This window comes from Pipistrellus kuhlii, unplaced genomic scaffold (genome assembly GCF_014108245.1).
Source record: "Pipistrellus kuhlii isolate mPipKuh1 unplaced genomic scaffold, mPipKuh1.p scaffold_m20_p_6, whole genome shotgun sequence".
Taxonomy (NCBI): Eukaryota; Metazoa; Chordata; class Mammalia; order Chiroptera; family Vespertilionidae; genus Pipistrellus; species Pipistrellus kuhlii.
Window position 1 is genome coordinate 80,128,696 of NW_023425562.1, and position 71,769 is coordinate 80,200,464.

Here is a 71,769-nt window from a genome sequence, read left to right on the forward strand (position 1 = left end):
GTAGAGAAGAGAGTGTGTAGATCCCCATGAGAATGACGGTGCTGATGCGTCTTGTTTAACCCGTTAACTGCCACACGTCCAAAACAGAAGCCATTCCCACATGCCACGATATTTTGAATTTAATTGCATCTTTAGAAGTTTATTGTACAAAGGGTTAAAGCACACCTTTAGTCGTTACTGATCACATTAACATCCTAAATTGAGTGTGAGCCTTCAGCCTTGTTCCCTCCCCGATGCAGAGGGGCAGGGTAGGAAGGATGGACATTTAAAATTTTTATTTATTTTTATTTTTATTTTTAAATACATTTTATTGATTTTTTTTACAGAGAGGAAGGAAGAGGGATAGAGAGTTAGAATCACCGATGAGACAGAAATATCAATTAGCTTCCTCCTGCACACCCCCTACTGGGGATGTGCCCGCAACCAAGGTACATGCCCTTGACCGGAATCGAACCTGGGACCTTTCAGTCCCCAGGCCGACGCTCTATCCACTGAGCCAAACCGGTTTTGGCTTATTTATTTTTAAAAAGTATTTTTATTGATTTCAGAGAGGAAGGGAGAAGGAGATAGAAACATCAATGATGAGAGAGAATCATTGATCAGCTGCCTCCTGCAAGCCCCAACCCAGGCATGTGGGGATCAAGCCACAACCCAGGCATGTGCCCTGACCAGGAATCAAACCATGACCTTCTCATTCATATGTTATTGCATTCACATGTTACTGAACCACACCAATGAAATAAAATTTTTATTTATCGATTGATTTTTTTAAATTTTTTTTTTACAAAGAGAGAGACGGGGAGAGAGAAACATCGATTTGTTTCACTTATTTATGCATTCATTGGTGGTATTGAATCCACAACTTTGGTGTGCTGGGATGACGTTCTAACCAACTGAGCTACTGGCCAGGGCTGGTAGGCTGGCTATTTCTGTCCTGTTTCACAGGCAGGAAAACAGGGGCCCCGACTCTCAACCATCTGTCTGTGTGTGGGATGTCTCCTTGAGAAAGGTCTTGGCTGAGACCCTACTCCTCTAAGTTACCTGCCTGGACTCGCCTCGGTGAGCTGTTCCTCCTAATGTCACACTGCCCGCACGTCCCCCACCCTCGCACTTGCCCCGGCATGTCACAGTTGCTCATCGCATTGCCTCTCTCTCCTGTTAGATCGGTGCTGTCCCAAGCAGGGGCCACTAGGCCAGAGGCAGTTTTCTCCCTCCCTCAGGGGACATTTGGCAATGTCTGGAGACATTTGTGGTTGTCACAGTGGAGGATGGGGATACTGGGTACGTGCCAGGTGAGCAGGAGTCTGACTGTGTCTGCCTGGGTTTGCTAATAATTGCACATGCAACACTGAGTGGAGGCTTGACACAACTGGGTGCTGCAGGCAGGGTCCACACACCCAGGAGCTGGCCTGGTAGGACCCTAAGCACCCGCTGGTGAGCCCACAGTTCTCCCCCAAGTCCAGTATATAAGGCAGCGGCCAGGGAGAGTTCCTTCCTTCTGGGAGATGCCCATTGTCCCCTGACTCCCTGACCAGGCCCCCAGGTCTGGGTCTTCCTGCCGGGCCTCCTCCCACTCTCCCTTGGCCGAGAGTGATCACATAGTCACGTACTCCCTTGTTTGGCACTTCTCCACTTGCAGCCTGCCCTTCTGGCCCTCAGCAGCAGTGAGGTGCAGGCAGATTTAAAATCTGGTTGTCTGCGCCAGGACTCTACCGGACATACTAGTAAAGGCAGACAAAGGCAAGCAGTTGCAGGCTTTCTGTGACTTTAATTATCCTGAGCGCATGGCTTGCTTGACCCCGGAGGAAAGCAGGACGAGCTCCAGAACACATATTTGGAAACCTCCATCCTGTCCTGACAATGGGTTTCTGAGAATAGGACGAATTCTTCATCATTACACAACAGAGATGATTGAGCAAGTGTCCGCCACGGCCAGCGCCAGCTGGATTCGACCACAGTTTGTCCCTGAGATTCAAAACAGCCCTCGAAAGGTTTATGGACTGGCTGGGCATGGTTTTGAGGGCAGGATCTGTTCTAGGTGGCACTGAGAGAGGATGTCAGAGGGACATATTTTAATTATGAACCTGGCCTCTAATTCCCGAGGTAGCTATGCAATTGTCAATACCGAGCAGCCTGGCTGAGAAACTGGAATTTATAGACACCAATGACTAGCTTGTTTTAGTGTAAAGGTTCTTGGAATTATCCACACACCCCCCCCACCCCCCTTTAAAAAAAATATGGTTGTATCCTAGCTGGTTTGGCTCAGTGGATAGAACATCGGCCTGCAGACTGAAGGTTTGATTCTGGTCAAGGGCACATGCCTGTGTTGCAGGCTTGATCCACAGTAGGGAGCGTGCAGGAAGCAGCCAGTTAATGATTCTCTCTTGTCATTGATTTCTATCTCTCTCTCCCTTCCTCTCTGAAATCAATAAAAAAAAGAATTAAAAAAATATGGCTGTGACAGTAACAGGTTTATTGTACTCAAATTGCAAACTGTAGGAAAACACACACACACACACACACACACACACACACAAAAAAAAAAAAAAAAAAAAAAACCAAACCCAGAATCCCATCAGGCAGTGATTATCACTGCCCACATTCCCTCCTAAGCTTCTTTTGTCCTACTTAAAATTTAGTGTGTGTGGTATTTTACAGTATTGCTATCAAACAGTCCTTGCCATTTTAAATCTTTTGTAAATTTATATCTAGAATATTTTGTTGTCTCATTCAGTATTCGACATCACGGTAATGGATTGCATAGCCCTTCACTAGGAAAGCAGACCAGCTTCTTGAAACAATTCTCCATTGTTGAATATTTAGGCCGATTCCAACTTTCTGCTATTGTAAAAAACTCTACAGTGGATGTCCTTGTACATGAGTCTTTGCACACATCTCTGTTTATTTCCTTAGGGTGAATTCCTAGAAGTACAATGACTGGTGTGATGGGTCACACATAGACATTTGGTAAGTACTGTTGTCGTCGTTGTCTGCAAAGTCTATGACAACACTTCCGACGGAATGTGCTGTCTTCTCTCCTGTGCCCTCCCCACCTCTCCAGTCCTGGCACCGACCAATTGAAACAAGAAAAACAAGCAAACAAGTAAGTCATTCTCACTCCTGGAGAAAAGCACTCTGGCGTTTGGTGCATGTTTTTTCCGGATTGCTTTCCGTGCACGTGTGTCCATGTACGTGTGTGTTTTTGTAGAACTAGAATGCTGTGTACATACATATTGCCTTGTGCCCTGATCTTTAAATTGACTGCATGCTGGCATCTTCTGTGAAGCATCGTTCTCCTCTGAGGCTCCACCCTGTTCTGTCGAATGTCTGTGCTGGAGTAGACCTCCTTAAGGCCGAACTCCTTAGCACCGAGCATAGAGGCTGCTTCCAACTTCTCCCCTATAAACAGCCTGGGAACACATCTCCTTCCTTATACATAGTTCCTCAAGAGTTCCTTCCAAGTGAAGGTGCTGGAACAAAACCACACGTTTCTAAGGAGTTTAATATGTGTGACAAGATTCGGAAAAGCAGAGTCCTTTATGCCCCCCAGTAGTCTGTGGGTTGCGGTCTCTCCCCCTCTTGCTGATGCGTGTTTCCATTCTTTTTAATATTGCTGCTCTGAGAGGAATGAGAAGTGACCTCACTGTAGCTTTCACTCAGTTGGTTTGATTGCTGATGATTTAAGCATTTGTCCCCAGTGGGCTGCCCATTGGTGTCTCCACCACTGTGATTTGTCTTTCACTTTTCTGCATGGCTCTGGGTGAGCTGCGTGAGTTTTAAGAGTCTTAATACGTTGTCATCAATGTTGGAAATTTCTTTCCTAGTTGTTTTGTGTCTTTTAATTGAATCCGCTGTGGGTGTCGATGTACAGGAATTTTTCATGTTCATGTTCAACCATGTCTTTTCCTTTGTGGTATCTGACCTCACAAGCTTAGAAAGGCCTTCGGTGGGCATGATCTGAGGGCTCATTGCTGCCATGGACAGCTGGACAGATGTCCAGTGAACTCAGTGGCACTGCATGTGTAGGGTGGACAAAGTGTGCTTTCAGCTTTGGAGGGGCTGTGACAGCCACTGAGCAGTGCACTCTAGGTGGCCAAGAGCCCTCTGACTTCTCCTGATTTTTATTCTTTTTGCACAGCAGAAAGAGCCCTGGGCAGGGACTCAGGACTGCAACTTCCGCCCCACTGTGCACTCACACTGGAGCCTCAGTTTCCTTATTTATAAAGTGAAGGAATGAAGAGGATCCTTCCCTCTCACCGCTACCTGCTCATGACCTATGGCTTTACATAGGGCCGTAAAAATCATTCCCTATTGAATCCTCTGTAGGCACATAAGACCAGACACTCCAAAGAAAAACAAAAAGACTCATCCATATAAACATTAAAAATTCCAGGACGTCAAAAAACACCACAAGTACAATTAAAAGACAAAGAATAAACTAGGAAAAATACTTTAAGCAATTAACTCATTAAACCTCCCCATCCAGTCAAGGGACAGATAATTCCTGCACATCCTCCCTCAGAGGCTGGGGTGGGAAAGGAGCCCCGAGGCTACTGAGCAAGGCCCAGGGAGGTGCTCAGTCCAGGCTTTTAATCCTCTGAATGAGAGAGTGAGTGAGTGAATGAGTGAGTGAGTGAATGAGTGAATGAGCGAATGAATTAATGGAGGCTAAGCCTGCATCCTAGGTGGTGGGGCCTTCCTTTAAACTAGGAGGCAGGCAGTACCTGACCCCGGAAAAGAAGTGGTTCCGTTGTTTACTGTGGCTTGTTCATTGCAGAGCCTCCCCCTTCCTCTGAGCTCATCCGTCAAATGGGTTGAGAAATGTTGACTCTCCTGCCTCCTGCCTGCTCCCTCTGAAGAGGGTCAGTGGGATGAATCAGAGCCCAGGTATTTTGGCTGAGACATTGTTTTGACAATAGGAAGATTAAACAGACAGTTTATTTATTTTATTCTCATCTTTGCACCCGCATCTCCAGAAGAGCTTTGTTCCTAGGTGCAGACAAGAAAGGAACTTTGTGCAAAGTCAGAAACTGTCATGAGAAGGAAACGAGGGTTTCTTTGTGGTGGAAGAAAATGCAGGCATCTTTGAGCTTTTATTTTCTCACAGGATTTCATGTCACTTTACAGTTTCTTCCCTGCTCTGAGTGGCCTGGAATGTCTATTGAACTCAAGTCGCAGCATGAAAGATTGTGTTAGACATCAAGAGGGACTTTCTGGTTAATGAGCTTGTGTAGGCAGAGGAAGGGAGCAAAAGAGGACAGTCTTACAAACTCCTTCCCTGTGAGTGAGAGGTTATTTGCTGGAGACACGAGCGCCTTCAGAAGAAACCCTCGTGCAGTGTTCTCAGAGGTCTGAAAAGCTGCGAGGGAAGCAAAGCACAGCCTAGCAGAAGGATCCTGAGAGAAAATGTTATACTTCCCTCACATTTCACAGGTGGAGACACTGAGGCAGGATACACAATAACTATTTACCCAGGACTTCCCGTGCGCCAGGTCTGTTCTGAGCACTGGGCGGTCAGCAGTGAGACAGATGGCTAGCAAACAAGGTCATGAACATAGCATGAAATGTCAGGGGGCACTGGTCTGGGTCCGGACAGGAAATGCTGGGGGAGGAGAGAGTGGGAGGTGCTTTGAGGTAGGGTCATGAAAGATGCAGTGACTCACCAGGGTCACATGAGATACACACAGAGTCTGGTTTCCTGACCCTTAGTCAAGGGTTCCTCCAGGGTGTTTTGGATGCAAGTAACAGAAAACCCAACTCAAAAAGGCTCATGCCAAAAGAAGAGTTATTGGCTGAAAATTCTGATGTTAGATCCTATTTCAGGATTGTTTTTATGCAGCTTCTCAAGCCCTGCCCCCTCTCCATGTGCCTGCCTCTCCCATGGGGTTTAAATTCTCAGGCTCCCAGCAAGATGACCACCCATCTCTCCAGGCCCCCGCCCTCTGAGAGTCCAGCTCAGCAGGATAGAGCTGCTCCTTCCCCAGAAACTTGAATGAAAGCCCTAGGCCTGACTCCCTGGCCAAATTTGGGGTGTGACCCCATTTCTGAACTAATCACAGTGGCTTGGGGAATGTCCAGCACCTATGGCCAGGTGGGGGAGGCCCACCCTGAAGTGCTGGACTGGGAGAAGGGAGGGGACACTCCCAGGTGAATTCTGAGCCTTGTTGGCAGAAGAAGGAATATGGATTCAGGCTGGCCCAGACCCAGCTGTGACAATAACATCTCCCACTTCTCTGTTCTCTGTCCCCATCAGCTCCTCCCCCAGACTTTACTGAGCACCTTCTGTGAGTTCCATCTCTGTTTCCCACAGAGCAAAGACTTCAAGATTGAAGAGGGTTGCTTCTAATCCTCAAGGATCTTATAATCTTCTCAAGGAAACGAATCCTTCTCCCTTAATTTCATTTTGTCCTTTTGTGGTTTGCTAATGACATGGATTTTCTGTCCACAAAAGGAAGGATGTCCGTGGGCTGGAGGAGTCCAGGCGGGCGCCCAGTGCCTGTCAAAGGGTGGGCTGTATCAGGAAGGTTGACAGAGTAAATTGTATAGTTCTTGTACCCTGGGTGGTTTCCAAGATTATAAGGTAGGATAAGGCAAGAGTATAATTTAGTAGTCAGGTATTTATTCCAAATTTGTCTTAGAAACAAATATATTCTTAACCTATCAGACCTGGGTAATACTGCTGGGGATGAAGCTAAAATGAAAAAATAAAAAGAAAGGGCTCTCTGCTTCTGTTCCTCAGACAACCGCTCTTCCTGTGCAGCGCCAGCCACAATCCTGAGACACGATGGTGAAGGTCCGTGTGAATGGAATGGGCCGCATCGGGCACCTGGCAAAGAGGATATTGTTGCCATCAACCGCTCCTTCATTGACTTCAACTACATGGTCTGCATGTTCCAGTACGATTCTACTCCTGGCAAGCTCAAAGGCACAGTCAAGGCAGAGAACGGGAAGCTTGTCATCAATGGAAAGTCCATCCCGCCAACATCAAAGGGGTTGATGCTGGTGCTGAGTATGTGGTAGAGTCCATCTGTGTCTTCACTGCCATGGAAAAGGCCGGGCTCACTTGAAGGATGGAGCCAAGAGGGTCCTCATCTCTGGCCCTTCTGCGGATGCCCCCACGTTTGTGATGGGTGTGAACCATGACAAGTATTACCACTCCCTCACGATTGTCAGTACTGCCTCATGTACCACCAACTGCTTAGCCCTCCTGGATAACGTCATCCATGACAATTTTGGCATCATGGAGGGACTCATGACCACAGTTCATGCCATCACTGCCACCCAGAAGACCGTGGATGGCCCCTCTGGGAAGCTGTGGCATGATGGCCAAGAGGCTACCCAGAACATCATCCCTGCTTCTGCTGGCACTGCCAAGGCTGTGGGCAAGGCCTTCCCTGAGCTGAACTGGAAGCTCACTGGCATTGCCTTCTGTGTCCCTACTCCTGATGTGTTGGTTGTGGATCTGACCTGCTGCCTGGAAAACATTGCCAAATACGATGCCATCAAGAAGGTAGTGAAGCAGGCATCAGAGGGCCCCCTCAAGGGCATCCTGGTCTATACTGAGGACCAGGCTGCCTCCTGAGACTTTATAGTGACACCCATTTCTCCACCTTTGATGCTGGGGCTGGCATTGCTCAATGACCACTTTGTCAAGCTCGTTTCCTGGTCCAACAATGAATTTGGCTACTGCAACAGGGTGGCCCCATGGCCACATGGCCTCCAAGGAGTAAGAACCCCCTGGACCACCAGTCCCAGCGAGAGGAAGAGTGGCCCTCAGCTTCTGGGGAAGTCTTTGCGCCAAATCGATCCCCCAACACACTGAGAATCTCCTGACTTCCAGTTTTCACCCCACACCCCTGAGGAAGGGGAAGAACTTTGGGAACCCTGTCTTGTCATGTACTATCAAAGTTCACTGTACCCAGCCAAAAATAATAAAAAATAAATAAATAAAAAGAAGGGGGAGGAGACAATTTAAAGAAAGATCATAAATACATAATCCCAACCCTCCCCCACCCTGTCCACACTACCACAAGTAGTTTGCAGAAATAGCAAAAATATAGGCATGAGAATGAGTAAGATTTGGGAAATGCTGATCTGGAGATAGGATTCTGGGATTAGATAGACTAGATTCCAACATCAGACCCACCATGCATCTGCAATGAAACTGGGCAAGTTGACTCACCTTTCTAGGCCTTAGTTTTCTTACCTATAAAATGGGTTGATGGGCTGAGACTGAGACCAACTTTGTAGGGGATTTTGAGGAATCCTAGAGATCGATAATGTATGGAAACACTAGGGTGCCCTCTAATGTAAGTGATAGTTATTCTGTAGCTACTAATAATCTGTATTAATATCCAGGGGAATAGAAGAAAAGATGGGAGAGAGAAACCAAGATGGTGGCGTACATAAACATCTGGTCTGCTGCTCGCACAACAATTTTAATAATTAAAACTAATATAAAGGACATCTATCATCCAAAACCATGGGAAGGCTGGGTGAAAGAGAGGAGGATGCAAGCGCTGAAAAGCTGAGGAGCCTAGGTAGGGAGGCACAAGAATCCGGCTGGAGGCGAATCAGGCTGGTGGCGGCGACTGGGCACCCGGCGCAGCTTTTCTTTTCAACCCGAAAGGAAACAAGCTCCCTATCACTTTGAAATCCAGTTTCTGGGGTCACGTGGGGGCCCAGACGCCTATGGGGAGAAGCTGGTCTGTTGGCCATCTGGTCCGAAGTGAGGGCGACTCTTGCAGAGGTGTGCGCAGTAATCATTGTTTACTGCGCTGGATCTCAGGGAAGTGGAGACTTGGAAATATGGAAGGGCAGACATCGCTGTTAGCCCATGCCCAATCTAGTGACGTCCTGAGACCCTGCCCCACCCTGAAGTCCCGCCCACACATTCTACAGACCCTCCCAGGCACCACACAGCTGCTTTTACATATGAATGGCTTGTATCTAGGCAGCTTAACCAGATATAAACTGCAACTCCAGAAAGAAAAAAACAAAACAAAACAAAACAAAACGCCAATTCCCAAGCAAATAGGAAAAAATTGTAGTTCTCGCTGTAGCTCTTGCAGGGCGACTTCAGACAGTAGCTGAATTAAATCCCATTGGAGATCCAGAAGCCAGTGTTCCTAGTGGTCAATTTCAACCACTCACACCCATAAGTGATGCATTCCGGATACAGACTCAGTAAGCACCAAAGCCCCATTGAAACTAACCGAGTTTCCAGAGCAGCAACCACCCCAGGTGATTGGGGAAGCTGATAGGTCACCAAATACACAAAGCCACTCCATCAACACAGGGAGGAGACACAGAAACATGTCACGAATGGGAGACATGGAGGAAAGCATACTACTGGACGACACAGAGTTCAGAATCACATTTATAAGATTACTCAAGAATCTTCTAAAAACTTGCCGAGACAGGTTTGGCTCAGTGGATAGAGCGTCGGCTTGGGGACTGAAGGGTCCCGGGTTCAATTCCGGTCAAGGGCATGTACCTTGGTTTCGGGCATATCCCCAGTAGGGGATGTGCAAGAGGCAGCTGATCGATGACTCTCTCTCATTGATGTTTCTAACTCTCTATCTCTCTCCCTTCCTCTCTGTAAAAAATCAATAAAATATATTTTTTTAAAAAAAGAATCTTCTAAAAACCTTTGAGAAACTTGATGAGACCTCCAAGAAGCTTGTTGAGACCTTCAAAAACCTTAAAGAGAATACCAAAAAAAAAAAAAAAAAAAAAAAAAAAAAAAAAAAAAAAAAAAAATGGAAAAGGACCAGTCAGAAATTAAACATACATTGTCTGAAATAAAAAATATACAGAAACTCAACTATAGCTCAACGTACCCCAAGAATCAAACCAAAGATCTGGAATATAAGGAAGAAAAAAATCACCCAACCAGAGAGGCAGAAAGAAAGAAGAATCCAAAAGTGTGAGGATAGTGTAAGAAGCCTCCGGGACTGCTTAAAACGTACCAACATCCGGATTTTTGGGGTGCCAGAGGAGAGCGAGCAGGGTATTGAAGGACTATTGAAAGAAATAATGATAGAAAACTTTCCCTACCTGGTAAAAGAAATAAACTTACAAGTTCAGAAAGCATACAGAACCCCAAACAAGAGGAATCCAATGAGGGACACAACAAGAAACATCATAATTAAAATGCCAAGGGCAAAAGACAAAGAGAGAATCTTACAAGTAGCAAGAGAAAAACAGCTAGTTACCTACAAGGGAGTACCCATACGACTGTCAGCTGATTTCTTAACAGAAACTATGCAGGCCAGAAGGGAATGGCAAGAAATATTCAAAATGATGAACAACAAGAACCTACAACCAAGCTTACTCTACCCAGCAAAGCTATCATTCAGAATTGAAGGGCAGATAAAGAGCTTCATAGATAAGAAAAAGTTAAAGGAGTTCATCAACACCAAACCAGGACTACATGAAATTCTGAAGGGTATTCTTTAAGGAGAGGAAGAAGAAGAAGAAAAGTAAAGGTAAAAATTATGAACAACAAAAAGATATAAAATACATACCTACCAACAAGTGAATCTAAAAATCAAGTGAATAAAAAATCTAGCCGGGACCGGTTTAGCTCAATGGATAGAGCGTCGGCTTGGGGACTGAAGGGACCCGGGTTCGATTCCAGTCAAGGGCATGTACCTTGGTTGCGGGCATATCCCCAGTAGGGGGTGTGCAAGAGGCAACTGATCGATGACTCTCTCTCATCGATGTTTCTAACTCTCTATCTCTATCCCTTCCTCTCTGTACAAAATCAATAAAATATAAAAAAAAAAAAATCTGAAGAACAAAATGGACTGGAGAACATAATAGAAACAGGGACATAGAAAGGGATTGGACTAACAATTCTCAGAGGGAAGGGAGTCTGAGGGGTGAGGCAAGAGATTGGACAAAAATCTTACACCTATGGATGAAGACGGGGGGGGGGGGGGTAAGGGCATGGGGTGGAGTTGGGAATCAGGTGGAGAGGAGCTATGGGGAAGAGGAGGGAAAGAGGAACACCTGTAATAATCTGAACAATAAAGATTTATTATAAAAAAAGAAGAAGAAGAAGAAGAAGAAGAAGAAGAAGAAGAAGAAGAAGACGACGACGGCGACGACGGAGGAGGAGGAGGAGGAGGAGGAGGAGGAGGAGGAGGAGGAGGAGGAAGGAGGAAAGAGAAGGAAAGGAAGGAAGGAAGGAATGACAGGAAGGAAGGAAGGAAGGAAAAGGAAGGAAGAAGGAAGGAAGGAAGGAAGGCAGGAGGAAGGAAGGAAGGAGAGGAAAGGACGGAAGGAAAGGAAGGAGAGCAGGAAAGGAAGTAAGGACAGTCCTCCGAATCTCATCCAAGCCATCACTTCCATGACTTCAGTGAGGACTCCCTGCCGTCCTCCTGCACTGAAGTACATCCCGCCGAGCATCCGCACAACTCCCTGCACTCCCATCCAATCAGCCTCCGACGTCACTACCCCTCTAGCCAATATATTCTGTTCCCAGTGAAAGCAAAGGCCCAGAGTGGGGCTGACATGGACGGTGGGGGCACAGCAGGGATGATATTGGGACCTGGAGTGGAGGATGTGCAATTTGAAAAGAAACTGCAAAGGTGAACAAGGCTCCTTTGGAGGCTGGGACTCCCTGCTTCCCACCAAATCTCTCTTTGCTCTCCACTGACCCCACTCCCACAACTGCTGTCCCCCCTCTGCCTCATTGAGAGCCAGAGTGTCTATGCAGACAGATGCCAGAGAACTGGGGTTGTGCTCCACGGAGTTCGTCTGTGTTGTTTATCTTTTAAACATCATTAACCACAAATTAGCTGATTCTTTTGTGGCTATAAATTAATAGATTCCATTAGTAAACAGTCAATTACAGGATGATTACTTTTCCCCTCGAACCTCAAGCGTTTGTATAGCTATTTGAGAGTGTTTGTTTCTGTCCTCTTCCCACTCCGTGTCCTTTCTGGATTCTTGGTTCACTGGTCCGGATCTTCCAAATGGACTGGGAGGCTGAGGGGGTGGGGGCGTGGGCTCCCTCTGTAATGAGGTTGTAAGCAGCCTGTTGTTTGTTTTGCAGAAACAAACGGATGGACCAGAGGTTTGTTTTAAGAGAATTTCTATTTCAAACAACAAAACCCAATAGCCAGTGTCCGTCTCCTTTTAGCCTTGTATATGCCATCAACATCCTATTAGAGTTTTCTTCCCTATCTTTCCTGCTTCTGGGACCTCATCCTGGTAAACGCCCGAAAATTGTTTTTTTTTTCAAGCTCTCTTTCCCTCCCACTATTCATTCATCCCAGCACCCATCTATCCATCCATCCTATCTGGACTCTACCTAGATACATGCTTCTATCCTTGGCTGGAGTAGTGTCCCACTGTATCCACCGGCCAAGTTTTAAAGCATCCAGGTAGTAAGATGGGATTAGTCCTTGGAATCCACAGCCATAAACCTACTCCTGGGATAGCAAACGTGGTACCTTAGGGGCCGGGCAGGTAACTTAAATAACTAAAAGCAAAAGAACGTCCCAGGCCTTCAATGAGCTGTGGGGTTCTAGCCATTCCTCTGGCTTTCTAATTAAAATTGAAAACGAAATGCAGCATCTTCCAACTAGTGGTTCTTAACCAGGGGCAAGTGTGTTCGATATTAGACAGTGTCTGAGGGATCACTTCTGTCCCCGCCACCACTGGCACCCAGGCCAAATGGCCCTGTTGTTCTCTCCTCCACAACTACGATAACATTCTCCTTGGTCCTCTAGTGTCTCCCTTGAAGCCTCTCAATCAATTCGCATAACCTGCTGGAGAGAGAGTTTATAGAAAGCAAATCTAGCCTCCTTTTGCTTCTTCATCTAAAATCCTTTTGGATGATTACAGTTGTTCCTGGCAATGTCTCAGCCACTCGCCATAAGGTCCGTCTGCTCCTCCAGGCTCATGCTCATCCACTCTCCTCCTTCCCTAAGCTTCAGCCATATCCTGACCTCTGGATTCTGCCAGTGGACGATCCCACCCCAGAACTTTTGCACTTGCTGTTTCTTCATCCTGGACACCCTTCTTGCCACTCTTGGCTTGGTTAACACTCACCTTTGAGACCTGTTTCAATTATTAATGCTTTTGACTACAAGTTATAATGGTCTCAACAAAACAGGCATATTTTAATCATGTAGCAAGAAGTCTGGAGGCAGCTGGTTTCTAGGTATTGATTCTGTGACTCAGGGCTGGTATCTCTGGGATGATCTTGGCCTTTCCTTGGTGTCACAGAATGGCTGCCTCAGCTCTAGACATCTAATCCACATTTAAGGCAGGAAGAAGTAGGGCAGTGGAGCCAACAGACTTCAGCTTGCATCTCATTAGTCACAATTGTCCCACAGTAGCCCCAGCTGCAATGGAGGCTGAGAATGTAAGTATTTCACTCTTGCAGCTTTGATAGAGGGAGTAACTAAGGAGAAAGAGGTTGGGAATGCTGTCTGTAAAGTGTTGGCTTAAATGTCATTTCTTCCTATAAGCCTCTCCTGATTCCCTAGACCAGGTCAGATACTCCCATTATATGCTTTCCTAACACCCTGTACCTCTCCTTCTTACTCTTACCACAATTGGTTTATTGATTTACTTGTATAATTGATTGGCAGGCATCTGATTCTTTCAAGCTTAGTGAGTTCTCTCCTGTTTCTCCAGCTCCTAAGCGGGCGACTGATACACAGTAGGACATCAATAACTATTCAGTGACTCACTGTTGTCAAATTATTCTTTCTACATGGCAGAGGGGCCTGACTGTGGCCCGGACCATTCCTGTCCTTGGGAGGAGGATAGGCTCCTTTAGTCACCTGCTTTCCCAGCAGTGGCCAGCCCTGTTTGGCAGTCTCCTACCAGCCTGTTCCTGGAACAGGTCCATTGATATCAATTGCACCTCTGTCGGCTGCATGTTGATAAGGAGAGGAAGCTTGTACGCAGATCAGTTCTGAGATATGGCACTGGGAACCAGCCACCTGGCGGGGCGCCCCTAGGCTCTCAGAGGATGGGGGTTCCTGTCACAGAGGGCTGGGCCCTGCCCCTTCATCCCTTTTCTTCTACCCAGCTGGGACTTCCAGGTCCCCTTATTTTGCCCATGTATCGATCCAGTTATTTTACCTTGGGCCTTACAATTTTTTCACATAAGACTAAAAGTGACATCATGAGTTCACTCTGGGCATCTTTGTGGAGTGTCTGTTAATGAGCATGACTGCAGACACAAAGTGGACAGGAAATGGTTTGAGAGACAGACACAGGCATCAGCCAGAGTCATCAATAAATATAAAACTACTAGAGGACCAGTGCATGAAATTCATGCATTTGGGGGTGTCTCTCAAAACAGCCTGTGCCCTCTCGCAGTCTAAGAGCCCTCGGGGATGTCCAACTGCTCTGGACATCCAGAGGCTCCCGTCACCACTGCTGCACTTGCCAGCGGTGAGCCTGGGTTCTAGCTGAGCAGCACGCCCCCTGTGGGAGCGCACTGACCACTAGTAGGCAGCTCCTGCATTGAGCGTCTGCCCCCAAGTGGTCAGTGTACATCATAGTGATCAGTCGTACCCCTGTTTGGTCTATTTGCATATAAGCCTTTTATTATGTAGGATATCATAATAGAGGGACATCACCTAGGGAGGTTAGAAGAGGCTTCCTGGAAACTGTGCTGACTCAGAGAGGAAGAAAAACAGGAGTAGTCAAGTGCAGGATCCTGAGATGGGAGACGTTCCGGGTTATCTGGGTGGGCCCAGTGTAGGCTCAGGTCCTTAGAGAGACATCAGGGGACATGAGGTCAGGAAGCAGAAAGTGAGAGTCAGAGAGAGTTGAAGATGCTATACTGATGACTTTAAACATGGAAGCTAAGGCCATGAGCCAAAAATTTTAGAAGCTTCTAGAAGCTTGAAAAGGCCATGAAATGGATTCTCATTTAGAGTCTCCTGAAGGAACACAGCCCTGGAGACACTCTGATTTTAGCTCAGTGAGATGTTTAGGATTTCTGACCTCCAGGACAATAATACATGTGTATGGTTTTAAACCATTCTGTTTGTGGTCATTTGTTATAGCAGCAATAGGAATTTAATATTATACAACACACAGTGGACTGCTGACCAGGTTAGGCACCACTTGTGTCTCAGTACCAAGTTCATGCTTCCAGTCGTTTCTGAGGTTGCCCCTGACCATTCACTCTCCAAGACTAAAAGCCCTTTGCCAATCCTTCTGTTGCTGCAAGTCACTTTCTGCTCTGATTGTTTACTAAGGTCTTCCCCGGGTCACCCGGGCTTGCTTCTCATCTCCCTAGCCTCATTCAGTTAGTAGCCAATTATTAATGCCTCTCCTCTTATTTAAAAAGGGACTTAGGGACCAGACACCCATCTGTTCACCCATCCATCCATCCATCCATCCATCCATCTAACATTTCCTGAGCACGTATGCTAAGGACCAGGCTCTGTCCTAGGTGCTGGGAACTGAAGTCCCCACTGGGGCTGCCTGGGGGGACAGGACTGTGGTGTCATGCTGGATTCCTGGTGAGGCTCCATTTTGGTGCTCAGAGTGGACATTGGTTGTTTTGGAGCCATAGTGTCTGTTTCCCATTTCCAGCATCATTTTGAGAAGGTACATCCAGGTATCTGCCTTCTACCGTAGGCACTAGGTGACTTTCTAACTCACAGCCTTCCTCTGCCAACTCTGCGCAGACCTTTGTTCATTCTCCTGGCCCATTTCCTCGAGGCCCTAGCCTGGTCACTCCCTCACCACCTGCGGGCCCTTCTGCTTGCAGAAGCTGAGGGGGGAGCCTCCTTGCTGGGTACAGGGGTCAAGGACAGCAAAGTGGCTCCAGGCTTTGGTGGAAGGCACACCTGCAGGCAGGACCCTAACTCCCCACCCATTCGCTGACTCACCTGACCATTGCCATCCGACCTCTCTTGTCTTGTTCTCTGTCTATAACATGGATACTGCAGTAATGAAGGGTGAACGGGAGAGTTTATCTGTGGTAATTAGGACACCCTCTGGAACCCAGTAGGACTCAAGGTTGTTTAAGTATCGGGTGCTGTGGCATTTTAAGAGAGATCCCCTTGTCCTGGTTTGGGTCAACAAAGGCTGGGGGTGCGGGTGCGGATCCCTTTCCCTGCTGAGCCTCCTGCGCCCAGCACAGGGGTGTCTGTCACTCAGGCACTCCAGAAAACACAGCAGACAGAACTGGATCCAGGAGACGCACTGGGGGGTACCTGTGAGGCACAACGGGAAGTGAAAGGGACAGGGGCGGGCTTCAGACCAGATGACCAAATGCACTGTCCCCTGGAAAGGGGGTAAAGGGAGGGCAGCGGGAGGGGAGGGAGAGTTGGGACCATGGGCAGCTCTGTGAAACTCTCGCCAGCCGTGGACGTCTCTGAGCAGAGACTGCCCGTTAGGAGAGGCTGTGCCAGGCAGAAGTGGCCTGGCTCTGCCTCTGACAGGGCAGCTCGGGCACAGTGCAGCCGCAGCACATCTGAGAGGCTGGCGTCTGCAGGCAGCCGGGCATCTCCACTCCTCTCTCCAAAGGAGGTCTGTGTCCTACACCAACGTGCTTCCCCAGAATTTGACAAATATTTATGAATAACGAATGATTAAAGACACAAGGAATGATTAAACGCATGAGTCATGCAAACTGAGGCTGCACATTAGGTCTGGGTCGAGCCATTGCTGCTGATTGAAATTCTTAGTGAATGCCCAGTGCTGTGGGTTAGCCTGCTCACCGTCTATTGGAGACCTACTATGCCCGCCCACCCGCCCTCCCCAGGCTGGGCCCAGGGCTCCCAAGATGAGCAAAAATCCCTGCCATCCAGAACTTTCTCTGATGGACCAAAGGGCTGGTCACATCTGACCAGCGACCACAGGAAAGGCTGCTCTTGTTCAAACTTAAAAACTACTTCTGAGCCGATGGCTCAGTCAGCCAGGCACATTGGGGTGCTGGCCATGGGCAAAATATTGAGCTTACACACCCCCAGGGGCCCCTCCCACCAGGGGCAGGCCTGCAGTTTCCCAGGCTGATGAGTTTAGTCAGCATAAAAAAAATCCAATCAGAAAGAAAAAGAAAAAGACAAATTCTTTCAGCCACATCCAATATAGGAAAACAAATGTTTGCTCTCCTCATGGAGTTTCTGGTCAGCTGTGGAATTTTAATAACGCCACATGCCTTGGGCCGACCCTTTGTGGAGGAAGACGGAAGTTGGACATTTGACCACCAGGATTCAACGCAGAGAAAGCCGACTGGTGGCTGGTGTCCCGATGTGGCTTCCCGCTCCGAGGTCTCACTCAGGCTTTGAATCCGTTCCGTGGCCACTTCGAAGCTTTCTCCTCGGAGGGGGGATGGGACATCGCGGGGCCCTGGAGAGTTTAGGAGCGCAGGGACCTCCATGATGCTGGGGTTTTGTTTCTCCTGGGCTGTCTTCCTGGTACTTAAAAAAAAAAAAAAAAGAAAAAAAAAGAAAAGAAAAACCAAAAAAGCCTGGTCATTTTATCTCTTTGGATACAAACATCTTTCATTCCTCCAGAAAGAAATGAAAACACACATTGCCCTGTAATGATGTTTACTGAGAGAGAAAAAATCCCCGAGTAAAATCAACAGACACAATCTGGATAAAATAGATCATTCAGCGACTTCCTGGCGAACTCTACACCTTAATCCCCGCCACCAGCCTCGCGCTGCGGGCTCCTGGGCAGGTATTTGTTTTACTTTCTTGAAAGTGTGTGAGTGGGAGAGGCCTGTCCACAGCCGTGCCGGGTGAATGGCAGGGAGACATTCCCCGAATAGCTCCTCAGCGCGTCCGTCAGTAGAAGTTTTTCTCCTCTGCTCATGGCAACGAACCAAATATCTAACTGTGATTTTTAGACCTCAAGGCACATGAAGAGATTTGTTTGACAAAGGAGGGAGTGAATTAGAAAGCTCTGCTCCAGTGATGGGGAAGAATTTTCCGCAACATGAGGCTAACTCACCTGCACCACACTTTGCCTATAAATGCCATGTCCCCATCAAGCTTCCCATTGGCCAGGGCTGCTCCCCACCAGAGGGTTTGGGGACTGTGGTCCCCCCTTGGCAACAGGCTCTGTGTCCTGACAGCAACTGGCTCTCTGTGGAGGGTCCCCTTGGCAGCTTTTGAGTGGAGTGCTGACAGCTCCAATTTGGCAGGGGGCTGGGGAGTCAGAAGTGATTCCTCCTCCTGCTCAGAGTGGCGGGGAAGGGACTGTCAGGGCCTTGAGCCACTCTGGCTTTGGGCAACAGAGGGAATGCTAAGGGGAGCAGACACCAGGGGCTGGGCTGCTGCGCAGAGCGGAGGGAGGAGGGGGACTGGTCTGATGAGCGCAGGTCAAGGGGATTGAGGCCAGACCCTAGAGGGCAGTGCACCAAGCATCCTCCTGGGAGCCCGACGCCTGCCTCCCTGTCAGTGGTCCCAGGAGAGCCATGACCCCGGGTGCGGCCTTTAACCTGCAGCTGGGAACCAGAGGTGCTTTCTGGATGGACATTTTTTACTTAGAAAAGTGAACATGAGTGAAAACACATCAGCACTCCAAACGCACAATTCCAGGTGCCAATTACATTTTTCTAATAGAAACAACAATCCCTGATTGTGAATATTTTACTGTAAGCCAGGCATGTTGCCACGTGGTACGTGGGTTTGCTGGCTTGTATGTATGTATGTACACTGCCCCCCCCCCCCCACATTCACCCTTCGTATTTAAGACTCGAGAGAGCCCCGTTTCACAGGGTAGCACTCACACTCTCCCTGCTGCTGACTTCTGTCCCCGGTGATAATCAGCTGCCCTCTCCCTACCTGGGTAAGAGTGGGCACCTGCTGATTAATAGCTCTGTCAGCACGTGGCCCACGTGTTTTTTCAGTCCTTTTTCTTGGACCCGTTCTGGGATTTTGCTTATTTAAACCTGGCTCATCACAGTCATAATGGTTTGTCTGCACTGGAGCGGAGCTCACACTTCTGCTTCCAGAAAAGCCTGCTTTTCCACATTTAGGAAATAATGCTGGAGGTAAAAGGCAGGTGGTTTGATCAATCACGGTTTAGAAAACATCATTTCGCTTCTGCGGGGTCAGTTCTAAGGCAGCCACCTTCTTGCTGACGGAGAGACCACAGGCAGGTGGCTGCAGCAGGCAGGGGAGAGCCTGCTCCAGGTCCTCATCGAACTTAATTCCCGGTGGTCAGACTCTGAACAGACAGAGGCTGTTCTTGTCTCTTCCTTTGGGTTGATATTGGTCCATTCACATCCAAGACCTGTCTTAGTTCTGGAAAATGGGACTAGGCAGCACAGGTACTCTCTCTCTCTCTCTCTCTCTCTCTCTCTCTCTCTCTCTCTGTCTCTCTCTCTTACACACACACACACACACACACACACACACACACGTGCTCACAGGAGTTCTTACATACATTCACTCTATACTCACACTCACAATGCCTCAGGCACACATGCACACACACATACTGCTACTTTCTCTCAGGGTCCCTCACACATACATACCATCATGGACACACACACACACACACACACACACACCTTCAAAGTGGTGACCACATGTGGGTGTTTGGAATTCATGGTCAAAACTGGGGAAGAGAGGAAGACCTCCTTCATGGGATGGCATGAGGGACAGGATGAATTTTAGTGACAATCAGTCTGGGCCTCCTGGATCCAATTGAATTCACCAAGAAGCCGCCACCAGGTCCCAGGCTCCATGTGGGGGTCTGGTGGAGGGGGCGGGAACGAAGTAGGAGAGAAGCAACTGTGAGGCGGGAGGAGCATGGGCTGATGGAAAGGTCAAGTCTCACCTCTCCGAACTCTCCAGGGAGGGAGTGTCCTCTCCCGGCCTCAGTTTCCCCATTTGTTTCCACTCCTCTCTGTACCAGAGAAACCCCTGCCTTCAAATCCAAGGGAGGCTTTGTCTCCTTTGCTCTGGGAAAGTGGAGCAGGGATGGTGGAGCAGCCGGTCACGCAGATGTGCAGGGCCTTTGCACCTGCTGAGCCATGTGCAAACAGGAAAACCAGGGTGTCTCCCAAATATGCCACTCCTGCTCCCCAGAGCCTGTGGATGTGAGGTCACAAACATCCACGCACCTTTCCCCAAATCACTGCCTAACCCCGCGGAGCCCCGCTGACTCGCCGGCAGAGGAGACCATCGGAGCCAGGCTCCCTGCCCAGTGGGCAGCAGCGGAGCCTTCTCAGAGGCTGGAGGGGAGCGGTCCTGGGGAAGGTTCGGGCCTGGGTGGTTTTGTCCAAGTCAGGGAGAGCCCAAGGCAGGGAGGCGGCGGCTGGGGCGGCACGGGCTGGGGTGAAGGGTGAGGACAGTTATTCCTGGCTGGGCTCTTGGTGTTCTTACCAGGGGAGTGCTTACCTTTCCTAATTCTCACCCGCCGGCTGCCGAGATTTCCACAGGCCGTGGGGTGGGGCCTGGGGTTCCTCCCGTGGCCCTTGAGCACCGGCAATGCTGTCCCTAGTGCTGCACACAGAAGCTGCCAAGCTAAAGGAGTTGCCTCAGAGGAGACACAGGGTCCCTGCTGCACAAAGAGGCCTGACCGGGCCCCAGCCTGCCTTCCGGGTTCCCTACCCTTCATGCCACTACCCCCCCCCCCCCCCCCCCCCCCGCCCCTCTCCTCAGAACCGTCATCGTCACTCCTGACAATGCCCATCTCCCAGGCACAGGCAGTGTATGCGGGAGGTGGGCGGCCTGGTAAGAGCAGTTGGTCTCCCTGTTATTCTGCAGGATTTGCTCCGATGCTTATCTGCCCCTTTCACAGAGCTCCCCTCCCTGGGAGAGCATGTTTGGTGACAAAGTTTTCCTTCCCCAGGTAGTGGCTGGGGTGTTGGGCCACTACTCTGTGCGCTGGATAGGGGCGAGGGCGGGGCAGGCAAGGCCCTCTCCTCCGGTCTCCTGCCCCCGCAGTGAGGGAAGAAGTCAGAGGTGGCTGTTGGGCAGTCCATCTGGTTAAGGAGCAGGGACGAGTCTCCACTTGCCACCCAGCTCTGCCTTTTGAAGTGTGATCACCTTTCAGATCTGGCTCCACCTACCACGCCCCTCCCTCCCCCACATATAGCCATACCCTCCCCCCACCCAGGTTCCAGATAGGCCGTGTGCTGAAGGCACAGAATTCACACATTGGAGAAGAAGGCATTGTCTCACCATTTATGTTCATCTGGACTTGTCCTTGAGTCAAGTCCGATGTCATCCCCATTGGAAAAAGATCCACTTGTTCATTTAATAAATAATGACTTATTGCCGACATAGTGTGGGCCACTGGGCCAAGCTTGGGCTTAATGAGAATGAGGTGAGTAAATCAGACCCCAGTTTGCGGAGGACAGAGAGGAGGCAGGACCAACGGAAGGTTAGGGGCAGGCTGCATCTCACCACCTGCCAGGAATTAGGTGCTTTCCCCTGGGCCTCACTCAATCTGCATCCTTGTTTCCAGACAGAGGCCAGGCGCGGAGCGGTGGAGAGACTTGCCTGAAGTCAAGCAGCTGGATTTGAACCCAGGCTGTCCATCTCCAGAGGCCACACTTTAACCAGACCCTGTACACGCCGGCGACCAGGCCATACTCACTGCCAGCAGGGCTGGGAGGGAGCAGCAGGCGATGCTCTGGTGGCTCTCGAGAGGGACACCCAGCCGCATTCTGTCCATCCTCCCGCCTTCCCCACACCTGGTGCTCGGCTTCAGGACGCGGGCGGCCGGAGCATGGGAGGGAGTAGGCAGCGTGTTGGGATAGCAGGATGAGGACGGGGACCGGAGTAATAATTTTTGAAAAGCCTTTCAGCAAAGGAAACTCATTTTTAAGAGGAATAAAAGCAATTAGGCCTGGCGGCGGCGGTTCACAAAGGAAGCGCAGTTGTCAGAAGGAGGGCTGGGACGTCTCAAAGCCGTGCGGGAACTAAACAGAGCGCTGGACTTTGTTTTGTCTTTCTGGAGAACATTCTCATTTCGGAATGAAAAGGCTCCGAGGGTGGCAGAGGACCTGGGAGTGTGGAATTGCATCACTGGGAATGGTTTGCGGCTTTTGTTCTTGAGGCTGGGCCTCTGAGGGACGGGCTTAGCAGGGAGCCCAGCCACGCCGCAGAGGGGCCTAGAGGAGGGGCAGGGCAGGCTGGGCTCCTGCCCCCAGAAGGGGTTGTTGGAAGTGCCCTCCAACTTTCCCAGCTCCTCCAGTGCAAACTGCGAAGCCTCAGGCGGCCTAGTCAGCTGTTACCCCAGGGGAAGGAAGATCTAATGTCCTGTCAATGCATCAAATGAATATGAAAAACAAAACAAAACAAAACAAAACAGAACAAAACAACATTGTCTAGGCCCTAACCTCAGGAGCAACAGACTAGGAGGAAGTGGGTCAGGGACTGGAGGGTTGAGGCGCCCCGCAGCGCACTCGTAGGCCGGGAGTGCTGCGGAATGACCACACGGCCTGCTGAAGGGCCCTGCCCGGCTTCCTGAAAGGGAAGCTGACCTCACCCTTCCCTGTTCAGAACCTGTGGCTCACCATTGCCCCGGACAGTGAGTCAGGCTCCGTAACTGTACGCTCTGTGTGACCTGGCCTGTTTATCTCTTCTCTGACCTCATCTCTTCCTTCTTCCCCTGCACCTCTGCTCTAGCAGCACTGAGTCACCTCTGGTCCTCCAAGAAACCAGGCCTCTCTCGTCTCTCGGCTTCGCAGATGCTGTTCCATCTGCCTGCCATAGTCTTTTTGTTCCCTCTCTGCCCACCAACACTGTGCATTCCTGTGGTTTCAGCAAAGACATCCCAGCAAAGGGCCTCTCCTCTGGGCCACCTGCCCCCCCCCCCCCCCAATCTCCTGGGCTTTTCTCATTACAGATGTATCACAATATAGTATTAATGCCTTTATCTGTTCCCCCTCAGGGGGTTTCTTAACACCACTATTGATATGTGGGGTTGGATAATTCTCTGTTGTGGGGCTGTCCTATGCATTATAGGATATTTAGTGCCGTCCCTTTCCTCTATCCATCAGATGCCAGAAGCCACCCTCATTTCCAATGGTGACAATGAGAACTACATCACCTGATGATCAATATGGCTGCTGGAGTTCCAGCCATCACATCCACATTCCAGGTAGCATAAAGCTACCTTCCCCTCCAGTGTGTCCTCTGTTCCCCACAGTCCTGCCCCAGGACCATTGAACTGCTATTCTAGTGCCTGGAAAACTGCCCCCCCCGCCCCGCCCCCAACATCTGCATGCTTGCTCTTTCAGGTCTCTGTTCTGACATCTCCCCAGAGAAGCCCTGGCTGACCATCTCCACCTCCCCCCACTGTCCTTTTCACTCATCCTGTCTTCCCCTCCCCCAGACACCACCGCCAATGTGGGGTGGGGAGACTTTTCCTGGTGTTTTCACTGTGAGATCCTCAATTCAGAAATTGAGCTTGATGTAGAGCAGGCTCCCACCTCTATCTGCGAAAATAAAAATAAAAGGAGGGGGCGGGGGTGGGGATCCGTGTTTTTTAAGGGCCAGTCTTTGCTGGTACCATTAAGCTATCTTAAAAGAGAGCTTGGCATGCGGGAAGGCCTGCATCCTGGCAATGGCAAACACCCACGCCAGACTAGACTCTATTCCTTGTCCGGCTTTATTGTCTGCATCTATAATAGCTTTACTTGCTTTCAGATCCGGGGAGTATCTTGGGGTAAGAAGCTTCCCTCACTTGCTATGATGCTTACTGGAATTATTCTGTTTGATCCTGTTGTGATTGATTAACTGATGGTCGATGTGGCTGCCAGAATGTTCCGCACTGGGGTTTGTCAGGCACAGCACTAGTGATGGTTTGAGTTGGGTAAGTCTCCTTATGTACCTCCGGGTGTGAGCAGCATCCTTAGCCTGCTAGATGCTACTATCACCCTCTTGATTGTGACACCCACGACGCCTGCAGACATTGCCAGATGTCCCTTGGGATACAACATTATCCCCACCTGAGGAGCACTGCTCTGCATAATTCACAACCCACTGTCAGAGAGCTGCGATATGAGTACGGGTGGAACTAGCCGAGGGCACCCAACCTGCCCCGATTTTCAGTGAATTATTCACCCATCTGATGGCAGCCACGAGGGGGCTTGTCTTTGGAATTTACAGAGGAAGGCAATTTGGAGCCCAGAGCAAAGAAACAACCCGGGTTCCAGTGGAAGCTATAAAATTGAGTTTTCCAAAGTGTCCCAGTGCCGTTAAATAGTTCACGAGGAAGAAAAACATTACTGTCCACCCCTTTAATGCAATAAAACAAATCTGTGAAGTCACATGCGGGCTTTTAAGAGCTTATGAAAATAACAAATTAATTCCGATTTTAAATGAACCCACGTCCCAGCTCCTATCTAGGAACCTTTGCAGAGTCACCTTTAGAATTTAGAATTATTACCCATTTTAAGGGTGAGAACACTGAGTCTCAGAGCGGCTTGACATGATATGGGTTTGGGACTTTCTCAGTCATGCATGCCATGAACTTAATGAACGCTTGCTTTACGGAAGGGATATCTATGTTGACTCAGGGGTGGAGCTCAAAGAAAGGTAAGAACAGGTGAGAAAGGAAAGAACTGGATGTTATGCCTCTGCCTCCATCTTCCTTCCCAGCTGCCTCTACAGATGCCCCTGCTGCCTGTTGGGAAGACTCCCTAGCAGCCAGGCCCCCGGGTCACAGTACTGGAAACAGAGCTCCCCTCTTTCAGGCTCCAGGGGCCGTTTTCCAGGGAAGGACTCTGATTGGCTCTGCTTGGATCACATGCACATCTGTGAACCAATACTGAACCCACGAAATAAGCCACTCTGAATGGCCTCTCCTTAGTCATGTGTCATGGGGGTGGGGGTCTGTTACCGAAATATAGAGAATGGGGGAATGGGTGTTGGTGGCCAAGATGTGGGTCCAGGTTTTGACGAGCTCTGGAAGATGCCTGCCATATGTATTGGATGTTTTGAAATAAATACCTGAAAAACACACACCCCCAAATTACTAATCTTTATAACCCTCCAAGAAAGAGATCATTATTGCATTTTGCAGATGAGGAAATACAGGCCTAGAGAACTTAAAAAGTGTCTTGGTCTGTATGAGCCGAGCTCAGTTCTAGCTCCAAAGTTCCAACTCCCAATCTCCATGTATTAGTGCCGCCATGTACCTCAGATTTGTCCCAGAGAAACATCCCCCGGGTCCCTGCTCCTTCCCCTCCTCCCCTCTCCCCCTCCCCCTTCCCCTCCCCCTTCCCCTCCCCCGCAGCTGTTGACCCTGATTACTTGGAGAGGGCTAAGGGGCCAGGGGTGAGAGAGGCACATTGGGAGGCTAAAGGGGGCAGAGGGAGGGCTGTATGGAGAAGGCATGACCTCGCCGCCTCTGCAGGATGGGGCTGAGCTGGCCCATGCAGAAGTTGCGTCCCGGCAAGGACACAGTGCTAAGGTCCAGAAGCAAGAGGGCCTTTCCTCTAAAACAAACCAGAGACACACCCTGTGTTTGGTGCCTGCGAAGGAGTGATGATGTAGCAAGGGTCAAGTATCACAGGACCCACAGACATGCCCAGGAGCTGGAATTTACCCAGAGCAGCGGGGAGGCACCCACAGTGTGTGGTGAGTGGGAGAGCCTTGAGTCTGGCTTGTGTTGGAATGAAGACCTGTGTGAAGTGTGGAGAATAGATTGGAGAAGGGCATGTGCTTACTGAGCACCTAGTCCAGTGGTCGGCAAACTCATTAGTCAACAGAGCCAAATATCAACAGTACAGCGATTGAAATTTCTTTTGAGAGCCACATTTTTTAAACTTAGACTTCTTCTAATGCCACTTCTTCCAAATAGACTCGCCCAGGCCGTGGTATTTTGTGGAAGAGCCACACTCAAGGGGCCAAAGAGGTGCATGTGGTTTGCGAGCCGCAGTTTGCCGACCACGGACCTAGTATGTGCCAGGCACCGTTCGAGGCATCGGGGACACACAGTGAACAAAACCAAGTCCCTGTCCTCACAGAACTTACACTTCGGTAGGGACATAGACCCTTGTCAAATAAACAGGAGAACAGCTTCAGTGTAACACACCCTGCTCCGTAAGGCTGTAAAGGAAGCGAGCCCAGGGAAGAGGTGGTGGGTGCTGCGGAGGCCAGAGGCGTATCCGGAGAGAGATGATGGAGGCCTGGCCCGGGCAGCAGAGAATTGAACTCTGTCTGCCCGCGGCAGCACGGGCTGGCCAGCCTGGGCTCAGGCCTCGGTGCCCGCGCTGCCTGTGCTTTGGAGCAGCTGTCGAGCCGATGTAAACATTGAAAAGTGGATGTAGCTTGGCTCTCGTTCAGCATGTAAATAGTTGTCAAATCTTCAATTTTGAGAAGACCAGTTCCCTGTGATTTGTATAAATTTTGGAACAGAGCAGAGGCCGCACACATGCAAAGCCAGGTCTCCCTACATGAAGGCCAGGCCTGGCACTCAGATAGAACCCTTTCAGATGGGAACTACAATAATCTGAGAGGTGGGGCACACTGAAACCATGGAGGATCACAAAGGAAGACCAGATGTGTCCTTCTTCCCTCAGGAAAGTGGAAACACTTGGCATAGAGAGCCGCTGCTCCGGAAGTCTTTGATTTGGATTCTTATGTTCCTCCACCGCTGCCCAGGTATAAGTCGCATTAAGCAGCAGCTTTTCTCTCAGGGGACTGGCTCTAAGAAATTATTAGACTTCGGGGTACCAGCTAAGTAGTCAGATTCCTGGGGAGCCAACAGACTCAGCATGGAGTGTGTCTATTTCCCTCATGACACTGACCAAGATGAATGATGGTGAAGCTCGTGGCTGGGGCAGATGCGGAGACCTGGCACTCTTCATGGGTGGATAAAGTGGAGCAGTGTTTTCCCATGGCAACTGGGCAGGATCCAGCCACATTGAGAAATTGACTGACAGGAATCGCATCATAGAGGCATCTGGAATACTGAGCAAAGATGGTAGTTACCGGGATGTGCACTGTACACAGCTTCATATATGTATGTATGACAGATGTATCTATACATCTGTATTTCAGATGTATACATTAACCATCAACTGGTTTAGAAAAATGATTATACTTCCCAACAAAGGGACACTTTGCAGCTGTTTAAAAGTAGACCTGAGCCAGGTGACCAAGATAACATCAGTAGTGATGTCACCTGTACTCTGATATGATGTCATAGTTGGGCACTTCTTCTCTATGGTCTTCCTCCCCCAGTCCAATCATGAGAAAAACATCAAATTGTCACAGTGGAACATTCTACAAAATTCCTGAACAGAGCAGTCCTCCTCCAAACGGCCAGGACCATCAAAAACAAGAGGAGCCCCAGGGACATGACTAGCGCCATGTGGGGCCCTGGTTGGGGTTCTGGACCAGGAAAAGGGCCCAAGGGAAAAGTGAGGGAAATCTGAATAAGGCGTGACTTCAGTTAATAATTAATGTTGATTCATTAATTATAGCCCATGGACCACACTACTGTAAGTTCTGATAGGAGAAACTGGGTGTAAGGAATATGGGAACTCTCTGTACTTCTTTGCAATTTTTCTGTAAATATAAAACTGTTCAAAATATGAAGTCTGTTAAAAATGAGGTAGACATTTATGGATGGGTGTGAAGTTGTTTAAGATGTGTGATTGAACGAAACAGTGATCCCACATTTGTAAAACAACATTGCCATTGTTTATGTAAGGATGGACAGAGTCCAGAAAGGTGCTCCCCCTTTCCTTAAGAGGTTATCATGAGGATTTGGGGGTAGCACATGAAAGGGGAGGAAATATTTTATACTTCTATAATGTTTTGAAATTTTTACTATACACATGCAAGACTTTTGTAATACAAAGTTCAATAAAGACATCTCTCTCTCTCTCTCTCTCTCTCTCTCTCTCTCTCTCTCTCTCTATATATATATATATATATATATATATATATATATATATATATATATATCACACACATACACACACACACACACACACACACACAGTGAAAAAGAACTCCCTGATGGGCAGGAGAAGGCAACAGAAGTTCAAGTAGCCTGCTATGATTTTATTTCCCATAAATAGCCCCCAATTAACTTCCCTTGATCCATAATTCAGAGCCAAAGACATGGAAGAATCAGAACCTCACCCAGGTTTGTGGGCACATCAAAAAGGCGTTTCTTCTAGCTCTGGCCCCTTTTCCTCAGCAGCTGGTGTGTCGGCCCACAGACCAAAGGGCTCTGGGTCCCATTCCCAGTCAAGGGCACGTAGCTGGTTGCCAACCATGTGTCTCTCTCACATCAATGTTTCTCTCTCTCCCCCTCTTCCCTCCCTTCAGCTCTCTCTAGAAATCAATGGAGAAAATATCCTGAGTTGAGGATTTTTTAAAAAGGTATTATTTCTAGAGAGATCTTGACGAGGGTCTTTGGACTCTGTCACTGTCCAGCTGTCTGGGTGGCTGGCCTTGCCGTCACTGCCACTTACTGGGCACTCACTTCAGACCGGCCCCGGGAAGGACTCCCCACAGGCCCCTCATTTAGTCTTCGGAATCATCCTCTGAGGTGAGTGATGTCACCACCACCTTCTAAAATGTGAGGTCACTGGTCCCCCACCCTAGGGAAGGTGGCCTGATGCAGAGCCACGTGAGTGGGCCCAGCTAGATTGTGTGCCCTGACTTCTCAAAGGCCGGGAAAGGAAGCTGCTCACGGAACGTGAGTTCCCCTCTGTGTCCTCACACAGGTCCCTGTTCCACAAGATGGTTCCAATAAGCTCCAACCTCCACTGCCATTGTTTATCTTTCTGGCGGGGTATTTTGGTCCCATAACCAGGTGCACATGGAATTTTGGTAACAATCAGAAACTCCAAGGGTGCGTGAGAAGTCAGCACATGTTGGCTGAAGTTGGGCAGTATGGAAAGTATATGTTTGTCATCAGTGTTTACATTTTACTTATTTATTTTTTCTGAAATTTCATCAGAATAAAAGCCCACCATGTTGCCTGGAAGCCCTTTTTGATGTGGGGGAGGTGCCCTGGACGTCACTTCCTGTTAGAGGGACAGGAAGCAGAAATGAGGGGCGGGGCAGACAGGCCATTGTCGGGAGGGACAGGGACCTTCCTTTTATCTAATCCAGATGTCATTGGACAGGGAAGCATGTGTCTGGCTCACTTGAGCAGACTTAGCTTCTTTCAGAATTGAATGAGTTCTTCTGGTAACCACACTGTGAGCCTTGCTTAAATTTTGACCTTTAACTTCTGCAGTGTGATACCTACTTAAATTTCTTTCTTTTTTTTTTTAATCAATCTTTATTGTTCATATTATTACAAAGGTTCCTCATTTTTTCCCCCCTCCACCAGGTTCCCACCCCACCCTCTGCCCTTTTCCCACCCCCCATTGTTCTAATCCATAGGTGCACAGTTTATGTTCAGTCTCTTCCTGCATCCACCACTCCCCTTCCTCCCCTCCCCCCCAGTCAGTCCACTCCCCTCCCGTATCTCTGATTCTATTATAATCAACAGTTAATATTGTTCATCAGGTTTTTTAATTTCCTTGTTTTTTTTAATTAATAAACTTTTATATTTTTAAGAATAAATTTTAAAATCTAATAATTTTAAACCTTGTTTTTTTCTGCCCTGGGAACTGAGAAGCAAACTTGTTTACATGTAAACTTGCCCTTAGGCTATCAAAAGGCGTAGCCATTCAAATGTAAATGAACACATTGTTTAAAGATAGCTGCTGGCTGGAATTGGATTACCTGTTCTGGGTGGGAAGGGCTTGTTCTCCCCTTTCTCCATTAAAATTAAGGTGTTAGCTTTAAAACCTCTTTTTGGCAAGAGACCTTAAACTTTCAGAACTTTAAATTTTTCAGGTAGTAAATCAATTACTTAGCATTTTCTCAAATCTGTAATACCTCCACATGCCCAAGGATACACTTCACACAAAAGACACTTCCAAATAGATCAACCAACCTCATCCAGATCCCACACAAGGCACTCACAGATCAACACCCCAGCGCTACAATAACTCAACACATCCAGATCTAAGCCTTCATTACTTGATTCAGCAGACCCTCAAGTTCCCCCAAAAGTTTCCAGGCATGTCTGAGAAGCAGCCCTGGGGCATGGGCAGGCGAGGAGCGAGCTATTGCTCCAGTCCGCTCCACAACCAGCTGCTCCGGATGCTTGGGGCCCGGTTGCTGCCGCTCCGGGCCTGGCTGCTCCCGACCCCACTGCTCTGGGCCCGGCTGCCACTGCCCTGGGCCTGGCCACTCCAGGCCTGGATGCTGCTGTTTTGCGCCTGGCTGCTCCCGACCTGGCTGCTTCGGGCCTGGCTGCCACTGCCCTGGGCCTGGCCACTCTGGACCTGGCCGCCACCGCTCCAACATTCTGTCCTTTTTTTAAAAAAAAAAGCGTTTATGTTGCAATGTTGGCTGCTGAGTTGAGTTCTGTCTTAATCTTCGATTTTTCAAGATCTTCTTTCTATTCTTTCATAAGTAATTTTACTATCTTTTGCTATAACTTGATTTCTTCACATTGAAAACTTCTTCGGTTTCTTCCTCCTCGTCCTGGAAGCTCAGCAGGCTGGCCTGCGGCGCCCCTTTGTTCCCTGTGGCCTCCTGCGTGGCTTCAGCCTGTTATTGAGGTCGGCACCGCCCAGGAAGCAGCCCCTGGCCTGAGCTCCGTGGCCTGCGATCAGTGGTCGAGGGCCCAGTGGCACCTCCCCCCTGGGGGCCCTGTCGCCCGGCTCCTTGCCAGAGCCCGGCTTGCCAGTGCCTGGCAGCAGCTCCTGCTCCTCGTCGTGTTCTTCCCAGTCTGGAGCTTTTGTCTCCTTCCCACTAGGGGAGTCTAGCATCAGAGTCAACATTCCATCCTCTGCATGCAATGTGCGCGACTCCGGGGGCTCTGCTTTTCGCCGCTCCCCTGGGATTCTGCCTCACAGCCCTGTCTCCCTCTGTTTGAGCCTGGGTCCCCAGGGTCTGGCCTAGAACTGGGGTTCAGAGCAGTCAGAACTGGGGCTCAGCACAGCCGGAGCTTTTGTCTCCTTCCCGCTAGGGCAATCTAGCATCAGAGTCAACATTCCGTCCTCTGCATGCAATGTGCGCGACTCCGGGGGCTCTGCTTTTCACCGCTCCCCTGGGATTTCGCCTCACAGCCCTGTCTCCCTCTGTTTGAGCCTGGGTCCCCAGGGTCTGGCCTAGAACTGGGGTTCAGCACTATCGGGTCTGGGGTTCAGCCCAGTCCCAGGCTTTTTTTCCTTCCTGCTAGGGAACACCAGCCAGGTACTCAGCCTCCCCCTCCTCTTCGACTCTGTTCTCTTCGCGTGCCCACAGCATGTCTCCGTACCTTAGGCTTTTACAGCTCCTCTGATTTTCCTTCTGGTTTTCTCTTTCCTTCTTGTTGTAGAATTTTCAGTCAGTCGACTTCCTGAAGCTCTGGGCAATGTCCATTTTATATTTTAGTTGTATTTTATTGAAATTGTTGTGTGTGGCTGTGGTTAGGTGTTTACCTGTGCAGCCATCTTGGATCCTTCCCCCAGAAAAACTCTTAAATTTCTTTTTTATAAAGAAAGAGAGAGAGAGAGAGAGAGAGAGAGAGAGAGAGAGAGAGAGAGAGAGAGAGAGAGAGAGAGAGAGAAAACCATGTGGGAGTGAAGCATTGATTGGCTGCCTCCTGCATGCACCCTGCCAGGGACTGAGTCCAAAATCTGGGCATGTGCCCTGACCTGGAATTGAACCAGCAACCTTTTGGTGCACAGGATGATGCTTAACCAACTGAGCATGCTGGCCAGGTCCCTCCTTCACCTTTACACATTGCTGTGCTCCTAAAAGGCCATCAGATCAGGCCTACTATGTGCACATAGACAGACCACGAGTGGGGCCACACTTTTCTTAAGGTCCCCTGCCATAGCAGCAGGGCACTGTGACCTTTAGATGGCAGTGCCTTCGGACTTGTCATGTGTGAAAAGGGTTCACACCTTGACTTTCTCCCCAGGGTGGCTCCACTGGGCGGGGCTTACCAGTAGGTGCACTCTTGCAGGAGGTCTGCCCCATATCGTGAGCGGAAAGCGTGGCACATATTTAATGTCGTCCACTTTCCAGCCATGTGGAGAATGTCACATGATTCCCATGCCAGGAATTTGGACCTGACTTCCTTGGTTGCCCTCACTGATGGAGCCCTAAATTCACATTAAATACATTTCTGGGAGGTGCTTGCTTTCTTTCCTCCTCCCATTTTTGCTGTTGAACTTCATCTGGTGCAAAGGTTTCCTCCAGAGAAGTCATTTAGAGCATCGTGGCATTTCCTTTCCTAATTAAACCCAACTGGGGCTCTGTCCAGTGCGCACCGCAGCGGGGGCCTCCTCGGGCGGCAGGCTCTCCCTGCTGCATCCGTAAACACCAGCCACAGCGCTGGGCGCTCTGGTTTGAATTAAACTGAGGCTGAAGGATCGACCCAGCTGTGCTTTCCTATAAGCTCTGTCAGTTTTCCAACGCTTGTTAACATACTAATATAAAAGGGAATAGGACAGACTTCAAGGAATTTACAACTGGTCTTAAACTTCAAAGACGAAAGCTACATCCATGCAGCACACACACACACACACACACACACACACACACACACACACACAAAACCAATATGTCCCTCCACTCCACCCTCCTCAAACACAACCCAACACAAAACTAATAAAAGTTCAGTCAGTGGCCCAGGGATGGCTCCGTCGGTTTGAAACGCCGTGCCTGTGATCCTTGATGTCGCAGGCCAAGTTACAACACGTGGCATTCGAATTGTGAAACTCGGGGCAGAGCTGGTAGGTCTGATTGGAGACGTGATAAATATTTCTCCAGCCCTCACAAGAGTGATGCCACCCCAGCCCAGGAGGTTGGCTGCCTTGTTCTTCCCTCAAGCAGAGCTGGCCAGGTGGGTTGGGTGGGAAGGGAGGACCCAACCACGCTCACCTGCCACCTCCCCTGTCCGCACGGCCCGGGACAAGGCCCAGCACATCCACGGCCGGGCTTGCAGTGCAGACAGCAGGGAGAGGCCGGGCACGTTCCCCGGCAAATGGTGATTCATCACAGAGCCGTCTCTTGGAGATTTTGACAACAAATAGAGAAGTACAACTTTTTAAATTTCCTTTTCATGTTCTCCCTTCTCCAGTGAGGATCAGCAGATCATATTTATCTCAGCCTGCCTGGGGGTGGGTGCCAAAACCCAGTGCAAAGATCCTCGTTAACTTCCTCTGAGCATTTCCAAATTGCAGACCAAACAGAGAAACCCAAGGTCCCATTCAGGGGGAGGCTAATGGCTGCGGCTCCAACTCCCCCTTTCCTGCCTCGTTAACTGCTGGCTGTGGGCAGCATGTTCACACAATGCCCTGTGAGTCCTTGGGTTGTCCGAGAGTTGCTGCTTTGCCTGCTGCCTTTACATCTTTAACCTAGACATAAGGAGTGGCCGGCCCTAGGGCAGGGCTCTCACCGCAGCACTGCTAACACTGGGGCAGGAGACGTCTCTGCTGTGCGTTGTAGGAGCTGAGCAGCAGTCCCAGCCGCTGCCCCCCCTAGATGCCAATAGCAGCCCCCTCCTCCTCCTGAATCATGACAGTGGAAAATGTTTCCAGATATTGCCAAATACCCCTGGCGAGAGAGTTGCCAGGTTCAATATCAGACGCCTGTTTCCATTTGAATTAGATATAAAAAAAATTAGATAAACAGGGAATACTTTTTTTTTTTATAGTATGTCTTATGCACTACTTGGAACATGCTAAAAAATTATTTTTTGTTTATCCAAAATTCAAATTCACCTGGGCAGCCTATATTTTCTTTTGTTAAATATGGCAACCTTATCTGGAAGGCAGTGTCCACCCTGTACCGCCCATGCACACCGCCTGGAGACCCGCTGACTTGGGGCAGAGAACGAGCGAGGGAGCTCTCCTGGTCCCTCGCTGGCTCCATTCTTGGCCCTATTTGCTCAAAGAAACCGTTTACATTCTTGGAGTCCTCTCCTCAGTGTGAATGTGGTCCTGATGTCTGTCCCACCTTCTCCTGCCGAAGACTCAGGAGACAAACCTTGCAGGGCCACTCACAGGGCACTGGCGATAAACTCCTGCTTCCCAGGGGCCTTCCCCACTCACTGGGGGGCAGGGGCAAGGGGACTGGACCACCCCTGGCTCCAGGCTTGACCCATCGGACCCTCATATTTCTCCAGGCACAGGGACCACTTCATCGGAAGAGGAGGCCCTGTTCTAGTCATGTGGCTGCTCGGAAATTTTTTACCCGATCCTGGAGGTGAACCTCTTCCTCGCCTCATGTCTCCCTGCCTACCCCGTACCTCCGGGCACCCACCTGGCCCCTTCTCCTGCAGTGAAACCATTTTATTTAAACAGAAAAAAATGACAAAGTCACTCATAAACTGAACTGTTTTTCACACTGTTCTGTCTCTGACAGGCTGTTAGAGAAGTTGGGAGAAGAGGTGCTGCTGATATACTTTCGTTATTCGGTGCTAATTAGAAGAAAGCTGAGTGGCACTTACTGTTCCCACTGGAATGAAAGCAACTCCAGATGAAGTCTCCGGGTCCCCTGGCACTGCATTTTAAACAATATATTTTGTTTTACTCTCAAACAATTAAAATTACCTGGCCCATCGAATAGCATAGATGTGTTAAAAAATTTAAAAAGCCTGTATTCTTAGTATTTGGAGTCATCTGAAACAACTAGAGGCTCGGTGCATGGAATACATGCACTGGGTGGGGGTGTCCCTCAGCCTTGCCTGCATCCTCTAGCAGTCCAGAAGCCTTCGGGGGATATCCGACTGACTGCCTTGGCCTGCTCCTCCTAGGAAGCAGGCCTAAACTGTCATCTGGACATTCTTAGCGCTGCCACGGAGGCAGGAGAGGCTCCTGCTATCACTGCTGCACTCGCCAGACATGAGCCTGGCTTCTGGCTGAGCAGAGCTCCCCCTGTGGGAGCTCACTGACCACCAGGGGACAGCTCCTGTGTTGAGCATCTGCCCCCTGGTGGTCAGTGCAGGTCATAGTAACTGGTCCTTCTGCCATTCGATTGATTTGCATATTAGCCTTTTATTATATAGAATTATAATGAAGATGCTGAGCGAGTTTAGTGTGTGGGGAAGTAAGCTTTTGCTCAGCAGAAATGCACATTTTATTGCACAGCTGAATAGAGGAGGTCGATGGGAATTGCTCCCGTTCAGAGGGCGTCAGGAAAGAACTTTAGCTGAGAAGCCTGGAAAGGTGAGAGGGAATGACAGGGAACACTTTTCCTCTCAACACCACTAATAGTGTATGCTGGTTGCACAGCCCAATCTGTGTCCTAATCACAACACGACTGTGTTGGATGTGCAGTATCTTACTGAATACTAACAGTAGCCCAAGGGGTGGACATACTCATTATAGTTACTGTTTCTATAAAGTAGGGGTGTCGAACTCAATCAGAGAAGGGGCCAAAATCTAAAATCCAGCCTAAATCGCAGGCCGAATGGTTTACTGAACAGTCATAAACTGTCATTGTGATGGAAACGCAGCGGAGTGCAGTGATGACAGCGCGGTGCGGGCCACATTGCAAGGCCTGGCGGGACGGATTTGGCCCGCGGGCCTTGTGTTTGACACATGTGCAAAGGAACAAAGTGAGGCTCAGAGTGGTTAAGCTATGTGCCCAAAGTCACACAGCACTAAATAGCAATACTGGGATTTGATCCCAGCTCATAGAGCTTGTGTGTCTGTGCTTTTGGCTGTGGTGCTGGGCTGCCTTGATATGGAAGTATTATTTTTACTGTCTTAAGAAGTGAGGGAACTGAGACTCAGTGTCTCACCTTGACCCAGAGTGGCATCCTGGCTCCAGGAAGAAGGAAGTGCAGAGAATGGGTAGAAGCCTCAGTTTCCTTACAGTAGAGTGAGGATAATAGCAGTTTCTGTCTTAGTGGGGTTTGAGGGTTAAAGGAGATAACTCGTGTCGAGCTCTGCACAGCAATCTGCTCACCTGGTATACCCTGGCTGAAGGCTGTCTGTTACTATAGTATCATCATTATTAGTATTCTGATTCCAAAGCCATGTGGGTGCCAGGATGCTGCTGAACAGCTCTCCATTATCAAGTTGGATCATCCTGAGCAAGCCTGTAACCACTGTGGGTTTATGTTTCTCCGAGCGGAACCAGAACATCAGAACAAACAGACTCAACGGTACTGGTGGTTCTCACTGCCCTGCCCTGAGTCCTTGTTATTATATCACATTCGTTCAGCAGTTCCAGGCACAGTTCTCGGCTCTGGGACAACTCGCAGAGGCCCCATTATGTTTCTGAGCCTTACATGTACAAAAGTTTAGGTTCAATAAGTAGATCAGAATAGTCGCCACCTGGTTCTGCCTCTCTCAAAGGTAACTGATGGCAGGTAGGGGATATTTGTCAACACATTTATTTTCCAAAATGCTTTCACTTCTGCCTTCTGGGGCAATCTCTAATACACCTGTCTGAGCTAAATGGCTGGCTGAGCAACCCTTATTTATCCCCATTTGACAGATGAGAAAATTGAGGTTCACAGAAGTTGAAATAATTTGCCCAAGGCCAGGGAGCTAATTATCATAGAATCCAAGGGCTTGTTCCCACCATATCCTGTCCTGCCTCCTCATGCCCAATGAAGATATAATTCTGGTCCTGTCAGCATTGGCAGGGCCCCATAGGGGCTGATTGTTCTATGCTGGTGACTAGAAAATGGGCTGGTAGCTCTTCAACTGCCATTTTATTACAGCCTCTCCTTCAGTTCTAGCTGGAAGGAAGCTATGGTTCCCATTCCTTGTGAAAAACCACTTGATGAGTCAACCAATAAATGCCAAATGAGCATTTTTTTGTATGCCTGGAAGGAAGATAAAACCCACTCATAACCTCTGGGTGTGGCAGCATTATCAGTAATGTACTGAGCACCAACTATGTGCCAGGAACCATGGCATCATGTCACATACTCTTTTCCAGGTCAGGGATCCGTACCACTGTGGTTGGAGAAGATGCTTGATATGATTTCAGTCTTCTTACATTTATTGAGTTTTGTGTCCTGACTTGTAGTCTATCATGGAAAATGTTCCATGTGCACTTGGAGGTATATTCACCCGATTTCTGGTGGAACTATCTGAAAATATCAATTAGATCAATCTAATGTCATTAAGATCACTGTTTATTGTTGATTTTCTGTTTGGAAGATATATCCATTAATGTCAGCAGGATATTAAAGAAGTCCCATACTATGACTGTATTTCCTTTTATGTTCATCAATATTTGCTTTATATATGTAGGTGCTCCTATGCTGGGTGCATAAATATTTACAATGGTCACATACTCTTATTGGATTGATTCCTTTATCATTATGTATTGTCCTTTGTCTCTTGTTATAGCCCTTTTTAAAAAATCTATTTTGTTCAATATAAATATTGCTATCCCAGCTTTCTTTTTCATCTCCATTTGCATAAAATATCTTTCTCCATCTCTTTACTTTCAGTCTGTATATGTCTTTCAATCTGAAGTGAGTCTCTTGTAGACAGCATATATCTCAGTCTTCTTTTTTAATCCATTCAGCTACCCTATGTCATTTCATTGGCAAATTTAATCTACTTACACTTAAAGTGATCACTGATAGGTATGTATTTATTGCCATTTTATTATACATTCATTTCTTTCTTTCTTTTTCTTAAAAGAAAAATTCTCTAACATTTTCTGTAATATTGGTTTTCTAGTGATGAACTCCTTTAGCTTTTTCTTGTCTGGAAAGCTCTTTATTTCTCCTTCAATTTTAAATGATAGCATTGCTGGGTAGAGTAGTCTTGGGTATAGGTCCTTGCTTTTCATCACTTTGAATATTTAATGTCAATTCCTTCTGGCCTAAAATGTTTCTGTTGAGGTATCAGCCAACAATCTTAAGGGAGTTAGTTCCCTTATAGGAAACTAACTGTTTTTCTCTCGCTGCTTTTTAAGATTCTCTTTTTGTCTTAAACCTTTGCCATTTTAATTATGATGTCTTAATGTAGCCTTTTTGGATTTATTTTATTTGGAATTCTTTGTACTTCCTGGACTTGTATATCTTTTTTCTTCATCAGGTTAAGGGAGTTTTCAGTCATTCTTTTTTCAAATAGGTTCTCAATCCCTTACTCTCTCTTCTTCTTTTGGTACTCCTATCATGTGAATGTTGTTACACTTCATGTTGTCCCAAAGGACTCATAAATTATTCTCAATCTTTTAAATTCTTTTTTCTGTTTTGCTGCTCTGATTGGGTGTTTTCTGCTACTTTGTCTTATAAATTGCTGACTCAATCTTCTGCTTCATCTGATTGGCTGTTGATTACTTCTAGTGTTTCTTCATTGCAGATATCGTATTTTTCATTTCTAAGTGGTTCTTATTTATGGTTTCTATGTTCCTTTTTATTCTTACATGTCTTTCTGTTTAAGTTCTCAGTGAGTTCATTCATTCTACCTCTAACTTTCTTGAGCATCCTTATAACCATTGTTTTGAACTCTATATCTGGTAGTGGGCTTGTTTCTGTTTTATTTAGTTTCTTTTCTGAAAATTTCTGTTGTTATTTTATTTGGGACATGTTTTCTTATCTCCCTATTTTGGATGCTTCTCTGTATTTGTTTTTGTGTATTAGGTAGATATGCTATGTTTCCCAATCTTGGTATAGTAGCCTTATGTAGTCAGTGTCTGGTGGGGCCCAGTAGCACAATCTTCCTGATCCACCTCAGCTAGGTGCTTCAAGAATGACCCTTGTGGCCTGGCAGGAATGTTTCAATGGTTGAGTATTAACCTAAACACACAGAAGTTGTGGTTTGATTCCTGGGTAGGGCACATGTCTGGGTTGTGGGCTCAATCCCCAGTGGGGAGTGCAGGAAGTGACCCATCAGTGATTCTCTCTCATCACTAATGTTTCTATCTCTCTATCCTTCTTCCTTCCTCTCTGAAATCAATAAATGTATGTGTATACACACACACACACACACACACACACACACACACACACACACTCTAATGGCCCAGTGCATGAAATTTGTACATGGTGTGGGGCGGAAATCCCTTAGCTCAGCCTGCACCCTCTCCAATCAAGGACCCCTTTGGGATGTCCAACTGCCGGTTTAGGCCTGATCGCTATGCTGGCACCCAGGACTGCAGGGCAGGCAGCTTGTTCCTCTCCTGGGCTGCAGCTTGGCTTGTCCCCATACCTCTCTCCCCAATATTGAGTGTCTGAGCCATTATGGAGTGATAGCATGAAGGTGTGATGACTATTTTCATATTAGTTCTTTATTATATAGGATAGCTTAATATGCTAATTAGACCAGACAGCTGGATGACCTTCTGGACAAGGCAGAGGTGGATAAGGGTGTCAGGCAGGCAGGTGAGCAGTTAGGGGCAATATGCAGGCAGTAAAGTGGTTAGGGGTGATCAGGCAGGCAGGCAAAGTGGTTGGAGCAATCAGGCAGGCAGGCAGAGGCAGTTAGAGGTGATCAGGTAGGCAGGCAGCATAGTTAGGGGTGATGAGGCAGGTGGGCAAAGTGATTAGAGGCAATGAGGCAGGCAGGCAGGCAAGTGGTTAGGAACCAGTGATTCTGGATTGAGAAAAGGATGTCCAACTGATGGTTTAGGCCTAATCCCACTGCAGTGGGATTAGGCCTAAACCATCAGTTGGACATCTACCAAGGTGTCCCAGACTGCGAGAGGGTGCAGGCCAGGCTGATGGACCTCCCCCCTCCCCCCTGTTCATGAATTTTATGTGCTGGGCCTCTAGTCTACACTAATAAAAGAGAAGGATGCAAATTGACCATACCTCCATGACACCCATCAGCCAATCAGGAACAAGTATGTGACAAAGATGGTGGGTTAATTTGTATACACAGGCACCGAGCAGCCTGGGTCCCAGGAACATCCTCAGGACTCAGGCCACTCCTAGCCTGTAGGCCTGCGCGTAGGCCCTGAGTGGCCGGGAGTCCCAGAATGCCCCTGGCCACTCTGGGTCTACAGGCACAGGTGCCAAGCAACTGTGGGTGGGACGGATGTTCCCTAGGATCACACACTCAGCCTTAGTTATCACAATGTGGGGCTGCCGGTGGGACATGCCCCTAGCCCAGTGGACAAAATGCAGGGGGTCCTCTGCACATGAGCTGCAGAGGATACACCTTTTTTTTTTCTTTAAAAAAAAATATTTTATTGATGTTTTTACAGAGAAGAGAGGAGAGGGATAGACAGTCGGAAAAATTGATGGGAGAGAAACATTGATTAGCTGTCTCCTGCACACTCCCCACTGGGGGTGTACCCCCAACCAAGGTACATGCTCTTAACAGGAATCAAACCTAGGACCCTTCAGTCTGCAGGCCAACGCTCTATCCATTGAGCCAAACCAGTTTGAACGTAAAGACCCTTTTCTGACTGCTCATTGGCTAAGCTCCCTGTACACTGCCACTTGCAGTGTTCTTGGTAACTTGGGTTATAAGAATCCAAGAAGGTGATCTAGGGTTTTTCCACCTCACTCCTGGAGGAAAAAATGAAGGTCTGCTATTGGAGGGGCTAAGAAATGTCATATCCTGCCCTAGCCAGTTTGGCTCAGTGGATAGAGCCTTGGCCTGCCAACCGCAGAGTCCGGATTTAATTCTAATCAAGGGCATTTACTTAGGTTACAGGCTCCTCCCTGGCCAGGGCCCAGGTCAGGACTCATGTAGGAGGCAACCAATCAAAGTGTCCCTCTCACATTGATGTTTCTCTGTCTCTCCCTCTCTCCTCCACACTCTCTAAAAATCAATGGAAACATATCCTCAGGTGAGTATGAGAAAGAAAGAAAGAAAGAAAGAAAGAAAGAAAGAGAGAGAGAGAGAGAGAGAGAGAGAGAGAGAGAGAGAGAGAGAGAGAGAGAAAGGAAGGAAGGAAGGAAGGAAGGAAGGAAGGAAGGAAGGAAGGAAGGAAGGAAGGAGGAAGAGAGAGAGAGAGAGAGAGAGAGAGAGAGAGAGAGAGAGAGAGAGAGAGAGAGAGAGAAAGGAAGGAAGGAAGGAAGGAAGGAAGGAAGGAAGGAAGGAAGGAAGGAAGGAAGGAAGGAAGGAAGGAACTGGAGTCCATGTTGATGAAAAAACTTTGGCGGCTGTGGTGGCTAGCACGGCTGCAGCAGCAGGGTGATGGGGCTGGTGCCTTCCCCTGTTCAGCCCGGTGGCCTCCCATTGGGGAGTGGGCCTAAACCGTCAGTAGGACATCCCCTGAGGGCTCTCAGTCTGTGAGAGGGGGCAGGCTGGGCTGCTGGGCCCTCCCCCATCCCCTCCCACCTCCCAGTTCACGAATTTTGTGCACCAGGCCCTAGTATATATCTAAAGATTTGGCCTGGGAGAAGGCTGTCTAGAAATGATCATGTCAGGGGAACAAACTGCCAAGATGAAACACAGGTCTGGTTATATCTGTTAGGAAGTGTCTTCTCTTTCCTCACCCACCCCCCCCCCTCCAAAAAAAAAAAGCTGCCCAGAGACCAGTGGCAGACTTAATCCAGCTTTTGAGGCAGATGAGACAGGAGGTCAGGAGGTCAGCTAGCAACCGGAGAGATTCCCAGTATAAACAGCACCCGCAGCAATAAAGCTTTCTTATTGGGGAGCTTTCTCACCGTCTTTATTATTTAGTGAGCATTTATATAGTATATGCCAGACACCAAGGTCCTTAATATGTGCTTTGCCTTTTTTTCACCCAAAGGCAGCGCTGTGAGTTATGTGTTGTTATTGCTATTTTAAAATTGAGGAAACTGATGCTCAGGCAAGTTGTTGACATTCCCAAGTCACACAGTCTTGGTAGAAAAGGGACCAAGCGCAAGCCATTGTGCCTAAGAGTCTTTTCTACAGTTTCTGTGAGACATCCAGGATGCTGAGCCCACGTCTAGCACCTCCTACAACCAGACTTAGAAGCTGGGTGGGTCTTCATTAGATAGAGAAGGGGAGAGGACATTTCAAGTGCAAGCACAGGCTTGGGAAAAATCAAGGAAGTAGAAAATGGAGTGGTGATTGGACACAATGCAAGAAGAATCTGATCTGACCAAATGGTAGACATTAGGAATAATTGTCAAGAGGCAGGTGTGTCTTAGGGTCACAGGTCTTGAAGGGTCTTGAAAGCTAGATAGAGGTGATAGGTCTGTAGGTTGGCCATGGTGCTGCTGCCTCCTGAGAGGCTGGTTAGGGAGGGCACGTGTCATTCATTTCTGCCAACAAGCACTGGGCTCCCGGGAAAGCATCAGGATAATGACAAGATAATGACAGCACCCTCCTTCCTCTGGATGTGGTTGTCTAGAAACTGGCGCTGTGATATTCATCTTCTCACCACCAGGAAGATGGTCTGAGGTTAAAGCCAAGACCCCACGGCTGGCAGAGCTGAGAAATGGAAAGAACAGGGGCCTCAAAAAGAGAGAGGGACAGAGCCACAAGAGCGTGTTGCTCTTGCTCTTGGAGTCGGGGAGCACTTGGTGTCTGAGGATCTTGTGCGTTCCTTCAGCAAATTCCTTGACTTGAGCTGGCTTCAGTGGGTCCTGCTCCTGCCTCAGAGTCACTGTGACAGAATTCCAGGAACAGGTCTTGGGTTGGTCACCTTTGTGTCCCACACCCAGGATGGAGCCAGCTTGCAGTGTAAGGGGGATATGTGCAGAATGAATGGATGGAAGGATGAATGAATGGTGGGTGAGATGAGCCGCGGCCTTGGAGGTGATGTGGAAAGGTGGGGTTCAACACGAGTCATTGCCTCCAACACATATACTGCAGATGCCTCAGTGATGGTAGTCTCAGCTACGTCCTCTGTCCCTAGTCCTTGGAGTGGGCACAGCTGACAGGTGTCCTAGAGCTGCAGTCCCTAGTTGCTGGGAGGTCCATGCCCAGAGTTTCTGATTCTATAGTTGAGTGGGGCTGACATCTTGCATTTCTAACAAGTTCCCAGGCGATGCTAACACCGCTGGCCCGGGGAGCTGGAGGGACATGAGGCCTGGTGTTCTCCACAGGCTCTAACCATCAGCGTGAAACTAGTGGAGAATGGCGGTGGGGACAGGAGCACAGCATGTTCAATAGGCTGGGCAAGGCGGGCACCCCAAAGCAGGGACTGTCTGTGGGCCACTGGCACAGGCCTAACACCAGCCTGTCACATGATTAGCTGCTCAGTGTCTAACGCCTTTCATCAGTGAGACGAAGGTCAGTGAGGCTCTGGGATGGAGAAGACGGACATGTCTGAGGTGAGCTTGGTGCACCTGGGCTGTGCTTGGCTTGAGATTCGAGTGTCTGTCCCCTCATCAGTGCCCGCGGAGGAAGGGCTGCAGAACTTGGTGGTGGTCCAACCAGGTGTCCTGGATGTGTGTGCTCCTCCCCTCGGCGCTTCTGTTCCCAGTGGCTGGTCTTTGGAGAGGTGCCTGGGGACTGCGGGGCACTGGGAGGCCCAGAGAAGCAGAAGCGATTAGGATGGCCCTAGGCCAGGCGGATGGTGGGGCTGGACGCTGTGCAACCCAGCGCAGCCCAGGCAAGCTTCCTGGGGCAGCTTACCCTCCATGTTCCCTGGTGATTAGGCCCAAGGCTCCTCCTGCCCACATGAAATTGCACCTTGCTTTTCTTTCCATCCCGGCCTGCTCCCCCACGCCCACGTCGCCCTTTCTGGCAACCTATTTGTAACAAGTCAGGTGCCAGGCTCTGTGTCTGAGGAAGCTGGCCTAGAGAGATGCCATCTGCAATAGTCCAGAGAGGGACACATGAGAAAGGGCTATGGCCAGGGCGGGTGCGCTGAGGAGGAGCAAGTGGAAATAGAATATAAGTTCTGAGGGTGGGTGGGGTCACCGACGTGGGGCTGGTCTCCATCAGGATCCTCGGAAGTTTCTCCCCAGAAAGCCAGGTCCAGCCTGTAGATACAGCAGCGGCACAGCCTCTAGAGAGGCCGCACTAAGTCCTTTGTGAGAGAGTGATGGGCTTAGAGCCGCTCAGGGACTGCTCCGGCTCCACACAGCTCCGCAGACACCGCAGGGAGGTGCTTGGTCCTGCAGAGAAGCTGCACTGCCCCCTGTTGTGTCTGCAAAACCAGAGGGTGTGGAGTGGGAGCAGTGCTGGGCTGGGCTTCGGGATTCAGAGATCTCATTGCTGGGACATCCTGGCCTTCCCTCTGCCCTGCTAGTGGTGGCAGAAAAGGCACCACTTGCTGCCATGAAGGGGAATTATGAGGGGGTGGGGGAAATACTCCAGAAACCAGACAATGTCCTCCCTTTGTCTCCGGAGCTATAATTACCGGTCCAGGTGCTGCCTCCCGTGACAGGCAGAGCCGGGTGGGAGGAGCAGGGGAGCCTTGCCAGGGCTGGCTGAAGTAACGAGCTCAACATTATAGAATGTTCTTCACGAGGAAGTGCTCTTGTTTCTGTAAGGCTGTGTTTGGCCAGGCCCTTCTATCCCTCCGCACCATTGCCTCAGTGATGACCACGTGGGGAAGCAATCCTCTGTCAGCCTCGACGGGCCAAGTGCTTAACTTTTTATTTTATTTTATTTTTTTGCCTAAAACCCCCCATAATTACTACATCTGATTTTACCAGTGAGACAGTGGAGGCTCAGAGAGGTTAACTAACTTACAATCACACAGCTGCTGAGCGGCAGAACTGACATTGGTGGGTTCTGGAGTCTGCTTCCCTGACCCTCCTCACGAGTGCCAGCCACACGGACTCTTGTGTCTTCAACACCCAGAGCTGCTCCTGCCTCCAGCCTTCGCCTGTGCCTGTCCTTCCGCCTGGAGCCCGCTCACAGACCTCCCGTCCTCCAGTCTGGAGGGGTCTTCCCTGCCCTCCTGTCTAAGTGGGTGCCCCCCACTCCCCACCCCCTTTGTATCCTTTTCTTCACAACCGGCATCACAAGTTATAATTGTGTATTTATTTACTTGTTGAATGCACTCCCTTTAAAGAGTCTCCTGGAAGCCCTAGTTGGAAGATCTGCTCACATTTCATTGGTTAGAACTATGTCACATGACCACCCATAGCTGCCAGGGGAGTGTACTTTTTTAGTAGGATGCATTGTTCCCTGGGTAAGTGTGGGTTTGTCTGTCTGGTAGAGGGCCAGCACATGGACTTGGTAGGTTGGGTGGGTGGCTCATCCAGCTTTGCCCACACAGGATGGTCACCCTTTTGGCAGCCACCTCAGACTCCGACACACTGACCCTCCTGGGCTCAGCCCTAGAAGCCGCCTAGGAGCACAGGCCAGGTTTTTGTCTGGGGCGTGACATCCAGGCTCATGTGAAACATCAAACAGCCTGATGATGCACTGAGAGATAAGTTCACCCAGCCCAGGTGCTGAGTTGCTAGCGAGTGTAATCAGTTGATACGTATCTAGAGGCAGAGGAAGTTCCGCCTCAATTAGGCCTGAAGCTGAGCTTTCAGGTTTCCTCTGCCCACTTCTCTGTTCCAGAAAAATGTCCTCCTCTCCCTAGTCCAGTTAGGTGTTTACGTCTGAAACGCTAGTTTGCAGTCTTCGTTAAAATGATAAGATAATGGGTTTTTGCCAAGTCTCTAGAAATGGAGGAAAGCTGTAGGAAGTGGGAAATGCCCACCTTTGGACTAAGGAGCATGAACTCTTCTAGGAGCCTCTTACTGACAGAAGGGGGCTGGCAGGAAGAAAACATGACCAGCCTAGACAAGGCCCCCAGCCACCTCCTGTCTGCCTGGTCTGAATGGTGCCACAAGCTGTGGCATCTGCATGATCATCCTGAGCTCCATTTGTAACCGAAGCTTCCAGAGGCTGAATAACCTGCTAAATTCACACAGCTAGAAAGTGTGTGCTGAGGCTGGGGTTCAGACCCACACCTGGCTGACTTCGGGCTCTGGAAAGAGCTGGTGTCAGCCAAGCTACTGTTTGTAGGAGAAAGGAAAATTGGGTATGGTCGCCTGGCTGCACCCAACTCTGTCTTGGGGTCTTCAAACTACGGCCCGCGGGCCACATGCGGCCCACAGAGGAGTCTGATCCAGCCCGCCAGGTTTTTTGGGCAGTGAGCGCAGCCGAGGTGTTACAGTAGGAATTAGTAGTTCATATAGTCCGGCCCTCCAGCTCTCTGAGGGACCATGATCTGGCCCCCACTTTAAAAAGTTTGAGGACGCCTGGCTGAAGGAAGGCAGGCGACTCCTGGCAATTACTGTTTCCCAATGCACCAGGCGATTTCAAATGTACTGCAGGTGTTCTCCAGAGGCTCTAACCATTAAGATAACAAGTGCCATTGTAGTTCTTGTTATTTCTGCTTATATCTCTGCTTTGCTTGGCATCGGCGTCTCTATAACCACCCAGTTTTTCGGGACCAATTTCACAGATTAGAAGTTGTGAGACAGGTTTTAGTATAAAGAGACCAAGGGTGACTCCAGCTGCAGGTTCCAGGAGTGCCAGCCTAAGTCAGATGTCTCCTGGAGGCCTGATGCTGCCAAGCACTGCCACCTCTGCCGGTGCTCTTGGCTGCTAGGCATGGGCGCCTCTGGTTGGCTCTCATCCAGCAGGTACTGCGCTGTCATGCCTGCTGGGAACCTCACATCTCCTGATCCTGGGTTCCAGCTGGGTCTGAGACTGGTCCCTTCATCTGTGCATTGGTGACAGCAGCATCTGCCCCCCAGGAGTGTTGGGGGGATTAATGGAGATGGTAGCAGCCACGTGCTCCACACCGTGCCTGGCTCATATGAGGGCTCAATAAATCTCAGCCTGAAGAGTGATGGCAAGGAGAAAAGAGGGGGAGGGGGAGGGAGAGGAAGATCCTTTGAGCCTCAATTTCTTTAATTAGGAAGTGGGACTGACAAGAGAACCTCTTTCGTAAGATTGTAAAAAAGATTGATAAGATGTCAGTTAGTTGCTTAACATTATGCTCAGCACATACTAAGCGTTCAATAAGTACAACCTTTTGAGTGTTAATAAAATTGTGATAAGTCACCTTCCTCATAATGTTGGGGTGAAAATTCAGCAACATAATGTCCCTGAAGTGAATAGAAAGTGCTCAGTACCTACTAATGCCCCGGTCCTGATGACTGTTGTTCAGACAGAGATGGCAAAGGGTTCTGCTGATCAGTGTCGAAGCTGGTGGCCTCAGTGGGGTCTGGGGGCCTTCCTGAGAGAAGGGAATGGAAGGATCATGCAGGCCATGGGCTCTCTTCGGGTGAAATGGTGATGGGGGACAATGTCAGACTGTCCCGGCTGCCAGTGTCACTCTCTATATCTGTTAGTTCTCATACCAAAGGCCAGGGAAGCAGCATGGTGACCAGGACTTGGGCAAGCGTGAGCGCTGCCCCTGGGTGGTCTCGCACATGCGTTGCTGCCCAGCCCGCTCTGACATCTGCCTTCTGTAGAGCACATGTCACCGGTTGACACTTACACAAGCCAGAAGGGCCCAGCCCACACTCATCGCCATAATAAACACATGCGGCAGTTTTTGAGCCGAGCTGTCCCATCCATCAATCCGCATGACACCCAAAGAGTCCCTGCGGGAGGAAGGCATGACTTCATGGACAGAGCCTCCCGGCCAGGTGTGTGCGTCAGGGATGCTGTGTGCCCTGGGTTGCCGTGGATCAGCACAGGTGGGCTCTGGGAGTCTGTGTATGTGTGTGGATATGTGGGTGTGTGCATGTGCACGCCACATGTCTGTATATCTATGTGCACACATGCATGTGTGTCTGCACAGACACGTGTGTGTATGTGTGCATACGTGCATACATGTATGAATGTGTTTGCACATTCATGTGTATATCTGTGTGTGTGTATATGCAAGCACATTAGATTGAGTTCCAAATTCAAACCTCTTACGGGGCTGGCAGTGTTGCTGAAATGGAATGGGATAGACAGAAGCTGACTTTGGTTCTTGGAATTTAGAGGACAAAGAGAGTAGTGAGGACTGTGGCAAATGGGAGTCCATGCCCATCTGAGGCTGGTGGATGTGGCTCAGTTCCCTCCAACTGCATGTTGGAAGGCAGATCCAGGGTTACCAGATATTTCCAGTTTTTGAGAGAGGCCAGGAAGCTGGACTTTTATGTGAAAGGTCCTGGCTTTTAACACTATTGTCAGCTCGTCAGGGAGATTTAAAGTGCCTCCTGGATCAAAGGGAACACACACAAGGCTGAGACTTGGCCTGTGGACCCCCAGTGGCGTGTAGGTTTTCTCTGGTGGGAAAGGACCTGTGCTAGGGCTGGGCCGTTCCCAAAAACCTCTGCATTGACCCGGAGCTGTAGTCCTCAGAGAAGCAAGTTTGCCAAACGGAGGGACATTTAGCAATGTCTCGAGATACTTTTGGTTGTCAAAACTGGTGGTGGTGCTGGTGCGCGCGTGCACACACACACACACACACGGAAGTTGGCCAAGCCTGTGTGAAGCAGTCTGTCTCCCAAACCTGCTCCCTCATGCCAGGGCTCCACTGAGAAAACAGGGACTGAAAAGATTTTACATCTTCTTGCACATCGAGTGTGTGACCTCACTGCTCTCTCTGCCTGCAACAGTTTCTGCTTAGAAAACACAGAAGTTCATCTTTCCAGGCAGAGCTTGCAAAGCTCCTTCTCTAGAAAGCTTCCCCTGGCAGCCGAGCGGCGTCCCGACACCAATTAGATCCTCATCCCTGACATAGGCCATTTCTCATAGATCATCTCCCCTCTCCTGTGACCCCTTCAGGTTCTGTCTTAGTATTCAACGAGCATCTGTCATTACTGTGCTCTCAGCACTGACTAGGTATCTCTGGGTGATCGGATCAACGAATGGTGGGTGTTTCCTTGCTTCTCGTGTTAGCTTAATTTCTGAACTTTGAAGTGCATTGTCGAGTCTTTATGATGAGCCAGGCAGGCACTGCTCTACGTTCTTTACGTGCATTAACTTGCTTAATGCTTGCAACAGTCCCACGAGGCAGGTTTTAGTGCTGTCCTCGTTTATTCTCATTTTGTCTGCTGTCAGACAAAGAGGAGTTAAGGCACTTGGCCAAACTCACACAGCTCGTGGCAGGAACTTCCCCAGTGGCTGCTGTGTGTACCCTCGACTTCTGCAGGCCTGGGGACAGAGCTGAGTTCTGTGCTTGTCCTCACTCTCTGGATCCCGGGATAAGGGCTTGGTGAGCTATTATTAAGGCATCAAACAACCATTTCACTGAACATCTACAATGTGGAAGGCATTGACTGGATGAGGTGGTTTTATGTTTCTTTGTGTTTGCATTTTTTTATTTAGATATTTGCCTGTTTATATCCTACTAGTATATTTGACTTTTTTTCTTATTGTTAAACAATTACTCTTTATATATAAAGGCTGTAAACCATACATTTGTCCTATTTTACATATTCTCATAATTTTACAAATTTTGTCATCTCTCAACTTGTTTATTTTATATGCTGTTGATTTTTTAATTTTAATTTTAAGTAGTCAAAACTGTTCTTTATAGTGTCAGTCTAAAATGCCACACCTTAAAACATTCTTTCCATCCCCAAGATTATAAAATGTTCACACCTATCAATTTAGTCCTTTTAGTTTCATCATTTTATTTACAGATTTGTATGTTAATCTTTGACCCACCAGGAATGAATTTTTGCATATGGTATGAAACAGGACTTTCACTTTATTATTGTTATTTTTTAACCAGGTCTCAGTGTACATTCTCCATAAAAATTCATTGAGAGCACCTTACACTAAAACAGGCAGCCACAGCTTTACAGTGTCCACCAGGGCAGCTCAGTTGTCAGTCACATTGTCTTTCAGTTGCCTAATATATAAGTAATTAATTTGTATATAGAATAACCAACCAGTGGATGTGGTCACATGGCACTCTGACATTTTGAAAGATGAGCTTCTTAAGGCATTTCCGAAGGGGATGCAATTATATCAGCCTCTGTTGTTTGCCCATTCCACAGACATTACTGCACCACCACCCCCGCCCCCCACTTCTTGATTGGCAGATGACTGCTTTATTCGTATGACTGACAGACCTCCCTGATGCATACCAATTAAAATCATATATATATATATATATATATATATATATATATATATATATATTTGATTTTTCACAGAGAGGAAGAGAGAGGGATAGAGAGTTAGAAACATCAATAAGAGAGAAACATCAATCAGCTGCCTCCTGCACACACCCCCACTGGGAATGTGCCCGCAACCAAGGTACATGCCCTTGACTGGGATCGAACCCGGGACCTTTCAGTCTGCAGACCGATGCTCTATCCACTAAGCCAAACCGTTTTTGGCATTTAAAATCCTTAATATCAGTGTTGGTGATCTGATGAGCAAAGGTGAAAGAGTTTGCTGATTCTTGATATTGGCAGAGATGAGGGAAGAGGACTGTCTTGGTCCCACTGGTTTGAGCATGGGAATGGGTGGCAGGGCCACCTGGGTGTCCTCCAGGTGCTGCATGCCAGTCACTGTGCTTGGGTTTCGCATTCATTGTTTAGGCCTCATAACTATCTGAGGAGGTGGGAACTATTATTCATTCATTTCACAGAGAAGGACACTGAGGTACAAGGAGGTGAAGTAATCTGCCTGAGGTCAAGTACTGATTAAGTGTCAACCAGGCCGCCTGCTTATCTGCTCTGCAGCCTTGCAAAAGTTTGTAGCAAAAGCCTTCAAGGCATACTTGCTCATCAGCCCAGCAAGTCCCTGTCCAATTGGTGCCAAGGGAAAAATGATGGATGGACAAATAGATTTGGGACAAGAGTACTAGTATGTATTTCCACAAGGTTGTTTTAACAATGAAAATTTGGAAATAAGTTAAAAATCCATCAGTAGAAAATTGGTGAACTTTATTACAGTGTTTATATATCCTAGATTATCATATAGCTTTTAAAGAATTATAAAACAAGCATACTCTTGATACATATAATTCCCCATATGTCATCACATGTACAGAGCAGGTTACCAATTATATATATATTGTGTGATGTAACTTTTGTTATTTTATTATTTTTTTTTATTATTATTTTTAAGCAAGGATATGCTTATTGATTTGAGAGAGAGAGAGAGAGAAACATTGATTGATTACCCTTTGTTATACTCATCAACCAGGGATCTAACCCGCAACCTAGGTATGTGCCCCAATCAAGAATTGAACCCACAACTTTTTGGTGTATGGAGCAACACTCCAACCAACTGAGCCACCCCATCCAGGGCTAATTTTTGCTATTTGAAAATATAGGTATAGAAAACAATGGGGGTCTGTGGACCTGTTATCAGTCTCAGTACTGCTGACAGTGAGCTGGATTCCTCTCTCTGTAGGCTGTGCCTTGTGTAGGATGCTTAGCAGCATCCCTGGACTTTACCTACTGACGCCAGTGACACCCTCCTCATCCCTCACCCTTTTAGGTGCCACAGCGAAGTCTCCGGTCATTGTCGACTGTCCTGTGGGGGACAATATTGCCCAGTTGAGCTGTGGGCAGGTTGTTAGCATCACCATCAGAGCCAGGAGCTGCCGGCATAAGCAATGGGGCTGTTTACCCAACAGCTGGGTAAGGGAAGAGCGAGAGATTAGGCCATGCTGGGCCCCTGCCCAAGACCTCCCTTATCCTTTGGTCTCAGCCAAAGTGTCCCCTCCTCCGAAAGGCCCCCTTTTTGGAACAATGCAACTGTAGTTGGTTGAGTGGGACCTCCCAAACTTATATCCACCTAGAATCTCAGAATGGGACCTCATTTGGAGTAAGGGTCTTTGCAGGTGTAATTATAGTAAGAATCTCGACATGAGATCATTCTGGATTAGAGTGACCCTAAATCCAATGACCAGTGTCCCTGTAAGAGACAGAAAAGGAGAAGAAGCAGTGAGACGCGGGGGAAGGCCATGTGATGATGGAGGCAGAGATTGGAGTGGCGTGTCAAAGGTCAGGGAAGCCGGTGACCCCCGAGAAGCATGGGAGGGTATCTCCCTCAGAGTCTTTACAGAGCCAATCCTGCCGACACCTGAATCTCAAACTTCTGGGCTCCAGAACTGTGAGCAAATACACTTGTGTTGTTTTAAGCCAGCAAGTTTTGTGGTAATGTGTTATGGCAGCCTCAGGAAACGAATAGCGTTCCTGCCTCCACAGCCCAGCTACGACAGCCGCGGCAGAGTGTTTGCACAGGTTACTCCTGCCCCAAGAGTCTGCTTTCTCAGCTGTGAAATGGGGCTTTTAGCCACATCTACACGAGGGAGGTAGATAGGGAGCAGCAGCCAGGACTGCAGTCACAGTGGTAATGGTATTTCATCATATTAATGCCTTCCCAAATATTTTACATATTCTGAGCATCAGATCTCTTATCTAAAATGTGTAGCATCTCTACCTCTCAGCTCAGTCACACACTAGCTTGTGTTCATGGCTTACTCCCTATTGGCCCCAGTTTCCCCGTCCATAAAATGGGACAGTGAGAGCACCTGCCTTGTGGATGTTTTTATATAGATCAGTCCTATGCCTGGCACTTAGTAGATGCTCAGTAAACTCAAGCTACCATTCTTACATCTGGGATGGGAGCCAGTGCATTGTTTCTGTGGAGACCAGCTCCTCTGGGGTTGCCTTCCCACCCCTGGCAGTTCCCAAGGGCAGAGGAGAATTCCCAGGGACCTTGGCAGATCCCCAGGGCAGGAGGGCCGGCAAGAGGGACAGCCCCATTTCATCTTGGCATAAGACAACTTCCTGGTTCAAAGACTAAAGGTCTTTGTAAAAAAAAAAAAAAAAAGGAGAGAAAAAAGAGCTCCTCACAAACACTGTTTTGATGGGTTAAACGTAAACGAATCCGAAACACATGGATTAAATTTCTCCCAGAGGGCTTAGAAATTAAGGGGGAGGAAAAGGGAGCTGTCTTGGGCCAAATGCATGCTGATTTTTTCCAATCTCCAGAATCTTTGGGAAATAATTGGAGACATGTCCTCACACCCCAACCAGTACAAAGCTGTACCTTTTTTTTTTTTAATTGCTGTTATGACTCACTGTTGAGTTGGTGATTATTTTTATCCAGTTAATGAAGGTAATCTATAAATTACCACTGACCCAGATTCATGATTTAATAAGATTTAAATTACACACCCATGCTCACTCAGAAGAAGCGGGCTGGAGCCTCTTTCTGAATTGAAGGCATGCATCTGTCTGTTCTCAAAGGTCCAGAAGCTCAGATGCCCTCCCACTGCCCCCTCTTCCCCTATCTGAGCGCATGGCCTATGTCATGTGACACTGGGGGCTACCTGGCTGGTTTCCAGTCCCTGTGACTGCCACATGCTCTGTGGCTGTTGGCTTTGGGCTCAGTAAAGACACCAAATGGGGACCCAGAAGACAGCCATCTTGCTCTCTTCTCTGTATCCTCGGCTGACCTCCAGCTGCTCTCTGGGCCTCAGTTTTCCCTCTATGATATGACAGATTAGTGGTCCTTAAAAGGGGTTTCTTAGCACTGATGTGCCACACCTGGATTCCCCAAAGTGTGCCCTGTGGAACCCTCGTCCCTTGAGATACTCTGTGGAGAAGGGCTCCATCCTCAAGCATATTTGAGCATGGTCACAGACTCAGCCCATTTGTTGATTCACACAGCATGCCAGTGGCTCAAGGTCAAATTCAAGGTTATTGCCGCCTCTCACCCTGCCAAAGCTGAAGCTTTCCTGGTTTAAAAGCCAGGTCAGGACCGACGCTGCCTTTGCACCTCCTCTAAGGGCTCCTGTTGTCCTTAAAACAAAATCGCACTCCTAAGCTTGCAAGACCCTGGGATGGGCACCCAGAGCTAGCTCCATGTGGCAGTCACACAGGCCCTTGCTCAGGAGGACCCCACGCCGACTTTAATGCTTGTTGTCTCTGTGCTAGGAATCTTAAGAAGTTTTGTCCAGAGGGCCACAGTTAAATCTTGCCCTGGACCACTTGGACCATGGAGCCAACAGTCCTGCCCGAGGCGCAGACCCACCTTCTGCCTGTGTGTGTGAGGCAAGCGGGTTTAAAAGAGCCCCACTAGGAAGTGAATGTGCAGTTAGGGAAAAGGTCAGCCGCGCTCCTGTGGCCTTTGGATCTCCCTGGTGTGTGACCTTACCGGCAAAGCTGGGGTCTTCCCTCACAGCTGAATGTGGAAGTGTTCCAGCTTAACCCCTGGCCTCTGAGGAGGAGACTAACCCCCGGCACCCAGCTGGGACAGCTCTTCACGGTGTTTCTTTCTCTTGTGTTGGCTGCAAGAGCCCTCCGAGGAGTCTGTAGCAGTCAGAGGAGGGCCGTGTGTCTGTTAGCTAACAGCTTTGTTTTTCTTTCTCACGAAGTAATGCACTTGTGGTGTCAGTTTAGGAAATACAGGTCATCCATCGCCATTTTCCAGACCCAATGAGAGACATCCACGGCCTCTCCTTGAGCTCAGGTGGCAAACCTGAGTGTGTGTGTGTGTGGGGGGGGTGCGGGGGAGGAAAGGGTAGGAGAGGGATCTGCAGCTCAGGGTTTCTGCTCCACTGCTATGGTGTTGTCTCGAGCATTTGGCAGCTATGCCCAGTTTGGGAGGCAGGAAGAGAGGTGAGGAGTGCAGAGAATAGAGGTTTTGTTTTTGTTGTTTGAGAACTTGGATGAAGTTAGAGTTGCATCAGGTTAATGAGCAATACTAAAGTGAGTCCCTGAAACACACTTGATCCGCCCCCAAAACAGATTAGTTGTCATTTTTGATGTTTTTAGGAAATCGGCATGCTGGCAGTCAGATTGTGAATATTTCAAAAGTTTTTACAATATTTGTTTCTATTTGGTCTAGAATAGGGGTGTCGAACTCAATCAGAGAAGGGGCCAAAATCTAAAATCCAGCCTAAATCGCGGGCCGAATGGTTTACTGAACAGTCATAAACTGTCATTGTGATGGAAACGCAGCGGAGTGCAGTGATGACAGCGCGGTGCGGGCCACATTGCAAGGCCTGGCGGGACGGATTTGGCCCGCGGGCCTTGTGTTTGACACATGTGGTCTAGAACATGATTTTTCAACCTCAGCACCATTGACATGTGGACCAGCTAGTTCTTTGCTATGGGGCATCCTGCGTACTGTAATAGCTTTAGCAGCATCCCTGGCCTCTGCCCATCAAATGCCAGCAGACACCTCTCCCTTCGCCATGACAACCAAAAATCGTCTGCAGACAAATGTGGCTGGGGACAAAATCACCATCTGTGGAACAGAAACCACAGTTCTAGAAAGTTCCAGGAAGAAGCATCCTTACATTTCCTCAAGCATAAACAGAGCCTAAGCGGCAGTTTATGATGCTGGGCTCTCTGTGATGGTGCTTTTAAGGGGTCCTGCTTAAGAAAATAGCTAATTAAGCAAGGGGCCAGGGGTAATAATATAGCTAATGTGATATTCCATGTGGTTGGCGTTTGTACTTACATTTTCATATGCATTACATTTAATTACAATGAGCATTGCCTTACATTTACTATTATGTTACTAATTTCATTTAACCAAAAAGAGGGCTTTGGGGAAATTTAAGTTCTTTATTTCTTGTATTTAAATGGCCAGCTTCCTGACTGAAGTATACTATTACACATCAGATAGGAAGAGTGCTTCCCCAGCACACTTGAAAAGTGAGTGTTGTTGCCTAAACCGGTTTGGCTCAGTGGAGAGAGCGTCAGCCTGTGAACTGAAAGGTCCTGGGTTCAATTCTGGTCAAGGGCATGTACCTTGGTTGTGGGCACATCCCCAGTTGGGGGTATGCAGGAGGCAGCTGGTCAATGTTTCTCTCTCATTGATGTTTCTAGCTCTCTATCTCTCTCCCTTCCTCTCTGTAAAAAAATCAATAAAATATATTTTTTTAAATATTAAAAAAAAAAAGAAGAAAAGTGAGTGTTGTTGACTAGAAAATAGCTTTCTAAGACTTGCCCTCGAACTTCACTGATGGGGACCTGCTATGAGCAATGACTGCCTTTGAGACAGTTCAAAAACAGGCATTTTATCCACCCAGTGGCGAGCTGGCTTTTCTGGAGGCACACCATGTGCAGGAGTTTTAGGAGGACGATTTCTAATTTCTGCAAGTGGACAGGTGACGGTTGGAGAACGAAGAAGCTTTTGCTGTGCTTCTCAACCAGGAGAACCCACACAGGAAGGACATTTAGTACAACTGGGCAATGAGGTTTGTTTTGCAGAAACTCCTTTGGCCACGTTCAATCAACCAATCATACTGTGAGAAGTCTTATTTAATATAGTATGCATGTGTGCATGTTTGCACTTATATGTGCAAAACACAGGCATGAGCTATTTTATCTATTCTCACTTTACTCAGAAAACAGAGTTGATGTGAGAATTTTAAAGATTCCTTTTTACTAAGTCACCATAGAAATTAATCCACTGTATTGAAAAAAGGCAGAAAATAATGTATGCTATGCCTCTATTTTCCAAGCAAGTAAGTCATTTCATTAAAATTATTGTATGTATCTAGAAAATTTGGTGACTGCAAAAAGAAAGTTAATATCATACCTAAATCTATTGCCTCAAAATAAAAGGTTGGTATATTTCCTTCCAGTCTTTCATTTGTGTCGTGTGTGTGTGTGTGTGTGTGTGTGCACATGCACGTGTTTTTAAAGGAATACTTTTTCAGAGTTCCCAGTTCCATTTCATTTTCTGTTGTATCCTGAGCATCTTCCCCAGGACATACTTCCTCAGGAACCCCTGCCAATGTCTGAGGCGCAGACAAGGCTGTGTAGATGGTTGTGCAGGGGTACAGTGTGAACAGCCTACCTGAAGCAAGATGCTGCTGGTTCTAGAAACTACTCACATTTTCACAAAACAGCCTGAACCGGGTTCTGAGGGGCTGCCTCCCTTTGGGGCACAAGGACTGGCAGCTCAGAGGCCCAGAGGGACTGGAGGTGGCTGCACAATTGTCTGAATGCTCTAGGGGTCAGAGAACTGTAGACTTCCGATGGATAAATGTTATGGCGTCTTAATTAGACCCATTGTTAGGGGGCAGGGTTAAAGTCCACCCTCGGAAACAATCAGGCACCAGGTGGTGGGTCCCACTGTCGTCATCGTTCGCAGGCCAGGGCTCGGAGGGTCCCTCAGTTCCTACAGGCCACTTCCCGGCCTGGGACTCTGCCCGCTCCAAGCTGTGATGTGCTTATCACAGGTCACAGCGGGCTCTTCGCTGTCTGCAGGCCTGCAGCCCTGGCTTTTGGGGCGGTCCCTCCCCACTTCCTGTATCCAGAGTCTATTGTCTGCTTAGTAGCTCATTCTTGCTCTGTTTCCCGGCCTGGGTGGCAAACACCCAAGCCGAAAACACGGATTGAGCAACAGAAGGGCCAGGGCAGCCCAGCCCGCCCCGGCGGCCCTTGATCTGCAGCGCTGTGATGAGCGGCTCAGCACGGGAGGCAGCCCCCTTGGGTGTGCCTTGCCCAGCGCCTCGTGGACGAGTTTGATTTATGGCCTGTGCTTGAAGGGATCCGCAGACAATGCGGAGCTTCTGGCGGCCAGTCTGAGAACACGCTCACACACAGTCACTCAGCCCAGCTTGCTCGCCCTCCGGAGGGCGGGGGAGCTTCAGAGTCCCGCCAGCCAGCACTGTGGGCTGGGAACCAGGGTGGAAAAACTGACTGTGAATGTTATTTTCGAATGTGGCAGTGGTTTTGAGGACGATTTCATCATGAAAGAGCCCCTTTTGTATTTTTATTTTCATTGTGTTGTCATTACCGGGGCTCATGTGAGGTCAGGCTATGAGAACCTGAGGCTTGCGGGCCGATTCCCATCAGTCGGTCGGGGTTAGGGCTGCATCCAATGGAAGGACGGCTCCCGGGAACCCGAGGGGTGGGAGGAAGGCCAGCTGCAGCCAGGCTAGAGCAGAGCGTGGCAGCTGGTCTCTCCCTCTGCTCAGCCTGCCCCTTCCCTTCTTCACAGTGACCATCACCAATCAGTCCACCGCCCGTTCTCACACAGCATGATCCGATGGCTAAACAAGCCGTGTATAGCCAGCAATGGAGTATCGTTCAGCAATGAAAAGAAATGAGCTATCAAGCCATGAAGAGACATGGAGGAGGAACCTTGCATGTCCTCCAACTCCAGTGTAAGGCAGGAAAGGTAGATGAGGGAGGATGTTTTGTCTCTTTGATGACTGATGTATCCCTTGTGCTTCAAACTGTGCCTGGCACTCTGTAAATGTTCAGTAAGTGACTGACTGGATGAATGAACTGCATTTACGGACAGCCACTGTATTCATTGGGGTTCAGTGTAGGAAACAAAGCCATTTTAGGTCTTTTAAGCTGAAAGCATTCTAATATACAGAATTAGGAACTGGGAAACTTGTAGAAGGAACAACAAAGGAAACAACCACGGTTCTTAATTTCCATCACACCAGCCCCCCTTCACCCGCCTGTGAACCCCAGATACAGTCTCCCACAGTGCCTCACCGTCCGCAGCCACCCCACTTTCTGTGGTAATGCCCCTTTACACTAGCGTGCCGGTTCAGCATCAGTATGTCCAGACCAACTGGCCAGGGTTAGAGCCCCAAGTCTAATGCTTACCGGCTGTATGACTACCCTCGGCTTTTTTTTTTTTTTTTTTTTACCTGTGAAATAGGGTAATTATGGGACTGATGCTCAGGCTTTGGGGAGGATTAAATGAGATAATGCATGTAACATGCCTGAGCTGATGCCTGGCCAAGGAAAACCCAACTTCATGCCATAAACAGCCTCATCTCCTCTGCACTTGCTAGGGCCGCGGTGGAGAACAAGAGCGGCTAGGACCCTGCCCCCACGAGGTCCTGTTGTGGTTCCTGTGGAGGCCGTGGTTCTCACGGAGGACGTGGTTCTCGTGGAGGCCGTGGTTCTCATGGATGCCGTGTGGAGGCCGTGTTTTTGTGGAGGCTGTGGTTCCTGTGGAGGCCGTGGTTCCCATGGAGGCTGTGGTTCTTGTGGAGGCCGTGGTTCCCGTGGAGGCCGTGGTTCTCATGGAGGCCGTGGTTCTCGTGGAGGCCGTGGTTCTCGTGGAGGCTGTGATTCCTGTGGAGGCTGTGGTTCCTGTGGAGGCCGTGGTTCCCGTGGAGGCCGTGGTTTCGTGGAGGATGTGGTTCTTGTGGAGGACGTGGTTCTCGTGGATGCTGTGTGGAGGCTGTGGTTCCCGTGGAGGCTGTGGTTCCTGTGGAGGCCGTGGTTCCTGTGGAGGCTGTGGTTCTTGTGGAGGCCGTGGTTTCGTGGAGGATGTGGTTCTTGTGGAGGACGTGGTTCTCATGGATGCCGTGTGGAGGCTGTGGTTCCTGTGGAGGCTGTGGTTCCTGTGGAGGCCGTGGTTCTCGTGGAGGCCGTGGTTCTCATGGAGGCCGTGGTTCTCGTGGAGGCTGTGGTTCTTGTGGAGAACGTGGTTCTCGTGGAGGCTGTGGTTCCCATGGAGGCTGTGGTTCTTGTGGAGGCCGTGGTTCTCATGGAGGCTGTGGTTCCCGTGGAGGCTGTGGTTCCTGTGGAGGCTGTGGTTCTTGTGGAGAATGTGGTTTCGTGGAGGATGTGGTTCCTGTGGAGGCCGTGGTTCTCGTGGAGGCTGTGGTTCTTGTGGAGGCTGTGGTTCCTGTGGAGGCTGTGGTTCTTGTGGAGGACGTGGTTCTCATGGAGGCCGTGTGTAGGCTGTGGTTCCCGTGGAGGCTGTGGTTCCTGTGGAGGCCGTGGTTCCTGTGGAGGCTGTGGTTCTTGTGGAGGACGTGGTTCTCATGGATGCCGTGGTTCTCATGGAGGCCGTGTGGAGGCTGTGGTTCCCGTGGAGGCTGTGGTTCCTGTGGAGGCCGTGGTTCCCGTGGAGGCCATGGTTCTCGTGGAGGCCGTGGTTCTCGTGGAGGCTGTGGTTCTTGTGGAGAACGTGGTTTCGTGGAGGATGTGGTTCCTGTGGAGGCCGTGGTTCTCGTGGAGGACGTGGTTCTCGTGGAGGAGGCTGTGCTAAGCTGGTAAGTTAGTCCAGAGGCAGGGAGGGCTGGCACAGGGGAGCAGGGACAGCCCCTTTAGCAAGGGCGGTCAGGGAAGAAAGTGCCCTGTGAGCCAAACCTGAGTGAGGATGAGGAGAGAGCAGGTAAAGACCTGGGAGACTTCCAGGTGGAGGAGCGGAAAATGCAAAGTGGGGCAGAGACAGCAGGGAAGCCGATGCATTAAAAACTACCAGTAAGGCTCTCTCTTAACCAATCAACTGTTATTTAGTATCAGAGCAGAGCCAAAGTGTCTATTTTCTTACATTTCACCCTTCCTTCTCCACTCCTTCCACTTTCCTCCTTTCCTCTAAGGTTTGTGGGAAATCTTACTTGTATGATTCATAAGAAGTCTAATAATTTAATGGATGAGGTTCTGTACTAGTTACCTATTATCCCCAAACCTAGTGGCTTCCAGCAACAATAAGTATTTATTATCTCACAGAGTTTTTCTAAGTAAAGAATTTGGTGGCAGCACAGCTGGATGGTTTTGGCTCTGGCTCTCCCAGGTGGTTGCCCTCATCTGAGGGTTTGACTGGGGCTGCAGATCCATTTCTTGGGTGGGGCATGCACACAACTGCAAATTGGAGCTAGCTGTTGGCAGGAGGCCTCAGTTCCCGTGTGAGTCTCTCCACAGAATGCTTGCGCGGCCTCACAATATGGCGCTGATTCCTCCCAGAGCAAGTGACCCAGACTTCAAGTTGGAAGCCCTGGTGCCTTTTGCGATCTCGTCTCAGAAGTCACAAACTCCCACCGTATTTAGTGTGAGGAGGACTGCACCAGGAGGCAAGGGTCATTGGGTCACATTGGAAGCGAGCCATCACAGGTGTCTCCCCATCAGATGCGATGAGGTCTTTTTTCCCTGCATGGGCCAGAATTGGTTCATAACTCTGGTCAGTGACAGAATCCTGAGTGGTGGCCCCAGTCAGGAAATCCATGGCTTGTCTTTCGGTTTTGATCTTTTTTTTTTTTTTTCTTATCTGAAACATGTTTTCCTTGCCTGGTGAGGTCTTTGCTATTCAGATTTTCTCCTCTGTCTGAGACAACCTGAGAGACCAGCCCAAGCTGCCTCAGTCCTCCAGGCGGCAAGATAGCAATGTGCCATTGAAGTGATGGAAATTAATTTGGCAAAAGGCTACCATGTACTCGACTGCCAGACGCAGAGTCTGCCCTGGGAAAACAGATGGGAATGTTATGTAAATAACAACAAATGCCAAGAAGAATCAGGGAAAGCAACCTGTCACTGTTTAAATTATTTTCTCAAATATTTTTTATTGAGGCGATACAAAATGCCAAAACAAGTTATGGTAATGTGAGGCATCCCGACAACCTGGTCGGCGTGTGCAGACACAGAAGCAGGGTGTGGCCTTTGGAAATCAAGTTTGGGAATCAGTCAACGGTTTCCCAATCGATGGGCTTGGAGGGCGATTCCCGGAACCCGGAGAACTTGGAGTCCCCGGCACCCGGCACCCCGTATCACACGGTTCTGTGCACAGCATTGGCCAGATTTCAGACGACGCCCAGGCCTTCCCTGTGTCAGCACCGCCACAGCAGCCCCCGGAGGAGGGTCGGGGTTTGTGACCGAAGATAAACTCACTGTTAAAAACAGCAGCATCCTAATGAGCAAGGCTTTATAGAAGCAAATGTGCCTTGGGTCATTCAGACTGGGGCCAGCTTTTCGTTGTGCAAGCAAATGGTCCTAAACACACATTGTATTTGTATCGTGCGATCATAAGACAGAAATGATTTGGTTTTATGAGCATGTCCGCCGAATACTACCTTGTGCAGTAAGAGTTCGTAATATGAGCTAAATTTAAAATATGTTCTATATTTGATCTTTATTTTGAGGCAACTCTCCACTTACCTTTAAAAGAGAAGGTCAGGTGATCGGTTTTAAAGAAGGGACCGTGACTTAGGCCAGAGGGGGTGGGACAGGGAGGCCTCCTGAGGAGCTGACAGGCAAGCAAAACCGTTAGTTTTTGATCAGTTAGTGTTGCTGGGAAAGGAGGCAGGGGATTCCCTCTGTCAGGGAGAGGAGGAAATAGAGGGGGAGTCAGTGCCCCAGCTCTGCCATGCTTCCTCAGACAATGGTCAGCCTCACAGCCACAGCCCCCCCCCCCCCTCCCCGACATCAAGTCAGAAAGAGCTCGTTGGCAGTGATGACGTGTGACTAGCTGGGTACCTGACACAGAATCCTAGAATTATACACACAACCCTCACAGCAGCAACGACAACCACAATGATAAAGAGCTGACCTCAAAGCCCTGGCTCTGCCAAGCCCCTGATTTCAGTCCTGGTTGCACCAACACACTGCCACCTCCCACCACCCCAGGCAGCAGGTGGTATTGCTTTCCCATTTAACAGGTGAGGAGACTGAGGCTCAGAGTCACACAGCAGCCAGTGGCAGAGCCTGCAATGGTATGCAGCCCCTGCCTTCACACCACCCCGTTCAGTTCTTTTCTCTGGCCTCCAGACACGGACCTGTCTTGGCTGCTCAAATAGAACTCCTAAGAGAGGCACCTGCCGCAGCAGAGAGAGTATCACGCTGGGGGGTGACTTGTCAACAGCTGTTTCTGCACCTGTAGATCTCTGAGGGTCCGGTGAATAGTTCTTCCTAGACCCAGCCACAGTGCCCTTCAGATGTCCTTGATACAGACATGGCCATGGCATCTGTGCAAGGCTATTTGTGGCAGCATGACCTAACGGCAAGGGTGGAAGAGCAACCCAGATGCCCATCGGCGCCTAATTAGGTCATGCGCGTTCTGGACATCTGCAGAGGGCAATGCCGCGCCGTTTCAGAGCGGAGCGGGGCGTCCTCTGATTCAGAATGACCGCTGCTGCACACAGGCCAGATGCAGCAGTGTGCGCACACAGCCGTCTGCTGGGGAAATGGAACATCCGTGCATGCGTCTGCAAGAAACGCAAGTGCCCTTGAGAAGGTTGTCCGAGAACTCAGGAACAGAACAGAGAATTCAGGGGCTCCGGGTACGGGAGATGTCCCATTTCCTCACGTGCCGTTCGTGTACATGTACTGTTAACAGATTGAGTGTGTGAGTGTGTTTGTGTTTGTGTGTGTGTGTGTGTGTGTTTAAGAAAAGATAAAACAGAAACGGCTTGGGCTCCGACAGATGCTTCTTTAAACACACAGGGGGAGACGTTCCTTCAGCGAGCACGCTGTGAACGCAGGTGTGGGGTGCACAGTGCCCTGTTTCCAGAGGGGCATCTGCTTCCATTTCAACCAACCATCTGGTTCCCCGAAGCTCCTTCCCAGGCAGCCCGGCCCACATTGTGATGCCACGTGTCCTCAGAGGCTGCCAGCCCGGCCAGAGCCACTTGCCTGAGCCGTTCTGCCACCCTCAGGCCCCTGCGAGGAGAGGCAGTGTTCACTGTGATGACAGTTGCTGTCACACTAATGTCCACAGTCATTTAATACGCATCCCACCGCGGCTGCCCGCACAGCCGACCTCGGGCTGCGCAGAGGGCAAGCACAGGCTCTGTCGCTCTGCATGACACCCCGATTTGGGACAGTCCGTAACATCCCCTGCGGTCTTTGCAGCTGACCCTCCCTCTCGTCCGCACTGTAGCTCTCCTGGTGGGGGAGGAGGGGCACTTGGATAGAAGTGTGACAGCATCACGTCTAGGAAAGATGTGGTCCTGCCAGGTGTCACCCAGCGGGCCCTGGTTCTCCTGTGACACAGCTGCCCAGGATCTGGCCTCCCTGCCCAGACACGCAGCCACGGGCCCCTCTCGGCTCCTCGCAGCCTCATCTTATCTGACCCTGCTCCCCGTTCCGTTATCTTTCTCGATCCAGCAATAATTACAAAGATGGGCATGTGCCAAGCGCTCCCCAGACATACTACCTGCACCGGTGAAATACCCCTAAGAGGTGGGCTGCCGTGACCAGTGTGCCCGTGGAAACCAGAGGACAAAGAGAGCAGAGAACCTGGCTGAGGGGCGAGGGAAAGGAGTCAGGGTTTAAACATAGGCCTCAGGCCGCCCAACTCCTGGCTCCTCACGAAGGGAGCCCAAGAAGACATCACTGCTGGGTCCCAGGAGGCTCTCCCTCAGCCCCAATGTGTCCTCTGCACCCAGTAGAAGGTCCTAGGCAACCCCTGCCATGGGTGAGACCATTGGCTCCATGAGGACAAACCCAGGCTGGCTCAGGGCGACACTGTGTCCCTGGTACCCACCATGGTGTATGGAACAAAGTAGAAGCACAATTAATATTTATGGGAGGAAGGGGAGGAGGGAGGCAGGGCAGGAGGAACGGTGACAGAGAGGAAGGGAGGTCACGTGGCAGAGAAGGTTAGCCATCTCCCAGAGTTCACTTTCCTTCTCAGAGGTGTACATGCTGTGACACACATCCCAGCCTGCCCTGCAACTAGTTGAGTCAGGTGACTAACTCTCCAAAGAACAGGAGCAGAAATGAGTGTCACTTTGGAAGCAAGGCTTCTATGAGGTGGTGTGGCCCCTCCTCACTTCTCCTGCTCTTGGCATGCGGGTGGCGGTGTCTTTCCAGCGAATTGCATGGCCACAGGGTGGAGCCTGGGATCCTGTGTGGCTGCATCATGGAGAGCCAACTGCCATCAGGAATATCCGCTTTGGCTGTTGCCTGGGCAGGGCAGGAGGGTGGGGAAGGCCTCTTCCAGGCGTCTTTGGCCACAGCAGCACCCTCCCCCGATCCTTCTCTCAGGAAGGATGCATACGGAGCCAGAGCACAGCCCTCGATGCTGTACCGTCTGCAGGGACAGAGACCTCAGAGCATCTGCTCCGGGGACCGCCTGGGGTTGGCGGTGGGAAGGGGATGAAGAGCATGTGGAATGGTCAGCTACTTGCTGGGCACTTGGAGTTTCACCTGGTTTGACCTCACCACAGCCCCAAGAGGAAGTTTCTTTCATTGCTGTTGTTCCATTTTACAGATGGCAATATTGAGGCTTAGGAAGGTGAAGGGATTTCCCCAAGTGCCCGAGGTTGGAAGGGGCAGAGTTTGAACTCGGGCTGATCTGACATATAAACACTGCATGGCCTCGCTTGCCTTAGGAAGCCCCGGATGGAACAGACACATCTCCACATCACCACATCTCCACACAGGAGTTCGCCTGGCCTGTCTCCAGGAGCAGAGCAGCTGCCAGGCGGCGTGGGGTTGCAGACAGGGCGAGGCCAGGGGTCCTGCAGCTCAGGAGCCTCGGCTGCGGGCGTCAGGCCGCCCTGCAGGGTGTGCAGGTACCACTCTGACTCAGAGGCCGCGGCCTCCGGGGCTGCCAATTCTGCAGAATAAGCGTTCATGGGCCGCCGCCTGCGTGTGGGACGCCTGGCTTTCCTGGGAGTGGCGGAGCAAGAGGGTGTTTAAGTCAGAGTGAGAAATGCACTGGGCACCCTGCCCCCACCCCCCCATGCAACTGCAGAGTAAAGGGCCCAGAGAAGACTGGCAGGTATTAGCTCTCCTGGTGAGCCACAGAATTCAGCCTCACCTCCCCTCTTCCCCTCCACCCCTAGCGGCACCCTCAAAGCCTGTGCATGACGACAGGGCTCCCTCACACAGGCTTTGAAGGAACTGAGCGAATGCATGGAAAGTGCTTAGTGCAAACCCAGAACTCAGTCCCCTTTTATAATCAGGGGCTGGGCTTTCTCTCAGCTCCAACCCCTGGGCCGGGGAGAGCATGCTGCTCAGACCATGGCCCCAGGACCCAGCCCAGCTTCCGCGGCAGCTGCCTTTGGAGCAGTTCTATGGCCACAGCCACACCCCATGTGTACTACTTGCCTGTGGCTGTCAGCTGCTATCACAGCAGAATTAGGTGTGACAAGACCACGTGGCTCTCAAAGCCTTTCACTCCCTGGCCAGTGACAGAAAGGCTTGTAGAATGTGGACAGAGGCTCTCCCTCCTCTGTCTGAGGCGGGAGCTCTGGAAAGACTCCTCAGGGCACAGGCCCAGCCCGGGTGTAGCACCAGGCAGCGCTGAGAGCAGGTGGTTGGTGCGGCCCGCCTCGGCCTGGAGCTGGTGTCCCCTCCCGGAGGGAGATGGCGTGACCCTGCAGGCCCGGCCTCGGCCCCCTCCTCAGAGGGTGTGAAGGCCTAGCACACGCTGAAGCCCCTTCTGTCAGGTGTGGAGAGTTGCCAGACTTATAAGTAAAAATACAAGGCCCACTTAAATCTGAGTTCCAGGGAAACAACAAGTTTCTAATCTAAGTATGCCCCCAAATCTTACGTGGGACGTACTTACATTAACAATTATTCCAGAATTAGTCTACTAAAATTCTGAAGTTACTATATTAATATACTAAGTTCTAAGTTTACTATGCCAAAATCTTTAGTGTAAGTCTCAAATATTCTTCAATAAATTTATTCATCGTTAACCTGGGTTTCGGATTTACCTGTTTCCTGTGTTTTGCAGAGGAGTGGATTGGGAGGCAGAGACAGGAAGCTGGGCCCTGCGGGGACCTGTGGCTGCTGGGTGTTTCCGGGTGGAGCTGCTCCGAGGAGGATGAGGGAGTCGCATCCGAGAGCCTCCCAGTGCCTGCCTCACATGGTCTTAAAGCCGCAACCCCTCCCGGTGCAAAGGTGAGCTTCTGTTTCCCAAGGGGCACCCCCAAATCTAACCCTGGGTCTGCCGTTCTAGCAGCTGGAAACGACGTGTGGGTAAAAGCCAGTGGACGTTTGTCACTGTGTTTAGTCTGGCTTTGACGCTTCGCCGCTGTGTTCCTGCCTCTCTGGCTCGCTCTCTCTGCTCATCCTTCTCTCTGTTATAGGCTTGCTAGGGGGCCGGGCCGGAGAGAAAGCACCTCTTGACAGGTGACAAAAGGGAACCAACATCCTGGTGGGTCTGGGGCCATAACGCAAGGGCAGAAGGGAGGACTTAGAAACGACACAGAAACAAAATCGAGATGGAGGCATGGTTGCAGTAAGGGGACTGCACCAGGATTCCTGCTCTGCTTGGATTTGAAAAATAACTATTATGCCCGTTCCTCTCTAACGGGGCAGTGTGCTGAGTGGATCAGCACCAGCTCCGAATTGACCCAAGAGCCCAGCTCTGCAGCCTGCAACTTGGGAGCCTGGGCTTTGTCACTGCCCTGGGCACAGTGCTCACCGTGGGTGCAGGCTGGAGGGAGTGCCGGCCTGTCCTTACTGTGCAGAACCCAAGGCTGAGAGAGGCCCAGTGACGGACTCATGGTTACCAATGAGCAGCAGAGCTGGGGGTGAGTGGGACCCTGCTAGACCCTGAGGGTGAGTGGGACCCCATCCCCATGCCCTTGTCAACTATTCTGTCCCATAAAAATCTTGCCTCTTTTATCCTTTTACATTCTCCACCTGCTGGGCAATCCTCCAGCTCCTCTGGCCGCAGCTCAGGATGCTGGCTCCCCGGGTACCGGGATCTGACTTTGGGGGGCTCGCTTGCAGAGGGAGGGATGGCCAGGCGGTGCCGGGTGAGGCAGGGCCTGGCACACAGGAGGCTCAGGGCTCCTAGCTGGGCTCCGTATTGCTCTGAAGGCTTAGCCCCAGGGTAGTGCAGGCCTCAGCTTTATTGAAGCACTTAGCGCCTGGAATGGAAGATGCCTGATAGGTGCTCAGTGAACAGTAGCTTAAAAATCACCTCCGCCAGGGCTCCTCTCGGCGGCCAGACCCAGAGGGCTGCTCCGGGATAAAGGGATGAGTATGTGTCATGTCCCTAGCATGGCGTCTGGCATCCATTCAGCAGATATTCAGTGAGCACCTACTGTGCACCAAGCACTGCATCCAGCGCTGCAGCCGAGAGCTGAGCTGACAAAGCCCCTCCAGTCACATGGGTTAGAGGGGAAGGTGGATTCGCGAGAAGTGTGGTGGGCTCAGTGGTTCCCAGGCCACGGCAACCCCATGCCCCACATTGGAGGACCATACTCAAGCATTTGATCTCTCCGAGCCTTGGTTTTCTCTCCTGTAACACCGGCATGTTAAGAGCCCCTGCTTCATGGGTCACTGTGAATGTTCCATGAGTTATAGGTGTGTGTCCCCTGACTTGCAGTAGGTAAGGGTGAGCTGTGAGTATCAGGACAAAGAAAACAGGGAAACACATTTGGGAAACTTTAGGTAGAGGATGGTCTAAGCTTCTCGAGGGAGGTGATAAGAGAGAAGGAGAGCACCGTGTGGATATTTGGGTAGAGATGGCTCTGGCGAAAGGAGGGAGAGCTCAGGAAAAGCCCTGAGTGAGATCACGGTTTTCAGGTTCAAGTTCAAGGCCGGGATGGCTAGGGCTTGGGTAACAAGAGGAGAGCTACTGCTGAGATAGGGAAGGGCTGACAGTGAGGAGGGGCTCTGCTAGCCTTGCCTTTTGCTCCACAAGAGATGGGAAGCCACTGGTTTTGAGTAGGGTGTGTCAGGGTCTGCTTTACTTGGAGACTCATTGGGGTTGGAGAAGGCATGGGGGGTCACGGCAGAAGCAGGCAGCCCACCAGGGAGGCCACGAGGTTGAGAAGAGAAGGGACAGTGGCTGAAGAGGGGCATGGATGGTGGCAGTGATGAGAGGTGGTCAGATCCTGCATCCACTCTGAAGATGCAGCCAAGTAAAGCATGAGAAAGAGAGAAGTCAATGGTGACTCAAAAGCTTGGGTGTAACTAGGTGAAAGTGGAGCCGTTTACCTCACGGGGCAGGGCACAGGGCACTGCGGTGGTGACCATCTGTGAGTGATCTGTTATAAGGCCCACGCATTCTCTTTCAAGCCCCCGTTCACTGGGTAGGTCAAGTCAGCCCTCAGGAAGGCAGAGGATTTTAGTTTGAATGAAAACATCAGGTGAGGGCAAGCAGGAGGCAGTATTGTCCAGGAGGAAGTCACTTTATGCCTATACCTACAGAACACTCTACTTTCCAGGAAAACATGAAAAGCTGTCAATTGTCCAAGACTGTGTCCTTGCAACTTCTGACTTTGTAATACCAGGTTTAATAGTTCATCAAGTTGTGCATACCCCAGCATAGATTGAGAAGTTGCTCTTTCTCCAACCCCATTTATATTTAATAGAGTCCAAGGACAAACTAACAGGATGTTTTGAATTTTCCATACAAATGCCACCCTCTCCGGATGGCGCTAATCAGGAGCTGCAATATGTTCACAGTGTACATGGGTGTGTACACAGGTGTACGTAAACCCATCGGACATGTCACCGTCCTCTCTACACCCAGGTTGGTTGAGCTGAAGTTTCCTAAACATTTCCTAAACTGCAGAAGAACTGTTAACGGCAATTGACTACAAAAACAAAAACAAAAAAACTAAACAAAACACTTCTCAAAAAGTAGAGGAATCTTTGTAAATGTAGATTGAGGCTATGAGGGAGGGTGGCAGTGGAGAGGGGTCCTCACCCCAAGGGGCTGCACCCAGTGAGATAGGGCAGTACCCCTGTGAGGTTTCCTCACACCATGGGCGTCCTCCTAGCAGGGAGAGCCTGTGATAAACACGAGGGATTGGAATTCGACCCATGCCAGTGTTCATCATTATCATTCTCTCAATGGCTGTTTCCTGCCAGCCACTGGTCCACACCACCCACCCTTGTCTGCTCAGAGACCCACCACAACTTTCAGGGACCCACTTTACCATCACTGGCCTGAGTGCCAGTCAGGGAAGCATTTGCTTCCATGCCCCACGCGCTCCCCTCAAAATCCTTCCCGACTCCCTGGGTCCACTTGGTACCACGGAGTACCCTCTTCCATCTCCGCGCAACATCACATTCAAGTTCAAAACTCAGTCATTTATAATCATTTGGCAAGTTTCATTTAAAAAGAAAAGCCATTTAATGAAATATTTCCGTTTAAATACCAGCACATTAGATTTGCAAAAATGTACCCATCTTGAATATATTTAAGCAAAAATCAATAAAGGTTAATAGCATATTGCTAGAGCATTGCAACGACAGAATGCCAAATAATTCCTTTTGTAATTGAATAGTGTCACTGGAGTGTGGGAGGAAATCAGCAGTGACATTTCTACCATATCTTTTCAAATGGTGTGTGAAATTCAACCATTGGGCTGTGATAGCCACATACAATTCAAATTTGACTAATTAAGTGCAATTTCCTATTTTTTAATAGGAAAGGGGGATGGCAAGGCAATTTTGAGAGGGTTGGGGCTGAAAGGGTGAGGGTGAATCATGAAAAGATAGCAAAGTCTTTAGCAACAATGTGATTTTTAAAAAGGGATTTAATTGGAACCTATTAGGAGACAAGCCGGCTGGTTTGAAGGACAAGATTAAAAATATTTCATTAATGCACATGTGACTTAGGGAATGGATTCTGAGGGAATTTATCATTTTCTCGAGTCACTTGCTGCCCAGCGCTTTCTCTAAGGCTAGGGGACATACAGACTGTTGGGGACCAAGAGCTTTGTTTCCTTCTGGTCTCTGTTACCGGCTGCTGTCCCCCCAACCCCTCCCAAGTGATGGTTATCTGTCCTTATTATTGAACATCCCTCTCCCCTCTTCCTTGTTAGCACCTTGAGCATTCTTGGGGAAACCACACCTCCTCTAGTTTTAGTCTTGAATTTGGAATCAAGATATATCAATAGCCTGCCTCAGGCTGGGCCCTGATTGGCTAAAACCAGTTCCATTCCCAAGACACAGATAGGCTCTGTGAATGGGCACATGGCCAAGTCCACTTCCAAAAGATCTGAGGGGCACGTATCTCCTTGTCCTGTTCATTGAGAGCACCTAGAAGCAATACACCCAGGAGCAGCAAGCACTGGAGTCCAGGTCTTAGTTTCCAGCACTGATCTCAAATGAAGGAACCAGGGCTCCTGGGGAAAAGGGCTGGCCCAGGAGCAAGAATACACAAGATGAGCCTGCAGGACCTTGTAATGTTGATTTAATAAACAATACCCACAAGAATGGAGGCACATAAAGAGACACAGGAGCCAACTGAAAGAGACCCAGTGGCCAAAGCGGGGACAATCTGAGCATAAAAGTCAGGTGGTGTCAGATCATACCCCAAAGTCTAAGATAAACATGTAGGATCCATATAAATAAATAAATAATTGAATAATGGACAGATAAAGAAGTATAGACAAATCTCTCAGGTAGAACAATTCCAAATAATTGATGTAGATACACCAGCCTCAGGAAAGGGGAGCGTAACCCCCAACTCCGTAAGTGTGGGCTGCCCTTAGCGACTTCCTTCCAAAGAACATAATATGGAAAGGGGGAGAAAGAGTAACTGAACAGTGGAGAAACCCGACACATACCAACAAGGTCAACATCTAGGTGATAAGGCACATTGATAGCATGTATCCTTGGTATGATGCGATGAGAAGCGCACTTTACTGCTGGGCACTTCCCATAGCCTCGGGATATTCATGAGAACATCTGAGCCAATCCTAACTTAGCGGTGGGCAGGCCAGGGAATGCCTGAGCAGGACTCCCCCAAACAGTCAGGTCCTTGGGAACAAGGAGCACCCGAGAAACCGTCACAGGCAGAGGAGCCTAAGGAGGCTGGGCAACTAAATGGCAGGTGGTGTCATGGGTGGGATCCCGGACCAGAAAGAGGACAGCGAGTAAAAGCTAAGGAAATCTAAAACTTTGGGTTTTGGTTAATAATAATGTACCATATTGGTTATTAATTGTGACAAGTGTACCGTAGTCACCTCAGATGTTAACTTAGAAGAAACAGGGTGTAGGGTATATGGGAACGCCTTGTACTATCTGTGCCATTTTTCCTGTAAATCTGAAGTGATTCTAAAGTCTTTAAAAGTATTATTTAACAAATCCAATATGAAGATATATTTATTGGGCCCTTCTTATCACAAGTAAAGTAAAGCTCCCTTGTACTGCACCACATGTAGAGCATAAGGATATGGAGTTTAAAACTGAGTGTGACGTGTTGCTACCCAAGAGGGAAAGACTTGAGCTGCTGGTAGTTGTTAGGTACTGACGGGGGATAAGTTCACCTGCAGAATGAAGAATGAAGAGCTAGAGAGAAAGAAAATCCTTGGTAAGATGGTATGAGCTGCTGGATCACATTCTTCACTTTTCTGATTCCGAGCCAAAAAATAAATTCTTTTACTGTTTCAGTGGGTTTTCTGT

At 49.3% G+C, this 71,769-nt stretch overlaps 1 pseudogene; it reads left to right on the forward strand.

Moving 5' to 3' along the window:
• The first annotated feature begins 6,855 nt into the window (after positions 1-6,855).
• Positions 6,856-34,887, forward strand: LOC118708457 (annotated as a pseudogene).
• Positions 34,888-71,769: the final 36,882 nt, after the last annotated feature.